This window comes from Panthera pardus, unplaced genomic scaffold (assembly GCF_024362965.1).
Source record: "Panthera pardus isolate Hobbes unplaced genomic scaffold, ASM2436296v1 HiC_scaffold_25, whole genome shotgun sequence".
In the NCBI taxonomy this organism is placed as follows: domain Eukaryota; kingdom Metazoa; phylum Chordata; class Mammalia; order Carnivora; family Felidae; genus Panthera; species Panthera pardus.
In genome coordinates, this window is record NW_026526821.1 from 92,375,657 (window position 1) to 92,447,745 (window position 72,089).

Consider the following 72,089-nt stretch of genomic DNA (forward strand, 5'->3'; position numbering starts at 1 on the left):
TATCAGTTACTCTTATTGCAGGTTGCTGATACTGGAAATTATTAGACTTAATAACATAAGGACAACTGAAATAGGATAAATTTCTAGTCAAACACATTAATATAACTAATACAATCTTATTATTTGTAATAATTGAGGTCAATCTGTTATACCTCCAAAACACTGTTCTGTTCACCTTTATGCAATAAATCTCGTATTGGAACAATAAGTGAGTTGGGAAATAGCACACTGGAATGGGGTCTCAGTGAAGCCTCCTTTTTTTTTTTTAATTTTCCATCTATTTTTTTATGAGGCCCTGGGAAATTAACTCATTTTAGCTGAATTTCAATTATTCTGTCTGTACACTGTCTCTTGTGCCATGATCAATTCTTCTCATCCATTTACCTAATATATCAACATAATAGGTTAATTATTTTATTTTCATTTATTGAAAACCTGCTATTTCCAAAGGCATAGAAAGTTCTAGTTCTATTCCTTTTCATGCCCTATATCAGCGAAGGGAAATACTGCATTCAATCCTATTTTCACTTAATTTTTCATTTTCTTCTTAAGAGAAAAAGAAATGCATACACAAATAAACATGGTTTTATGTTGATAGATACGAATTTCAGATGGACTAGACTAGATCATGTAGAACAGTGAGACAATCAAACCTCAATAGTTTACACAACAACCTTTCATCTGTTACTAATGTAAATTACACATTAACGGTTGCTTTGTTCATTGCACATTCTCTAAGACCAAGGGCAACCTAGACTTTATTTTGGCAGCCTCCAATTCACTGCCTCAGTGGGATACTACTTACTGAGTGCTAAATCAATAAATATTATTAAATATTACCTATAGGGACACTTCATAAATTGTCTCCTGAAGACACTTGGCTAGAAATTAAAGACCTGAATCTTAATAATAATAGCAAGTACTTATCCATCACTTGTTCATGTACCAGATAATAAAGCTACACATATTTTAGCTCACTTGGCCCCAAACAACTACCCTTTGAGGCGGGTATTATTAGTATGCTCATTTTCCACATGAGGCAGTTAAAAACACAACAGATGAGCAGCTGGCCCAAGATCAAATGGCTCATAAGGGCTAAAGCCAGGATTTGACCTTAAACGATCTGGCTCCAGAGCCTGGGCTGTCTCACTCTGCTACAATGCCCCCCTTAATGGAGGATTCCATCTTCACTAAAGTTTCTAACTTTGAAGTTTATTTATTTAATTTGAGAGAGAGAGAAAGAGAGAAGAGTGGGAGTGGGGGAAGGGCAGAGAGAGAGGGAAATAGAGAATCCCAAGCAGGCTCCTTGCTATCAGCACAGAGCCTGACGTGGAACTCCATTTCAGAAACTGTGAGGTCATGACCTGAGCTGAAATCAAGAGTCAGACACTTAACCGGCTGAGCCACCCAGGCGCCCCTAAAGTTTCCACCTTTGGAGCAGTCATTTTCCTTGTTTTGTTTTGCTTTGTTTTCCCTTCTATAAAGAAAGGAAAAAAAAAAAAGATTGAGACCAAATGATCCCCAGATCACTTTCCATTTCATGAATCTACGAGTAAGATAAGGAAAATGTTTTGAAATGGCAAAACTCTAGATACAAGAATCTTCACAGTTTCTAAACAGATATAACTGACACAAGTGACATAAATCTCACTTGTAACATCCGATCCTGTCATGTTGTTGTACTTCAAAGACAAGGAACAATTATATCTGTTCAATAAAGGACGTTTATTCATTATAATTAATTAATAGCAAACATAAATCAGTTTCAAGAATGCCATGCCTAAGGTAAGTAGAAGCATCATGTTATAACCCAGAGAAATTTAGAATCAAAGGCATTTGAAACAACCACTGATTAAAGACATCACAAATTTCTCTAAAAAGTTCAAAACTTCTAACTTTTTTTAGCACTTCAATATCTCCAAAAAGCAGTTATAGAATCTTAACTTCATAGTCAAACATATGTGAGAAATGCTAGATTAAGCAAAATTAAGCAAATTTCTTAGAACCTTTACTATGATGATAGAATCACATACTTAGAAAGAACAGCCTTTCCCAATTTACTTAGCTGTGAAACTCCTATTTCTCTCATGAAGCATGTTGTGTGAATAATGGTCCCTGAAATATTCTTTATGAAATACTGATTTCAGAGTTCAGAGAACAAGAAATAGAAAATAATGAGTTTATTTTAAATCCCCAGGAACATGAAAGAAAAAAATAAAATTTTAGCTCTTTTAATAATGTAACTTTCTGATCAAAAGTTCAATTTCTCTGTGGCTTGATATACTGATATATATATATATATACACACACACATATGTATATATATATACACAAACACACACAAATTATCAAATCTGTATGTTGTCTACACATATATTATTTATCTCTATATATGTATGTGTATAATTATTATGTATATATATTATCATATATGCATAACATGCGTAAATATTTTCATATACACATAATATACATATTCAAATATAAACCCTTGTTAGTCGAGTTCTGGACAAAGTAATCAACTTTCTAAAACGGTTATTAACAACATGAATATCCATACTAGAAGACTCTATTATATGTATCCATCTTCTCAGAAGAACATTTTATAGGGTGGGAGTTGATAAGAATCACTTTAGCTAGGGTGAAAATGTCCAGTGAAATATAATCTTCCCTCATTTTTTTTCCCAAGCTACAACTCAGCTGCTACAAAGGTCAGCAGTTACAGTCCTCAGCGGATTCTTAGAATGTAGAATGAGGGAGTTTGAAATGATTTGTTCTGTCACCTGTTCCCAGAAAAACTGACATAATTTAATATGATGACTGTCTTCTTTACCTCATTAAACTGGTAGGGGAGAGCTGGATAGAATCCTAAGTAATTTATGACTTACTACTTATAAAATATGAGTTTGGGATTTTCCCTCTACTTGGCCACAACTGCTTTCCTGTTCCCACCCACTAGCCAAAACATCTGTATGCATATATTAGCAAACCTGGAGTAAAACCCCTTCAAGTCAGTGAAGGCAGTGTAAACAAGCACATCATCACACAGATATACAACACCACCTATGGCTTTTAACAAGACAGTAATTGGAGAAGGGCTATCCTTTATACTACCATGGCTTAGAATCAGCGGGTTACACGCGTCAGGCTCTGGGCTGATGGCTCGGAGCCCGGAGCCTGTTTCCGCTTCTGTGTCTCCCTCTCTCTCTGCCCCTCCCCTGTTCATGCTCTGTCTCTCTCTGTCCCAAAAATAAATAAAAAACGTTGAAAAAAAAAGAAAAGGAGAAGACGCAATTCAACAATAAGCTACTTTAAAAAAAAAAAAAAAAAGAATCAGCGGGTTACAAAAAGAGAAAAGAGGAAACATTCAAAGTATGAACAACAAATAAGGAAAAAGAGAGAAATTAAAAAACCTTCAGATAGTACTCTAGTATAGTGGCTGATAGGCTGGTGAGAGGTTAACTACACAGGTATTAAGAAGGGTCTGCAAAGTATGTTTTCAAAAATAGAGTTTCTGAAACCAAAATGAGAGTCATCTATCACAGGAGTGCCCAAGAACAAACTGCTATCTTTCGTTGCTATTGCCTAGAATTAGTCTAAACCCATGTGCTAACTTTTGCTTTACAATGCTGATCTCTGGACATAGGAAGTTATATATATGTGTTTAATTGAATTTTTGGAAAAATAAATAATTATCACTTAAATATAATAATTTGGTTGACCAAACTTTTTCAGAAGCTCTGGCAAACAAAGAGGTTAGCATACATCATTAGCATATACAGGGTAGTATAATTCAACTCCAGAAACAGAATGCTGAGAAAGAAGTAGCAATTTTTCAAGCAGATAGACTATATTCAAAACGAAACAAAAGGTTAGTGTCCTTCCAAGCTCCTTAGTGAAATAAATGAAATGAGCATAAAAGCAAAAGTCTAATACATGCCAAAAAGGAGCAACATTCCATAGCATTTCTAATAAACCTCCTTGTAATATTAAAAAATCACAGCTTGCTAGGACTTTTATTATAAATAAATGAAATAGATTATAAATAGTTGGCCATAAACCTAACCTTCTTCGATTTGTAGAGTACTTACCAAATTTCTAAATATGATTTTTCATTATGCTTCTTTTCAGAGATACTACTAGGGAAGAATGTCATGAATGCTATTTCAGATCTGTCATATATAATCTTCTAATCTGCCAACTTTTTGCAACTAAAGATGAGTTCATGTACAAGCTGACAAGAGGTGGGGATGAGTCTAGGCTTTCTTGAAGGTTGTTAAAAGTTTAAGTCTCCCCCCCCATTGTGAAGATACTCTCTGAATTGGCTTGGTAATTTTTATAATGACAGCTGCTGTCAGGTGAGAGGGTAAATTATTCAGTTCAACTGGGAATGTTGTCAGGAACGCTAAAAAGGTGCTAGAAATAGAAGTGGTCGCAGATAGTGGAGAGAGTGACTTGTGTAAACTTATCAAATCTCTCTGGGAATCCTGGATGTTTCATTTCCCCCCAGGTATGTTTTAAAGTCATTGCTTCTGCTGAGGATTACCCTTTCTTTCCATAGAAAGTGAAGTGGAAAACTTAATCAGATTAGCTGAAATAGGAAAAAACTCAGACATGTCAAAAAATCTGGAGATTTTGGCCCTGACATCCCCAAGTCTGAGAACTCCTTACAAATGGTATTACTACCAATTACTATTATTAGCAGTGGTATCAACAACAGTACTACCAGGGTACTACATAGTTTAACGTATATATCCATAAATGTCTGTACCTTTCAATTCGCTCTCTAGAAGTGGTCAACCAAAACAGGTTACTGTTTCATATTGCAATCTGGATAATTATTTTCTCTAGACAAGACAGATTCGAAGACATACTAAGCTGGGTTCCTAAAGATCTTACAGGACTGTGGTACCCTAAACGAACAGGACTGGAATTATGTCATCCTTTGGTGTAAACTGAGCTATCAGGGCAATTTCAGAGAGTTGGTATAGCTGTTGTTCTGCTCTATTTCATTTTATTTTTTGGCTTCTCGGTATTTTTTAAATTTCTGACTTAGTTTCCAATTTTACAAAATTAGAGATTTCACATAAATATATAAATTTGTATCTTCTAAGGAAAAGCGGAATATATGGAACAATAAGGATCATGTTCAAATCTAGTAAGAGTGAGCACTAACGGAAGAGCTGCAGTTCCCTGGAAATGCCCAGAGGTCACCAGAATGCCCACCTGGTTGGCTTCTCACATTTACATTGCCTATCTGGTCTCTATAAACGTCTGAGACAGAAGTTTTCAGTAAACCATAGAAAAATCTAAGTAGCAATAGGTTCTTACAAGTGACCAGAAAAATCAAAACAAAAACAAAAAAACAATAGGCCATCTCAAACTGGTATAGCAAACTATTTGAACATTACTTAAGATGGGAGGTCTGGCAATAGGAATCCAGACCTTCCAGTAATGATTTTTACCCAGTTGCCTTTGAGGTCTCTGGATAGTGGCTGACAAGACCAAATGAGGTCTCCCACTATCAGGAGAGAAAGGAATAGGTTACTCAACAGCAACAATGACAAAGGCCCAGGCAAATGTTATGTTATACAACTTGAAGGTCCTGGAAATGGTCAAGGAATGGTAAACCATAAACGGAAATGATTCCAAGAACTAGATCACACTGTTATTGTTGGAAGAGCAGCACATATAACTACAAAGTGAGATCCAGTAGACATGGCTTATTTACGATCTATTGCTTTTAGGTCAAGATCGGTGTTAGAATCTGGCAACAGCCCCAGTGGGTGCAACACCCCATTACTGCTATGAGGATGAAAACGGTGCAAAGCCTCAAGTCTGAGTTATAATAGTTGTGTGTTTCTAGAACGGAGATCTAGTGTATTGGCTTAGCAAACACAAGTGATGACTTCATCTTGATGACAAGGTTTTTCAAGCTGTGGGGATACAGAAGGAATCATATATAGAAATTTCATTTAGAGGTAGTGGATATTATTCACAGGAGATGCATACTTCTGGTGTAGCCATTGTATGGTAACTCCCCTCTTATGCTCAAAATGTTACGTTATCAGGTTAAATTAAAGAAATATGTTGTTCCATCAAGATACCTTGAAGAAACTTAAAATTCAAGGCAGCACTGGTCTTTTGCTTAGTAACCTGAGGTAGAGGATACCTGCCTTCTCTTTAGGCTACAGAATAAGTCACTATGGCAACTCTGGACCTGAACTGAAGCTATATGGTAAGTGTCTGGTACCATTATCTGAAATGCCCTGAAATTCACAAAATCAGTGTCAAATATAAAGACCTGGGCATTACACAATGTCCTTTTTTTACACTGACATGTAACTCCTGTTATCACCCAAAACATATCCTTCTTGCAAACTAAGTCTATTGCAGACATCACAGGGTATAGCAGAAAACAGAACGACATGGTACTGACCAGCTGGATGAGCTGGGGTCAAACATTGGGAACTTTACTTCTTCATGTGTAAAATAAATATAATATTAGTACCATGCCAGGGTTGTTATAAAGATTACTTAAATAAAACATATAAGGTGTTTAGAACTATTCCCTGAATAAAGATTGTTGATGATGATTTTGAAATGGAAACAAGGTAGGCTACATTTAAAAGAAAACCACATTTAATACTTCCTGAAATAGAATGAAGCATTTTGAGGAATGGATTCTAGCAATTATTGCATTTGGTGGATGAAGCCAGGAGGTACTTCTATTAGTTCTATTCACTAACTCCTATTTATTCTTTTAGTCTCAGGTTTGATGCCACTTCTTCTGGGAAACTTTCTTAGACAGGCTAACTTGAGTCAAGTGCTTCAGCTTTGTGTGTTCATAACATTCTGTCATTCTCTGATCATAACGCTTTTTGTGATTCATTGTGAGGAACTGTTTAATTAGCCATGAACTCCATGGGGTCATTCATTCCAATTTATGCTGTATATCAAGCACAGTACTAGGCAGATAGGAGGTATTCAATAAATAGTTGCTAAATGAACGGATACATTAATCTATCAATTGCCATAGTGCACCTACCCACTCATCCCCCAACTTGGGTAAGAATGCTATAAGTAAAGCCATCAGATATAAAACCAGCAGCACCCAGAACTGGTGTGATAATTCCCAACTTAGGTCTAATGTGAAATTATTATGACACTAAAGCATAAGACTGTTGGTATTACATAAGTCCAGAACTAATTGCAATATTTAATAATTCCCCATGCTTGGAAATCAAAAGGGTGATTACTTATCCATTAGAAGGTTATGAACATTTTCCAGTCCTGGAATAAAGAAGTGTTTAAATGTTGTACATTACAGCAGTCAATTATTCATTCACACAGCAACTATTTGAGTAGCTCTTATCCTAGATTTGAGGGATGCAAAAGTGAACATGATAAATATGGTCTTTTGTTTTCATGAAGATTATATTCAAGAGAGAACTAGAGAAAACAAAGAAACAAGAAACCGGGCAAATGAGATAATATCCAATATTGAAAGGTGTCATGGAGGAGAGTAATATTGGATAACGGGAATCAGATGATTGAGAGGAAATGAATAGGGCTATTTTGGATTAGACAGTCATGACTTTTTATTTCAGAGATGAACAATGAGAAGTTACTAGTACTGAAAAGATCTGGGGGATACCATTCCAAACAAAAGAAACAGCACAGAAAAAGGCTCTCAGGGTGTATATGACACAAGTAAAGGACCAGGAGAGCATAAAGGAAGATAGAGCATAAAGAGGAAGTGGGAGAATGAAGTGAAATAAGATAAAAGGGTTATGGGATGGGGTAAGATCCTTTAGGCTTTGTGCATCATGGCAATTTGGATGTTAGTTGATTGCCATGGATACCCATGGGTTTTTGCTTTTCAGCATGATTTAGGTTATTAAAAACCACCATGGCTGTTATAAGGAAAATGTACACATTCTGTTATGAATGCTGAATGAACACAATCTATATATACTTCAGACATCATCTTAATAATGATGTTGCTAGAGTTTTTGCTTCTTTTTCAATGCTGCATAATGATTTCAAAATCCTTCTGGCTGAACACCGCAGTCCAACTGTTCTCTATTTTCCAACATCCCCCAAATGATTTTGTTGACGTATCAATAAAAACAGCCTTAATTAAGGTAGTGCAGGTCACATTTCACATCAAAGATAGCTAATATTAACTGGAACCCAAGATTACTGACCTACAGAAAAGTCTCCTACCGACTATGTGGCACCACCACACAAGTTATCCTACACAGGTGGCAAGGCTAGTCATCATTTCCATGATGTCTCTTCGGAGTCTGAACCTTTCCACACAAAACGGGACTTGCCATTTTCTCTTTTGTATGCAACCAATTGAAATTCAGATTGAAGAAACTTAGAAAATTTTGGTGTTTTTTTTTTCCTGATTTCATTTAGTTTTCTCACCAGAAAACATTTGGGACACACTTGCATGTTACCTTCTGTTCTCCTTGCTGCGTGTGTCATCAGGGTGAGGTTATAATTGATGCTGACTCTCAAGCTGGCTGTGACTTACTGTCCACAGCAGAGCTGAGCTCACAGCACTTGGCTATTTGTTATAAATCCGTACAAAGTTTCACAAGTAGGTCTCCTTGATTACCTTTAAATGCCTATAACAGTCACTGACAATTCTGAGCAGTGTGTAGATTTTAGCAGGCCTGTAGGTTCTTCTTACTATTTTTGGCTCATAAATAACTATGTATTGTATGTTCCATCAGTTATTTCAAAACAAATCATGCTCTATTTTTTTTTTTCTCTCTCTCTAGATGGGAGTGTTCCTGCATACTCTGTTCCATGCTAGGTACTGGTTAGGGAAAGCTGAAGAAGACATGATTGCTCTTTTTAATGGGTATAGATATGGTTGTTTAACCAACAATTATATGTTATATCTGAGAACTAGGTGCTATAAGCATCTTTAGCTTCCTCCATCCTGCCCTCTTCCATGCACCAGTAGAACCTAAATCATTGGAAGCCTCCTCTCCTGAGGTGAAGTTTCAATAAAACTTTGAGGGACAAATGGAATTAATTCTGTGAAGAAGGTAACTGTTTGGATACCTAAGGGGCAGGCAGGACTGGGGATCCAGAGCAAATGTGAAGACTGTAGGAGGAAGGCAGCTTCCTCTCACTGAGTCAAAGGGAAGAGGTAGAGATTTCGGTAAAGATACTGGTCAACTATTAGAGAAGGAGTTGGGATGGCCATAGTTACCTCAGAAAGTATGAGGTTGGGTTATCTATGGAGGGAGAGGGAATGGAACTGTGGGTTTTACAGAGAAGCCAGATTGCTTGTGATTGCCAGTGTGGAAAATGGAAGATGGAGGTTAAGTGGAAAATGCAGCCAGGGGCAATTCAGTAGTCTTTAAGAAATGCCAAGGTCAAGAGCCCAGGAAGTTTTGACAGAAAACTAGTTGTACTTACATCATATATTAAAATAATATTTGGGGGATGAATCAACACAATTCGCTGTTTGTACTACACAAATAAAAGAGTGTACACAAATAAAATATTTGTACTATGCCAATAAAATAGAATTATTTAAAAACTGGCGTGTTGTTTCAGGGATGCAGCAATTCTGTGATTCAAACCTACAATTTGCAATTTCACTTCCAAACATCAGATTTCTCCTCATGAGACCTCACTCCTTATCTCATCTCCACTCTGATATCTCCCTCAACTCAGCCTTCCCCACCCTACCTGTGTCTAAGACACCCAACCTGCCAGATCACCAGCTCTTTGTCTTCACATGGCTCCCTCCATTTCAATTTCCTGCAAAACTAAGATGTTGCTCATCAAGTTATTAAGGTTATAAATTCATTATAGAAGAAAAATCTTTACTTTTTCTCCCCTTCATTGTTCCCTCTACAGGAGGAACTCGCTGCGCATTAAACCACGCTGCACATTAAAACATACTGTTGTTGGGTGCCTGGGTGGCTCAGTCGGTGAAGCATCCAACTTCGGCTCAGGTCATGATCTCACAGTTCATGAGTTCCTTCCAGCCCCGCATCAGACTCCCTGCTGACAGCTCAGAGCCTGGAGCCTGCTTTGGATTCTGTGTCTCCCTCTCTCTCTGCCCCTCCCCTGCTCACGCTCTTTCTCTCTCTCTCAAAAATAAAATAAACTTTAAAAAAAATTTAAAACACACTGTTGTTTCATCTTCATACCTAAAAATGAAATCAGAATTCTCTGGAAGTAGGGACTGGACATGGGTGTTTGGAGAAATTTCTCCAGGTGATTTTAATGTGCAGCTTTATCAACCATAGTGTTAGCACCTAGTTGGCAACTCAGAGGAAAGTAATGTTTGAGAAGCTTTTGTACATAAGAAGAAAACTAGCCAGTTGAATACCAGTCAAACCGCAAAAGCACAAACATCACAACCATTACTCTTCTTGTATTGGCAGGGTCACTGTCCTTTGAATCACAGATGATATTTCAGAGCTAGGTATTATCAACAACAGTGCAATTTAAATAAAGTTCACTTGTTGCAATACTCAAACATGTTGTCAATCTGACCATTTACTTACAACTAATTTATTTAGGAAAAAAAGGCAAGGGTTCTACTGAACTGTAATCTTCTTATGCCATTTTCTAAGAGGAATGAAAGGCAACAAAAAACAATTACATTGAAACAATGCTCTGACCTCAATAATCACACATTGAAAATACTTTTATCTGGAAAAAGCCATTAGGAGAAACTAGGAACAAGGTGAAAATAGCTTTTGTGTGTTTTGGATAATAGTAACTCAGCAGGACCACAAAAGTAAAGCCTTATTAAATCTACTTCCCATTCTACAATTCTCGCTTCTTCCCAGAGTAACTCTTTGACTCCTGGTTTCAAAAGTTTCTTTTCTCAACCCAGAATACAGTAATATAGCCATCTACCTGGTTTTTATGAGTATTACACTTTTCACTAGGATGTGTCAGACACGATATGCAAAGATTAAAAATATATATTAAGACGCATTTTATTTACAGAAATAATAACTAATTTTGTTGCTGATTATTTGTAACATGCCAAGGGACTGACTAAGCATTTGAAGGAGAGGCCAAGAACAAAGTTACTTTAGCCTGCCCCTTATCACTTCTGAGCCACACGGTGATCCCCCCACCTCTACTGTCCCATTACTAATAGCATCTCTGCTTATCTCATGATAATACAAAACTCATCCAGTCCTGCCTTGTCTGGAAAACTGTGGTTCTGGAAGTCTCCCTTTTCCTGTATTCCCTTTCCCCTCCCCCTTAGAAAGCTTCCCTTTAGCTGGCTAATATCTGGAAAGAATAGAATCCTTTAAAATGAAGTAAAATTCTTAGAAACAGTTACAAAACAACATTAAAAATAATTCAAGAAATGAAGAGACAATTTATATATAAATTTACTACTCTGATAAAGGATGGATTATCATTTTGTTTTGTCTTTGTGTCATATTCATGAATATTTTACATATCCTTTCAAATGAGTCTCCTCTCCCAGCAATCTTTCTTTATCTGTCTCTCTTCCCATAACTGTAGGTCACACAGCTGGTTAACGGTGAAAATAAAACTCTAATCAAGTTCAATTTGACTCCTAATCTGCCATTTGCTCCCTGCATTTGCAATATCTTGTTATGTGTTTGAAGTTACAACAGAAATTGAGAACTTGTTTGGAGGTTCGACCTGATGACATTCAGCAAATAATTTCCCTATATTGAAGAATTATGTCTCCTATCAGGCAAGTTCATCCTATTCCTCAAATCTGTAGCTTCAAGAAGGGGACACATATGGAGCATGGAGAGAAGTCAATGGCACTGCCTCTACTGTCTGGTAAGTACAGGCAACTGCTGAGCAAGGGAGTAAAAGATGCAGTAGCACACCCATTGCCTGGGAAGTGCAATGGATGCAAAAGTGTAGTCACTCTCCACTAACAACTCTATCAGAAAAAAGGCCCTCTGAATCGCTGTAAGTGCTCAAGGTCCATCCAGGGAAAGAGAGCCCAGGTAATTTCATAAAATAAAATGAGCAACTAGATAGAGATGTATTTAAAAAGATGAACACTGAGGAAGTAGGACAGTTCAAAAAGAAACAAGTATAGAAAGTACCCTTAGTTTATGGGGCGCCTGGGTGGCTCAGTCGGTTGAGTGTCCGACTTTGGTTCAGGTCATGATCTCAGGGTTTGTGAGTTCAAGACCCGCGTCCAGCTGTGCGCTGACAGCTCGGAGTCTGGAGCCTGCTTTGGATTCTGTGTATCCCTCTCTCTCTGCCCCTCCTCTGCTCCTGCTCTGTCACTGTCTCTCAAAAATAAATAAACATTAAAAAAAATTAAAAAAAAAAAGAAAGCACCCTTAGTTTTAAAGCTAGAAATACAAAGAAAGGATATAGCTACCAGAAACCAAGCACAGGGACCAGAAAGATAGCAAAGGGAATACCCAGGGAATACACAGGCAGACTCATGAAAGAGAAAACAGAGACTGCTCAAATCAGCATCAAAGCAGGGGAAAGAATGAGAAGTACTCAGGTTTCTCCTATTTTCTTAATCTCAATCTCTTGCCAATGCCTACATTAGTAGAAAGTAATAGGAAACTGTTGGGTGAGGGAACAGAAAGGGAAAAGAATTTAAGAAGAAATGGGCAAGTGATTGACCCAATCGCTAATCCACTTCCTACTTGATTCTAAAGACACTGTAGTTAAAGAAAATCAAATACTTTTTATCTGTATTCAGTGATAACCAAATGTATATATTTCTTGCTGATTTCAATAATTATCATCATGATCATTCTGATCCTACCACTAGACTTTTCAGCAAAGTACAGCAGGTAAATGAATTCTCTCTGACTAATCATGCTTGCTTTAATAATACTGGTGGGGTGTAAGTGAACAGGAAAAAAAGACACTATTAAGCATTACTGGAATAACTAAATGATTTTATTAGGTTAGAAATGTTCAGAGAAGGAGTGGCATAACTCTATTCACATATCAACATGTCTGTTGATACTTTAAAATCTACTGAAGAAGACATACATGTTAAATCTCCCATAGGTGTTCCTTAGGTAACTCAAATCTTTCACCAATCTTTATCTTATCCTAAATGTAATATGAATAAAATTTGACCCTTTAATTAATATATACAGATGTATTCCACAATTTCCCCATGCAACACATAAAATATTATTGGGTGCTATCATGAACATTTTTATGAAAATTTTCTTCCCAATTTAGTAATAAGCTCTTTGTGGATAGAAACAATGAGTTAATATGTCTGTTACTACTGACAGCACCTGACCAGTGTTATGCATAGAATGATAAATATCAGGGTTAATGAAATATACCTCCCTTTTTTCCTTTTCTCACAAATAAATAAAAATGCATAGGGTGTATGGGAGATGACCTCAGTGTATAGGAAACAAGATACTATGAAGCATTACTGGAATAACTAAATGATATTATTAGGTAAAGATGTTTAGAGTATAAGTGACATAACCAAATGGTGACTGGTTGTTCTTGACATTGTCCCCCTCACAAGAACAACTAACAACTATTTAAGAATAAGACATCACTGAAAGAATCCTAGAGTGTGGGTTTGAAGTACTACCATCCCCTTGCACTACACAGACCAAGACAGAATGCATTAGAAGAAAAGAGAAGCAGCTATACATTGACTGCACTGTCCCTCCCCGAGGCCAGCACAGCATCAGAGAGGTCTCCTTGAGCCTCCAGTTCCTCCAGTCAGAAAAAGGAGCCCATAGGGGACAACCAGCACTAGCCCCAGCATTGTGAGCACTTTGTGAGAGCCTCTAGTCTCATCTCACACCATGAGGATTTCTGGGGAGAGTACACAGCTCAACCACAGGGAATCTGTGATGGAGAAGTGGGAAGGGTCTTTCAACAACTAGCACATGTATCTTGGCAGACAGAGTTCATACCTGCTCTGCCTCAGCAGTAACCCCAATCAGAGGTTTTGCTCATCTGCAGAACCAAGTCAGGCATCCATTATGACCAGGGAACTCAGCAGGTGCACATTTACCTGATTCAGATACTGAAGTTTGCTGGCATACAGCCCAGTTTACCCACCTCCAGGAAAGGAGTTGAATCACAGAACCATCCACTGTGGAGAGTACATTCCAGCCCCATCTGACCAGAAGGGCTAAAGACAATTCCTAGAAGCAGTGAAGCCCAAAGCTGATTGTCCCCAGAACTGAGCTAGTATCAAATGTGGATGTTCCTATGCTATGCACAGGCAGGGGTATTAATACATAGCCAATGTTGAGGGTGGCTCCCAGCCCCTTCCAACCAAAGAACCTATTCGGTAAATTGAAAATAGCCTGGAGTGGCCCATTCCTCCCATTCCCAGGCAAGGAGGTGAGACATTGCCCTACCTACTGTAGAATGTGTCTTTCTGCTCCACCTGACCAGAAGGGCCAGAGACAACACCTGGACACTGTAGAGGTCAGTAGCACTCAAGCCAAGAGACAGAAAGGCAAAACAAACAGCTTGCCAAACAAAGCCAATGGTCTTATTTAGTCATGGAACTTGGTATGTGGGTAGGCTGGGGTTAAGACAACACAGAGCTTTATTGGCTTTAGAGCTGCATCTCCCACTGCCCCCAGGCAGGGAATCTAACTTGTAGTCCCATTCATTCATTTCTGAATACAGCCTTCAACTTATTTGGCCAGGGAACCTAACCAAAGCACATTGGAAGCAACATAGCCTGTTTAAAATCCCTATCCACAGTAGCACTTGAACAGAACACAGATGATGACTTTCCCCACCTTCAGAGTCAAACTGGTAGCTTCACCTGACAAGGGAATTCAATGCACACTCTGGCCTGATTCAGGTCCCCAAACCACAAGCTGTACAGGTCTGGGTTCTGTCCTGCTGTCCTGCCAAGACAGGGAAGCTAATTCACAGCTCTGTCTGGTATTGAATATGGTACCAAGTCCCGACCATCTAGTAAGCCAGAAAATCCAGACATACATCCTACAACCTCACTTGGATAGGGGAAAAAATTCAACAGTCTTATCCAACTATTTTCTGGAAATGTTACAACCCCCATCCCCAGCCTCAGAGCTGGAACAGCTGCCTCACCCAAAAATAGGCCATAATAGCAGGACCCACCTTCCTAAGGACATTACCAGCATCTATACCCAGAAACTTAAACTGAGCATGAGGTGAAGAAATGTCTCTTCTAAAGCAAACCTGTGGAAGAGGAGCCCCTTCACTCAAATGCACAAATACCAATATAATGAATCAAGAATCATGAAAAATGAAGTAAATATGACACCATCAAAGGAAATAAATGAAGCACTAAAAACTGACCCTGAAGAAATGGAATCTGTGAACTGTCAAAAGATTCAGAATAATCTTCTTATGAAAGTTTATTGAACTACAAAACACCGACAACTAAACAAAATTAAAAAGCAATGAATGAACAAAATGAGAAGTGTGGCAAGGAAATAGCAAACATCAAACAAACAAACAAAAAATACAGAAATTTGGGGTGCCTGGGTGGCTCAGTCGGTTAAGCGTCTGCCTTTGGCTCAGGTCATGATATCCCCAGTTAATGGGTTCGAGCCCTGGTCAGACTCTGTGCTGACACCTCAGAGCCTGGAGCCTGCTTCGGATTCTGTGTCTCCCTCTCTCTCTATCTCTCTGCCACTCATGCTCTGTCTCTCTTTCTCTCTCAGAAATAAACAAACATTAATAAAAAAAATACAAACAGAAATTCTTGAGTTTAAAATACAATCATTGAACTGAAGAATCTAATAGGATTTAAAAAGTAAACTTGACCATGCAGAAGAAGGAATCAGCAACCTGGAGGACCAGGACATTGGGAATTATCCAGTCACAGGAGCAAAAAGAAAAAAAGAACAAAAAAGAATGAAAAGAGCCAACCTATGGGAATTACAGAACACAATAAAAAGAAAACTCTTAGAGCAAAAGTAAAAGAATGCTAATTAACATTATGAAAACAAAAAGATAGTATAAATATTTGGTCATAGATTTTGCAATAGGGTAATAGTGCTGCATAATCATAATTACAATTCTACTTTAAAAGTTAGAAAAAGAACATAGTAAAAATAACCATAACAATAATCTATTATTACTCAGTAAAACAAACAAACATGTAAAATAACAGCAATAACCTGAAATGTGAGGCGAGGAAAAGTAAAACATTTACAAACTTTACTGAAGTTATCAATTTAAAATCAGGTGTTAAAGTTTAAGATATTTTACATAAGCTTTATGGTTACCACGGGGAAAAACCTGTCATAATTATATACAAAACACAATAAAGAAATCAAAGCATACTGAAACCAAAAGTCATCAAAACAAACAAACAAAAAAAGATAGTAGGATAAGAAACAAGGAACAATGGATCTAATAAACAACCAGAAAGCAATGAATGAAATGAGAACAGTAAGTCCTTACCTATCAATAATTACTTTAAATGTAAATGGATTAAATTCTCCAATTAAAAGACATATAATATCTAAATGGATTTTTAAAAATCCAACAATATGCTCCCTATGAGAAATTCACTTTAGCCTTAAAGACACACACAGACTGAGAATGAAGGTATGGAAAAAGAAATTTCAAACAAATGATAAGCAAAACAAAAAACAAAAATAACAAATAACAAATGAACAAAAAAACCCAGGAGTAAGTATATTTATAAAAGACAAAATCAATTTTAAACTGAAATGGAAAAAATAGACAAAGAAATCATTATATAATGATAAAGGGATGAGAGCACCAAGAAGATATAACAATTATAAAAATGTACACACCCAACATTAGGGCACTTAAATATATAAAGCAAAAACATAGCTAAAAGGAGAAATAAACAGTAATACAATAATAGTTGGGGAATTTAATGTCCCACTATTAACAATGAATAGATTATCCATACAGAGCACCAATAAGGAAAAAATGGATTCTGTATCCATTATAGACTAAATGTTAGGCTACAAAACAAGTCTTAGCAAATTTAAGAAGACTCAAATCATACCAAGTAACTTCTCTAACCACAATGGCATGAAATTAGAAATCAATAACAAGAGGAAAACTGGAAAATTTATGAATGCATATAAATTAAACAACATTCTCCTAAACAACAAATTGGTCAAAAGAGAAATTAAAGAGGGAATAAAAAAGTTTCTTAAGACAAACAAAAATGAAAATACAACATACCAGAACTTATAGGGTGCAGAAAAGCAGTTCATAGTAATAAACACCTACATTAAGAAGCAGGAAAGATTCTAAATAAAAACCTAAATTTAGGCCTTAAAGAACTAGCAAAAGAATAACAAACTGAGCACAAAGAAGGCAGAATAAAATAAATAATAAAGATTAATAAATATAAATAAAATAGAGAACAGAAAAACAATAGAAGAGATTAACCAAACTAATAGTTGATTCTTTTTAAAGGAAAACTAAATTAACAAACCCTTAGTTAGATATAATGACCAAGGAAAAAAGAAAAAGGACTCAGATCAACAAAATTATGAATCATAAAAGAGACATTACAACTGATACTATAGAAATTAAAAGGATCATAAGATCATAAAAGGCTTCCATGAACAACTATATGCTAACACACTGGACAACCTAGAAGAAATGGAAAAATTCTTAGAAACATCAATTTAGCAAGACTGAATCACAAAGAAATTAAAAAAAATCTACATATATCAATTACTAGTAAGGAGATTGAATCAATAATCAAAAATCTTCCACCGAAGAGAAGAAAAGCCCCACACCAAATGGCTTCATGGGTGAATTTAACCAAACACTTAAAAAAGACTTAACATCAATCTTTGTAAAACTCTTTCAAAAAATCAAAGAGGAGGAAACATTCCCAATCTCACTTTACAAGGCCAGCATTATTCTGCAACCAAAATCAGAAAATGATGCTATTAGAAAAGAAAACTACAGATCAATATCTCTGATGAATACATATGCAAGAATTCTGTATTGAATACTAGCAAACAGAATACAACAGCACATAAAAAGATTATAAGCCATGATCAAGTGGTATTTATGCTTGGGATGCAAGGATGGCTTAACATATGCAAATAGATCAATGTGATATATCACTCTAATAGAATGAAAGAATAAAAAAAGAATCATGATCATCTCAATAGATGCAGAAACAGCATTTGACAAAATTTAACATCCATTCATAATAAAATCTCTTAGCAATTTAGGCACAGAAGAACATATATAAACATTCTAAAGGCCATTTATGACAAGCCAACATCTAACATCATATTCAACGGTAAAAGTTTGAAAGCTTTTCCTCTAAGATCAAGAACAAGACAAAGGTGCTCACTCTCACCACTCTTACCCAATAAAGTACTAGAAGTCCTAGCTAGAGCAATAAGGCAAGAAAAAGAAAGAAAAGGTATTAGAACTGGTAAGGAAGAAGTAAAACTGTCTACAGATGACATGATTTAATATACATAAAATCCTAAAGATTCAATCAAAAAACTGCTAAATTTAATCAATGAGTTCAGTAAAATTGCAGGATATAAAATTAACATACAAAATCCATGGTTTTTATACTCTTAACAATGAATTTTCTGAAAAAGAAATAAAATAGACTTTTAGAAAACAACATTATTCTGGGTTGATTATTTAACAAAATAAAAATAGTTAATGTAATGATAATAACATACAGAAGAGTATCTGTGAAAATGTAAATCCATTTTAGAATTTATGGAACTATTACTAAATTAATACTAAGAGGTTTATATTACCTTTATGTAATCCTGATAATTAACTTACATAATAAGTATGTGTATTCCTGTTTTACACGTGAGAAAAAGCCAACCTCCTTACATCAAATACCTGATAAATTATAGCACTGCAGATGGTCCCTAAGTTATGATGTTTAACTTACAGTTGTTAAGATTTATGATGATGTGAAAGCAGTATGCATTCAGTGGAAACAGTACTTAGAATTTTTATCTTTTCCTGGATTACCAATAAGGGATATGATACTCTCTTATGCCAGGAAGTGCAAGCAAGCCATAGTTCCCAGTCATCCTTACAGTCATGAAGGTAAACAACTGATACACCTATAGCCATTCTGTACCCATATGACCACTCTGTTTTTCACTTCCAGTACAATATTCAATAAATCACATGAGATATTCAATACTTTATTATAAAATACATTTTGTGTTACATGATTTGCCCTCCTGTATGCTCCCATCCAAGTACTAACCAGGCCCGACCCTGCTTAGCTTCCGAGATCAGACGAGATTGGGCGCGTTCAGGGTAGTATGGCTGTAGACTGCCCTCCTGTATGCTAATGTAACTGTTCTTAGTATGTTTAAGACAGGTTATACTAAATGATGATGTTTGGTAGGTTAAAAGTTCTAAATGTATTTTAAACTTATAATATTTTCAACTTAGCATGTATGTATCAGGATGCAACTCCAACCATAAGTCAAAGAAGATCTTTACTCTGAGAACCCCAATCTGTTACTTTATTTGAGAGTATCTGCTCCTCACTATACCACACTGTGCCTGATAGAAAAACTCTAAAGTGGTTGGTGTATACGTCAGGTATAATTTACTTCTAGTACAACTGTTTATACAGTCTTTTTCTTGGTTAAAAAAAAAGTCTTGTATTTCTTTTGTGTACATAGTCTTTGAGAATAAGGAGAAATAAAACATTTTGGGAATGAGCTATAGTTTCCACACAAGTAACTTACTTCTTTGTACCCACTGATCACATAATGAACTTCACTGTGCTTCATTAAAAATACAGAATATATACTATTTGAAGATTTTTATCTGTCAAAATTTAACTTCAAGGTTGCAAACTGATCTACTAATCAAAGTTAATTGTTCTGAATTAGCATCATAGCAACTCTCATCAACACCAGTTAAGACCTGCAAATGATACCAGGAAATAAAAGACACTAGTAGATGATTCTGTCAAGTATGACATTCTTAAATATCATTTTCATTTTGTTTTAAATACTGTAAACATCAACTTTATTTGCTAATTAGGGACATACTCTCTTCTCAGATTGCCAATCTGAAGAACATTGCCAATCTGACACCTAGGAGCTGGGGTTGTTATTAAGAATGGATGGATTTATATATATATATGGCACATGGAGGAGTGTCTGGCACATGGTACACTTTCAATAATGTTAGCTACTATTATCATAGTGTACCCGAATTTTCAAGCAGGCCCTAGATTATTTTCCAGAAAAAGGAAAGAAAGACTTCTTCATGAGCTGTTCTTTTTCAGTAGGTCCCTAACACCCAACCTCAGGATTCTTAGAACCCATGTGGGACTAAAGGGATAGGTTGAGAGTATCCTATTCTGACAGCTAGCTTCAGTTCAGATATGCTAGAGAGACTCGAGGGTTATTGGAAAAATGTAATAGATCCTTTGTTTTTTGGAACTCCACCAGAGAGAGAAATGCTTTACTTCATCTATCCTAGTAATAGGGCAGACAGAAAGAGGTATGAAATGAATATGGAGCTAAAATGTCAATCAGCCATTAAGCTCCTGCAATAAAAAGCTATGTACTGAGTGTTAGAGAAAACTGAAATGTAGGAACTCAGCACAACATCATTCCTACAGTTAACACCCTTGTATTGTGCAGTTAAAAGTTGTTAAAGAGGGTAGAAATCATGTTAAGTGGTCTTACTACAGACACCTGAATCCCCCTGTGGGATGACCGAGGTTTCCCACTGAGCTTATACACTGAGTCAAAGTGAAAGTCTGATTTTCCAGCAAACAAACAAACAAAAAACCAAAAAACAAAACAAAACAAACAAACAAAATATTAAGTTTTGCCTTCACTTAAGAATTAATGATCTAGGGGCACTTGGATGGCTCAGTCGGTTGAACGTACAGCTTCTGATTTTGGCTCAGGTCATGATCTCATGGTTCTGGGATTAAGCCCTGCATTCAGCTCTGTGCACAGCCTGCTTGGGATTCTCTCTCTCCCTCTTCCTTCCCCCACTCATGGGGGTGTGCAAGTTCTCTCTCAAAAATAAACAAATTAAAAAAAAAAGAGTTAATGATCTTAAAAAAAAACAGTTAATGATCTGATGTGGAGGCCATATCACAACATAGTTTTAATGTGTGGGTAACATAATGAAAAGAGGGACCCATAAAAAATGCATGGGACGAAAGTGATAGCTTGGGAAGTAAAGAGACCCATGTTGGTGTCCTAACTATGCCTTATTATTTTGGTTGACATTCAGATTCTCTGTATTTTTACAGTAGGTATGATAATATTTCTTTGCCTAAGTGTGACTATTACTACATGATATGCTGTATGTATTGTCCAGTTCCACGCCAGATGCACAGCAGGTTCATAAATGAGGTTATTGTTTCTTTATTAGCTTACATCTTCAGCACAATGATAATTATTCTGTACAACAACAGAACTTACACTTCTCTAAAATTGGCTTCAAAATGGCAAATTACTTTACCATTTTCAATAGAAAATTATCTATGAGATGGTTTAACTCACTGCATTCCTGGTTTTTCATGCCACATGCAATGCTTGTGTTACTAAATCCTCCCTTAAGTACAATATGAAAAAGAGGTAAGTGGCAAAATTAATATTTTATAGAAGTATTTTTTAACTGTTGCTAACTCACTGATATGGACAATCATCTCCAGCCATCTGTTACTCTATTCTCTGCAAAAAGTATTTATTTATAATTCTAACAGAATATATTCCTTTCTTGAAATAAACAGGTATTGTGATGTTTGGCATCCTAAAGAAGTCTCTCATATTTACTCGAGGGTGACAGTACTCTGTGAGGTATCCACAAAATCTTTTACTAAATAATCTAGAGTCTGCTTTCTTTGTAATAAATAAAATCAAAGTTCCTATATAATTTAATCGGCTTATGTTATACCTAGTAACTTTCCAAAAGTCTCCTTTTAGTAGGCTGATATGGACTATCCACAAATTCCAGATGTGGATTAAAGTAATCAATTTTGCATGGCCACTACTTTATCAATTAACATAAGCAAATCTTATGTTTTAACAATATGATTCCTTCATTTAACAACATGAGCTTTAGAACTTCAAGCACTATTAGTTATGTACTAAAAGGCATATTTTAAGTAGGAAAATGCAAGGAAAGAAGAAAGAAAAAATGATTGCAGAAGAAGGTTTTGAAGGAAATTAGTTCAGGGGAAAAGGAGTCACCCTTAAAACCTGTGGCCTTCACGGAGTAGAAAGGTGTTTTTGATGCTTCATTAACGAGAAGAATAGTTTGCCCAAAATACACTTCAAAGTTATGTGGTACAATTGGACACTTCTATGACCAGATGCCTCACTTGCCTTTAAGAAAATGTCATGGGCTAATTAGGTAGTCTAACACCATATTTTTACAGGATAGAATTATGACCTACTTTTTTTTCTTTAACTATTCTTGGCATCTCCTCATTAAACACAAATTGGCTTATTCTATCACACTTAGAGCACAAGTGAATTGAAGCCTTACTTTTGGGGTAAAACTGATGCTCAGTGCCTATCATTTTCATGTGAAGCACTTATGAGGCATTTTTTCATTCATCATAGATGAAAACTGGTTTCAGAACTGGCTAAACATCCAGACTTCCTTTCTTTGAAAATTTAATTGAACTTTGGCCTGTCAAGTGTCTTTGGAATGACTAATTTTAATTGCCACTGCTGAACAATGTCAATTATAGTAAAACCTCATAGATTTTAACTGCTCATGCCGTCTTAATTAATGAAAAGTTTGAAATAATGGATATATCTTTATAACTGCCATTTTCCCTTAGAATTATTAATACTAATGGCAACATCAGCAAATCATTGGTCAACTCTAACATTCCCTTCCCCATGCATTGTTTGATCCCTATTCCTAGTCCTTGCTATGTTTCATGTGGACCACTGGAGCTAGTATGTAAATAAAGAGGGGAAGATTCTACTCCTTGCAGAAAAGCTGAGGACTATGATGCTTTGAAAAGCCTTCTCACAGAAATACGACTAGGACTTGGATAAGCAAGAACGATGATTTGTAAAGCATTTCTGGGATTTCAAAGAGGTAATGGAAATTGTCCTAGACAAACAGTGAGGTGAAATTTGCTTAATACCATTGTCAGAATATGACAGGGAAGACTATGGTGGACCTAGTTTGCAAAAGGAATCCCAGATATTTGAAAATAAGTGAGAGTTTATATTTTTTTGTGCATAGAGTAAATCAAAGGCAAGGCAAATAAAGAAGAATTAGAAGAAATAACAATGGGCTTATTCTAGGATACATATGATATATTTGTAAATTGCAGTATTTACTTAAAATTTCTCCCTTGAAGATAGCTTGTTCACCTAGCAGGTAAAACTGAGTCTTCTAAATTTGTGTTTTCTATCGGAAAAGCTAACATGTGACATAAGGCAGGCATGTTTCAGAGGTTTTCAAACTTACATGTGCATCAGGATCACATAAAGAGTCTTTTTGAAAAACTGGGAGGAGCACCCCAGGCCAATGAGTCAGGATTTCCAGGGATAGTTTTGGACTGGTATCCAGACATGATTGCTTTCTTCTTAAAATTCTTCAAGTGACTTTGATGTACAACTATTGCTACCAACCATTTTATTTTTCTGTTGAGAGTTTTGTTTCCTTAATCTGCTTATTCTAAGTACCAGAATTTTGAAGATAACCTATTAGATATGTTAATATTTAATAACATCTATATGATTTATGTATCATTTATACTGAGAATAACTTGAGGTACATCACAGAATGAACTACATGTATTTATTAAGCCATTAATTTGAAGATAATTTGCAGATAATATAAATTGTGTTTCTTGAATTGAGTTCAAATTATTCCTAATTTAAACCAGAGCTAGAAGTGTCAAGGCAAACATGACTGTGCGTTTTTTGGGTCATGTTCGTTCTGCTTCATTTATTGCTCTGTTATAGTGTTCCTTGTCCCAACACACCTATTTTGAGATTGCTTCTTTCCTTTCTGAGTACTTTTATGTCATTTACAGATAAATTATAAGGCTTTTTATCTTCATCAACCAAAAATTAATAATTTAGCATAATCTTTTTCATATAGTAATCTGTTTTACTCTTTATTTTTAATGATGGCATGGAACATACATATCTTATATACCTTAATTCCCAAATAAATACAGTAAAGTATCACTACATTAGGGACCATGCCTCCCTTGTTGGCTACTATACTCATGCATAGCACCCAACATAGGAGAGAAGCTCAATAATGTTAAACAAAATTGACTCTATTTTTCCTAAAAAAAAAAAAACATTGCTCAGAGTTAGGCTAGTTTGGATATGTATTCAGATCTTTTATTTCAATATGAGCTTTCTACAAGGTAAGGACAAAAAGGGTAGGGGAAAACTTTCTTACCCCAGAAATTACACCTCCCTTAATTCTCTGTATCTCTGCTCTGTGTTTTGCTTTATTTATTTATTTTTATTGGCTCTGTAATATTGGAAGTGGTTTTAAGTCCTGTTCAATATTTAATGAAGGACAAATGATATCCAAGGTAAAAAAAAAAAAAGACTTGGAGATATTTCAGCTATGTCTCCCATATATCTGAAACCATTAGTTTATTGCATTACCGAACATTTCTCCTAGCTGTAGCCACATAAGCAGTTAATGCTGTATATCCAGCTTCATGTGAACAACAATTTCAGTAAGCTTGGATAAGGTGGCTTTTGAAATGCTATTTGTGTAAAATATGTGATGCCTTCATTGACTAAGGAGCACCAGATACTGGACAAACCATTATTAATATTGAGATTAAAAAGAAAAGACTTGACCCCTGCCCTCAAGGGACACAAAACAAAGTGGGGAAGATGAGAAGGTAAAGAAATAAAATATAATGCCTCATAAGTGCTGGGCATTGCCAGAGTACCACAGAATTGTGGTGTGTTGAAATTCCTATGAATAATGTTAAAGTCAGATTTTTACCCAAGAATTCTTCTTTGTTTAATTTTTTTAATGTTTATTTATTTTTGAGAGAGAGAGAGAGTGTGAGTTAGGGAGGACAGAAAGAGGAAGACACAGAATCCAGGGCAGGCTCCAGGCTCTGATCTGCCAGCATGGAGTCCGACACAGGGCTCGAACTCACAAACCGTGAGATCATAACATAAGCTGAAGTTGGATGCTTAACTGGTTGAGCCACCCAGAAGCCCCAAGAATTCTTTCTTGATAAATAATTATGCATGGTGAAAATTCATTCCTCTTAGATGAAATATCATAAAAGAGGCAAGAGGAGTCATATAATTTTTAGCCAGACACTTCATTGAATTCTTTGGATAAAGATGAGCATCAGCTATATTTCTCTCAATGTATATGGATTTGGGAGACTTGATTTTGTGATAAGAGCAACTGAAGAACCATAGAAAGATAGGGCTTACATTGTCAGGTCCCCTTTGTATTTATTTTGCATACATAATGGTTTGGTACTCGTCACCATTTGGAATTATTGGTCAAAGAGCATAATCTGCCAAGTCTACTAGAATGAAAGATACCTGGAGCCCTCAAGTCCCTTCCCCTAGATATCTGAATTCATACAGCACTCTCTCCCAGTCAGGAAATCCACTGGAAAAAAGAAGACCATGATTTAACACGTGGGTACATGTGGTAAGCAAACATACATTACCCTTGTTTACAGTACTGATAACTTTTGATTATTTCTCATGTCTACAACAGGTCTAAGAAGAGCATGGGAAGATCCTTAATACTATGTAAATACTTCCCTAAGATTTAGTCATCTCAGGTTTGGCCATGATGGAAAGTGAAGTTTGCCAGAAAATAATATGAGGATGTGAGTCACATCTTTGCCACTTGGCAGCTGTGTGACTTCAGGGAACTCACTTTAATGACAATAACAACAGCTAATATTCCTAAATTGTCTATGGTGTGTCTGTCGCTCCTCTAAGTGTGTACACATATTTTCCCTTCTTTTTGTCCCTCAATGAATATTTATTGAGTACTTGCTAGGTAAACAGTAGGGAGCTTACTGTCTGTGGGGCAGTGTTAGTCTCACAATTCTCCATAAATGTATAGAGTTAATTAATAATGGTTATACACATTTTAATTATACACTGTCTGTAAATAAGTAATTACTATTTGCCTAGACCTATACATGCTACAGTGAAAACAGATGAAATACATAATATGGCCATGACCTTGAAGCTTACATTTATCTAGGGAGAAAAAAAAATGTACCTGAAACTGACTTCAGTTGTCTAAATCATTTTGTCTTTGCTTTTGGTACAAATAAGCATATTAAAACATAATATTTTACAGAGAAAACAGAGGTACATATTATTTATGTACAGAAATGACATCAAACAGCTCTGTGAAAATCAATAGTAACTATTACATTTGATAAGCAATTCATTCTCACTACATGGTAGTAAAAAAAAGAATGTGAAAAATGTATACTTGTTTTATTTAATATTTTTTAAATGTTAAAGTTATATATTTTATAATTATTTATTGTTTATATTTTCAAATACTTTTATCTTCTAAAGAGATCCATATTTGTTTACTCCAGATAATTTAGAAGACTCTTGAAATCATAAAGAACAAAATTCAAAGACCCATTGCAATTCTTATATCATATATATCATTTAAAATGATTTGAACAAGGCAATACTTTTAATCTTTAACCATCAGTGGATTTTTTTTTCCTTCCACTCTTCTTCTCTGGGTAAAATCAGGATTAAAGATCACAAAGCAAAAATTAAAATTAGGAATGATCAGACATAACTTCTACCCATTTTTAATATTTATATTAATAGTTCAATATCTTTGCCTCTAGAGCATAGAAATATATAATGGTCCATTTATGCTCCGCATTCCCAATTAAAATGAATAAGCACACAGTTTTATCATTAGTGTTTGTTTTCTATCATCTAATATTTCTGCTGAAGTTTATTATAGATAGGACAATATATGTCTTACACAGCCTAAAACAATTCCTTGGACTTAATAGTATTTAAGAAAAGTTTGAGAAGTGGTATAAAATTTTCTCACAAATCAAATAAATAAAATTCATTTGCTGAGCTTAATAAGCAAAACACTTGTTCTCAGAGACAGTTTCTTCTCAAGGCACACATATATTTCATAAACCTGTCTTTTGACATACTTTGAATCCCTAAATATGAACACAACTGGGTAGAATATTATGCTAAAAATAGAATTGGTTGCAGAGGCACAGGGAGAATGTACTAATAACTTGAGTAATTTTAGGAGGATGATGGACTTCAGAGTGTGTACACTATGCTTCTAAGATCCTAACCAAATCCTCTTCTTCAACATCAATAATTCTTATCCTGTGCTCCAGCTTATATTTTCAATGTGTTGCCTTATACTTTACTGGATGGAAAGTTAAGGAATTATATTCTCCATTGACAGTTATTCCCAGCGATAACCAGGGCCAGGCTGACTGGGTTAATGGCATTGCCACCTGGTTTTCTGGTTCTCATTGCTAGCTGTTACCTGACTTCCTAGAGTAATGCCAGCATCACTTTTCTTGCCCCCAACCCCAGTTTTATAAGTGTTAGCAGCAATCTGCTTTACAAATTTAATGTACAGCCTCCAAGAAACAAAAGGAAAGAAAATTGCACTTTTATGAATTTCCAAATTGCCATAGCTCACACTCAATGTTTATTTTATTTTAATATTATTGCCAAGGGGTTTTTGCTGAGTGGAATAAATTTAGCACTAATGAGCATATTTTGAAAGTTTAAAAACATAATTTAATACATGATTCAATGTAATTTCTACAAAAAAGGACTCTAAGAGGCCAAGGAGTCATTGAACAGGAGGGAAACCATGAGGAAACAATGGAACAAAAAATAAATAGGTGAAAGCAATTGTGATTTTTACATTACCAATTAATCAAGTAGTCTTGTTTCTTTTTTACATCACAAGGACAGTGTTGTACAACGATAAAGGTAAGTCAATTTAATTATAAAACCACTCCAGAGTAGTTTCTTAGTGAAATCAATCTAATGGGGCCTGGCACATAGTAGGGCTTTCTAATCTTTATTTCCCACTTGTTTTACAACTTTAAGAGTATTTAGTGTGACATGGCAACTACTGGTTGTACTGGGGCGCTTGGGTGGCTGAGTCGGTTAAGCATCTGACTTCAGGTTTGGTCATGATCTCATGGCTCGTGAGTTCGAGCCCCACATTGGGCTCTGTGCTGACAGCTCAGAGCCTGGAGCCTGCTTCAGATTCTGTGTCTCCTTCTCTCTCTCTGCCCCTCCCCCACTCATGCTCTGTCTCTCTCCTTCAAAAATCAATAAACATTAAAAAAAAAAAAGATATATGGTTGTACTTTATTGTTTGTGTCTTATCCATATGCCTACATTATTTTTTTTTTACACATGGAGATATCACAGGACTACTTTGTTTCTTTTTAATGTTACTATTTAAATAGTAATTAATTTATAAGCATCATATGGGACTTATCAGGCAAAATAAAATATAAAGGTCATAAAGATACTGTTATTATTATTAAATTTAATATTAACTTGGTTTTAAAACAGTACATGCTTATAGATTCTTATAGCGCAATGCATTACTGGTCAGAGAAAATCGGAGAAAATTAAGAAAAAAAAAAGATTCAACTTTTTGTTCATGTTCCATAATAGGTCTAAGATTTTAACAAAGGTGGACGCTGTCCAAATCCATGATCCTTCCATCAAATTTCAATTTTTCCACATAATAATTTTATATTTACATTAAGTACTATCTATACTTTTTAACTGCACTTTTTGTCCTCCCTTTCTCTCTTGAACCCATTCCAATCTGTTTTTGTCCCATCTTGAGAGAGAAGAGTTAACCTATCCCAGAATGATCTCCTACAGACTGATCACTCAGGAAAAAAAAAAGAAAGAAAGAAAAAAAAAAAAGGATAGTCTTTCTGTAAAACTGCATGGAAATTGGACAGAGCTCAGTGAGTAAGGTATTCAATCCTGGACAGCCACAAAACTGAGATTCAGCTAACCTGATCATGCCAGAGGAGGATCTGATGATTTTCTACCTGCACATCCTAATGTGGGGAATCTTGCTGCCAACTTTTTACATCACAGCTACAAGCTCAGCACTTGGCACACAGTAGGGCTTTCTCACTGTTCACCCAAGGGAAAGAGCTGGTGTTATACCCAGCAATTAAAGCTGAGTTATAGCAGGAATGGCATGCAGCCAATTTCTGCCCAAATGTATTTGTGTCCTGCTCCTGTTCATATCAGAAGAACTAATGATTTCTTAAAGAAGCAGAAAATTCCCAAAGCCATGAGGCAGGTTTCCTCACTTGTAATCTGATGTCCATTCCTGCTGGCCTCCTGGGAGTCACTTTAGAATGAATGTGCATCAAAAGATCCATCTATCTGCTACTTCTCTTGTCTCCATGAGGTTTCTCCCCGTGAACCAAGAGGACTAGTGATGGTGCTCTTTGATTACTTAACTCTTTCCTCCTTTTAATGAAAATTCCCAATTATCCAGCAAAACTCCTTACTCATCACCATGTTTCCACCACTCCTCTATCCTTATATTACTCATCCTAGGAGCAGGATTGGACTGATCATGTCCTCTCCCTCTTTTGAAACCCTTTCTTAACTAGTTTCTGGAATACCACATTCTTGGTTCTTTTCCTACCTTACTCGTGACTCCTCCTTATTTTCCTTTGTTGGATTATACTTGAATTCATAAACTGTAAAGTTATAGTGTCCTAATATTTGATCCTTCTATATACTTCCCTATACTCATTCTTCAGATAATTTCAGACTGTTCCATGACTTTGAATTCCACTTGTAATCAATGAATAATGCCTTTGTATTTCCAGCCTCAACCTCTTCTGCAAACTGCATACTTCTTTATCCAACTGACTTCTCAACTTTGTAAGAGAATCATAAGCAAATGAGTTCTAACCATCTTTTTTCTATAAGGAATCTTTACCCAGATTACTAATCAGTACTTCACATTTAAAAAGTCCAAATCTGCCTCCCCAAACTTGTTTCTTCCCCAGTCTTTCCATCATGGAACAGTAACCACATTTTTCTAGATAATAAGACCAATTCACTTAGCATCTTTTTTGATCCTTCTCTTTCTCTAATACTCCACATCCAAACCATCAGTGAATTTTGTTGACAATTTTTCTGAAATATATCCAGATTCCAACCTCTGTTCCTTACTTCCACTGCTGCCTTCACAGTCCAAGACACCATCATCTCCTCCTGGACTAAATGACAGCTTCCTAGCTATTCTCTGTGCTTTCACTCTTGCTCTTCTGTGGAATATTCTCCAAACAGCAGCAGCAGAGCAAGAGTTTTGAGTAGTGGATTCATGTCACCTTGCTGCATGAATGTCATTAGTCTCGTGGTTCTCCATAGAATACCCCAAGTACACATCCGCTCAAGGATTTTGCACTAGATTTTCTTTCTGCCTGAAATGCTATTTTTTTAAATAGCTGAATGGCTACTTTATTTTCTTCAAATCTCTGCTCACATATCACCTTATCAGCATTGCCTTTTAAACATTTTCTTGTATAAACTATCACATCCCCTACAATAACTTTTTATCCACTCATTTTGGTTTATATTTCTTCATTGCACTTACTGAAACTCTGAATATTATATCTGTCTGTCTTCCCCAGAAAAATATCCACTACAGAAAAGTAGGGCTATTTTATTCTTGTCATCCCTCTAATTTTTCAGTGCCAAAGTCCTTGTTTGGTGGGTCACAAAAGTCACTCTTTTGGTGTTTTCAGTATCTTGCTGTAAATTTAGTTTCAAAACAAAACTGTAATAGAAAAAAAAAACCCCACACTTCTTGCATTCATTCAACAAATACACTAGGCAATCACATCATTAATTATTAACCTGTCATCATTAATTATTCAACACTAATAAATTATTCACCAAATATACTTTTAAACTCACATAAATATAAAAGAGTGTGCTAAATACTGTTGGGAATACTCATATAAATAAGATACCATTGTTCTTTTTAAAAACTATATAAATTGGTAAGCATCCTCACAGAAAAATAAAAAAAGATACAAAGAGAATAGTCTTGAAATGTTCCAAAGAGAGAAATAATCCCTAAATGGGCAAAGAATAGTAATATACAGCTTTGTTTCATAGCTAGCAACTGGACTGAGTTTCAATATAATATAAACGTAAAAAATCTGAGAAGAAATAGCGATTTCATCATTTGCTAATCATATGATCTTTGACATTTTGTTCTTAAATTTTCATTGATGTTTTGTTCTTAACTCTATGATATTTAGTATTCTCATCTATATGATGGAATATTTTGCAGGTATTAAGTGAGGAAAATGTTAGTAAACCATATAAGCTAATACCTGGCACTTAATAGTCCTCAATTATTATTATAATAGTAAAGATAATATAGCTTAAATGTATATCATGAATGATGCAGCCACAGAATGACAGGATTTGTTTTCAATATTTAATATTTGTTTTTTTTTAAAAATCCTTATTACTTAATAATAATGAAAAGCTATTATTAAAAAGTATATAAAATATTTCCATTACATATATGACCACCACATTTAATAGTTTTTTCAAAAGATCTCCAATGGTTGCAGATAGAGTTGTCAGAATTAGCAAATAAAAAACACAAAGTTCTCAACTAAAGTTAAATTTAAGATGAACAAAAAATTATTTTCTATGTAAGAATGTCCCAAATATTACGAGACCCGCTTATACTTAAATTTTGTGTTTGTTACCTGAACTTCAAATTTAACCTGAATACTTAAATTTGATGACAATTTTAAATATAATCTCTGGTTTTATTTTTTTAACTTAAACAGTGGTATGCTGATAAACAAGCTTATCTCACACACACACACACACACACACACACACAAACACACACACGTATACATAAACAAACAGAGAGACTTTATATGCTGTTTGCCAAGTTCGTCTACTGAGCTGATAGTGGCCAGCTCTGATATACCACTGAAAGGGAACTCAGGAAACTAGAAGGAGTTTTAGAAATCAAATTTAAGATCCATTTATTTATTTTTTTCATTTTTTGTTTTTTTTAAATGTTCATTTATTATTTTGGGATGGGGGAGAGAGAGAATCCCAAGCAGGCTCCACATTAGCGGTGAGGAGCCCAACTAGGGGCTGGATCCCATGAACTGTGAGATCATGACCTGAGCCAAAACCAAGAGTCAGACGTTTAAGCGACTGAGCCACCCAGGCACCCCCAGAGCCATTTAATATAGAGATTAGGAATTTGCAAACAATGGTCTGAAGGCTAAATTTGGCCATGTCCTTTTTTGTAACTACCCTCAGGTTAAGAATTTTTTTTTATATTTTATATTTTAACTTACAAAGAATGATATACAAAGAGAACTTCTATAGCCCACAAAGCTTAAAATATTTATTATATGGCCCTTTATAGAAAAGTTTGTCAATTCATGAATAGAGGAAGAAATTCATCGTGATTCATTCATTCAGTGAATAATTATTGAGAGCCTGCTATGTTGCAGAAGTCCTGCCAGGTGTCTTTATCAAGCTGATAGTGTAATATGAAAAGTGAGAAAGATATTCAATTGAATAAGGGTTGAAATAAACCTATAAGCACTAAAATAAATCTATATGGAAATATAGAGCATTATGCAACCAAGTTATGATTCTAAAGTTAGGTATTTTGACTTTTTCATGATGCAAGCTAGTAAGTCAGCCCTGCCAACTATGGAAACCTATTTTCTGATATATATATATATATATCAGAATATATATATATATGTATATATATATACATGAGGAATATATATATAAATAATTATATATTATAATTATTATATTATATACATTATATCTATATATTATATATATTATATATATAATATTTTATATATATATATATTTATGGTTAGTAAACTGCCATTTTAAATGCTTAATTCAAAAATTTACTTTTCATATACCTTTTGCATTTCTTCAGATTATTCCTTTGTTTACAGTTTTCAAAGAAATTTTAGCAAGGCAATGTTATTATATATGTATTAACCACAGAATAATCCTCGTGATCTTCCAGGTCAACTTCTTTTATCTAACATGCATGTCCCAGCAGGACACATACTGAGGGGCAAAACACTAACGGGAAAACAAACCAAAACACTCAGGCAGCCAGACCCATCAAATATACTCTGCTTACAAATGTGATGTTAGATATTATTGCCCAATGCACTTCATATCTGACCTCTGTCTTTACTCAAACTTAACATATTTTCCCAAGTCATATACTTTATTTTTTTAATATTTGATATTAAAGGGGAAGAATTTATTACATATATAACATTAGTGTTTCTGCCTCTGTACAGAATTTGAGTCCTAAATTCTACTTAATACATATTGTTCCATGTCTGTCATGAAAGGTATGGTCTCACAGAGTAACTCTAGAGACTTCACAGATTGATTCCAAATATTGTCCTGTTTATCTGGACTGGCCTTTTGAGCCTCATGTCTTTCTTTTGCATCTTTAGAACAAAGAAGACTGAGTCCTCCTTCCCCAGGCACCTAAGCCTATAATTGTGTAGCCATAGCCATAAGATTTTATCTATCTGTTTTCATCTGACCTGTTACTCTATGTGCATGGATTGAACATAAGAGAGGAAATTTCTGAATTCTATTATTTTACCAGTGGCATATATGGCGTAATCTTAAAGTTTTATAAAAGGCAACATAAGGTGCACCTGGGTGGCCCAGTTGGTTAAGCATCCAACTTCAAGTCATGATCTTGTGGTTTGTGGGTTCGAGCCCTGTGTGAGGCTCTGTGTGGACAGCTCAGAGCCTGGAGCTTCCTTCAGAATCTGTGTCTCCCTCTCTGTGCCCCTCCCCTGCTGGTGCTCACTCTCTCTCTCTCTCTTTCAAAAATAAATAAACATTAAAAAAAAGACAACATAAATATACTGTTACAAACATTCAATAATTACATGTTAGGGTCTTTTCCACTGCAAATTGGAAATTTAATAGAAAAAATTAAGATGTACTTAATGTAAATGTTTCTTCAAGGCATGAAATCCACTTACATTTTAAAATTGGATTATTTCTCATGTTTGCAGGTGAATGAAAATTTTTCTTTAAGTTCTGAAGTGACTGTCAGATGAATATGATGAACTCAATTATTTGATTTCAGAAAGTATGGTGAAACTATAAAACATTTCTTAGAAAATTAAATATGCATAAGATAGATAAAGAAATTGCATTTCTTGAGAGTGTGAGTTTTCTAGGGTGAATCATAGGTGGGAAGTTTACCATTTGGGGGTCAAAAATCTTATGACAAATTAGTATCTTAAACTTTCTCCTTTTGTAGCAATAAAATAGTGTTTAGGAAGTATTTGGAAGCTTGGCCCTTGCTAAAAATTGTTTCAAAAGTATAAAACCTAACAATTTGCTCTCCTTTCTGCCTAATATTTAATCTTCCTTGGCATAGTCCTAAGTGATAGACTGGTTTTTAGCTACTTTTTGAAGCAACTTATAACTGGGCTTCAGGGGGCCTTCCCATTCCCAGCTGAGTTATAACAGAAAAGCTTGAAGTTACCTCTATAAAATTCAGAGGTGACATTTCTTAATTCTTCTCTTTATAATACAAATCCTGCAGTATTTTGGAATCACTCTTGTACCTATTCTTACTTACTATTTTGGTATTTCTATATATATTTTAATGTAATATTTTTGTCTTTTAATAGTATATATTACAAATTCTATCAAGCTTTCAATATCTCAAATTTTCTAAACTTTGCAAAATTTCAATGTTTTTGTTCACTAATAAATTTGATTGCTTAACGATCAAGAATATTTTATTAAAAGTGTTCTTTTGTAAGTCAAAACCCCAGAGAAGAGCTCTTGAAACTTTTCCTGATAACTATTTGACTTCTTCAATTAAGACTATATTCTGAGTAGCAAGTATGTGTCAACTATAAAGTACAAGACATATCTGACAATCTAATAGCCACATCTATTGAACTGGGTCATGAAAAACCAGATCATATAAGGAACATATGGGCACCTGGGTGGCTTAGCTGGTTAAGTGTCTGACTCCTGATTTCAGCTCAGGTCCTGATCTCTCACAGTTTGTGAGTTTGAGTCCCGCGTAGCCCTCAGCGCTGACAGCACAGAGTCTGCTTGGGATCCTCTCTCTCCTTCTCTCTCTCTCTTCTCCTCCCCTACTCTTACTCTGTCTGCCTCTCTCTTTCAAAAATCAATAAATAAACTTAAAAAAAAAACATATATGTCCTTGTTTCCATATTTCTAACATTCTATGCAGACTATTCAGAGGAACCTCAGGTGATGGCTTACCCAACCATGATATTAGAGGACTCCAATGGGGGTAATTTAATTCCTTGGAAAAGACACTTCTCTTCTGAGCTCACAAAACCAAATCACTATAATGACTTCACTTAATCTGCGACTATAGTTTCGATGTGGCCTCAGGTAGAATATGTTTCTACAAATGTACAAAAGATGTGATCTAAATTTGTGGTTATAATAGATTTAAGAAAATCATGGTTCATGTGCTGAAATTTGTCACTTTACACACTTAAAGTACCATTAGACTGATTAGAACAGCGATCATAACCTTACCTGTAAATCAGAATCTACTAGGTAGATTTTAATAAATACCCATGGCTGAAGGTTTGATGAGACCAATTAATCAAGAATCTCTGGAGGCTAGGACTTGGGGCATCAGTATTGTTTAAAAGTGTCCTCTAGTGATTCTTACCAGTACTCAGGATCAAAAACCACAGCATTAGAGGCCATGCATGGTGTTCAGTTTCTGAGGTTCTCAACTGTAGTTGTATATTTTATATACCTGGGAAGCTTTTGTTCTTGTTGTTTAGTGCTAATTCAGGAGTTCTGCTTCTACCAAAGATACATAAATTTCTTGAAAACCTAACTCCCAATATAACAGCAACAACAACAACAAAAAATCAGACTACAAAAAATAAAACTTTCGTAAACCTAGATTGCTGAAGTCACAAGGCCACAACCCAAGAAATACAGAAATCCAAGAATCTCCTCACCACAACCCAATGGAAATGTTTTGTAAACACTGGCTAACTTATTGAAGAGGAAGAGGCACAGAATGCTGTATTAGCAGGTAAGAAAAATTCAGCTCCCAATTTTAATATACTTTTGAAGGCTGACCATGAGCCACAATGAGAGTATAGAGTAACTGGGAATAGTAGACACAGAGGAGTTCATACCCACTCTGGGGCTCTTCTCTATGCACCTCCTCACAGCATTCATGAATGAGATTGAGAACATAATAGGAGACTGGAGACAGCCATATTTAGTGAGGTAAAAATGGAGGAGGAGACCACTGCGATGACAGGAAAGGCACGGACTTGACTGAGACCCTTCTCCTCTACTCTACAAAAGCTCTAAGCTGCCTGGGCAAGAGGGGAGAATCCTGCTGCCCCAGACCACAGGTAAGTACCATTGTGACCCAGTGCAGACCAAAAGAAAAAATAACCCTATTACTGGGGCTGGGACATTTTTGGGTGCAGAAATTGTACCAAAACCATCAGCAGTCTCCTAACTTTGGAGGAAAGCAGGACATTCTCCTCCCTCAAAAGTACCAAAGAGGGGCACCTGGGTGACTCAGTTAAGTGTCCAATTCTTGATTTTGGCTAAGGTCATAATCTCATGGTTTGTGAGTTCAAACCCTGCATCAGGCTTGGCACTGAAATCACGAAGCCTGCTTGAGATTCTATCTCTCTCTCTCTCTGCTCCTCCTCTGCTCACTTTCTATCTCTCTCTCAAAATAAACTTAAAAAAATACCAAAGAAACAAGACAGAGTTTATCTGCTACTGGGGGGACACGTAGCCAAAAAGCACCACTTCAAAGCCATAGGCAGAGAGTATCTGCCTAACACTGAATCTTGATCATGAAAATAGAGATCTCCCCTCCCCCCAAAGCCATAGCAAGTACCAAGTACCAAGCAATAGCAATCTACTGCTGGAAGAGGGTAAATAGTATGCAGAGAGATCCAAGCAGAATAAATACAAAAAATAAAATACTGCTAGACACATTATACTCAAACCACTTAAAATCAAAGATAAACAGTTAATCTTGTAGGCAGTCATTTAAAAAAGGAAGAAAGGAAGGAAAGAAGGAAGAAAGAAAGATAGATCATATACTGATTAAAAATCAAAGGCAAGAATTAGAGTCAGAAAGTATGCAAACCAGAAGACAAAAACTGACATCATTAAAGTAATTCCACAAGCAAGCAAAAAGTCAAACTAGGATATTATACCCAGAAAAAATAAATTTTTACATTAAGTATTTTTTAGACAAACCAGTGCTAAGAAAATTCATTACCAGCATATCTGCACTTAGACAGAAGGAACATAATATCAGAGAGAACTCTGAAATACAGAGTTCCAGAAATGGTCTCAAAAAAGAAAGAGAAGATATATTTGTTCTTATTTTAAATTGTTCTAAATATATTTGACTGTCCAAGCAAAATTAATAGCACTGCATTGTAGGTTTATTGCCTATGTAAAAATAAAATATATGACAACAATAATATAAAAGAGAAGAGGGAGGAAATATAAGTATAGTGTTATAGGGGCGCCTGGGTGGCTCAGTCGGTTAAGCGGCCGACTTCGGCTCAGGTCATGATCTCACGGTCCGTGAGTTCGAGCCCCACTTCGGGCTCTGTGCTGACAGCTCAGAGCCTGGAGCCTGTTTCAGATTCTGTGTCTCCCTCTCTCTGACCCTCCCCCGTTCATGCTTTGTCTCTCTCTGTCTCAAAAAATAAATAAACGTTAAAAAAAATTAAAAAAAAAATAAGTATAGTGTTATATACGCTTATGTATACTGTATGAAGTTGACATTAATATTATTTGAGTTTAGATTGATAAAGAAATAAATTAGGAGCCAATATTATAGTTAAAATGTAAGAATAAAACATATACCAAATAATTTTTTCATTTAAAAAATTTTAAGTTTATTTATTTATTTTGAGAGAGACAGAGACAATGTGAATGGGGGAGGGGCAGAGAGACAGGGAGAGAGAGAGAATCTCAAGCAAGGTCTGTGCTGACAGCATAGAGCCCGATGTGGGCTTGAATTCATGAAACCATTAGATCATGACCTGCATCAAAACCAAGAGTCAATGCTTAACTAACTGAGCCACCCACATGCCCCTTTCTTCAAGTTTTAATATAAATTCTAATTAGTTAACATATACGCTAAAACTGGATTCAGGTGTAGAATTTAGTGGTTCATCACTTACATGTAATACTCAGTGCTCATCAAAACATGTGCCCTCCTTAATACCCATCATCCATGTAGACTATCTCCCAACAAATTCCTACCATCAACTTCAGTTTGTTCTCTATAGTAAAGTCTCTTGTGGTTGGCTTCCCTCTCTCTTTTTCCCCCCTTCCCCTATAGTCATATATTTTGTTTTTTAAATTCCTTGTATGAGTGAAATCATATGTTATTTGTCTTTTTCTGAGTTATTATGCTTAGCATAATACTCTCTAGCTTAATCTACATCCTTGTAAATGGCAAGATTTCTTTTTGAGAGCTGAATAATATTCAAAAAAAACTAACAATACAGTTAAAAATGGGCAGGAGACATAAATAGACATTTTTCCAAAGAAGACACAGAGATGGCAAACAGACATAGGAAAATATGCTCGACATCACTTATCATCAGGGCAATACAAATCAAAACTACAATGAGATATTATCCTACACATGTCAGATTAACAACACAGGAAACAACAGGTTTGTTGGCATGGAAGTGAAGAAAGGGGAACCCTCTTACACTGTTGGTAGGAATGTAAATTTGTGCAGTCACTCTGAAAAAGAGTATGAAGTTTACTCAAAAAGTTAAAAACAGAACTACCGTATAATTCATCAATTGCACTACTAGGTATTTGCCTAAAGATACAAAAATACTTGTTCAAGGGGATACATGCACCCCAAAGTTTATAGCAGCACTATCAACAATAGCCAGTTATGGAAAGAGCCCAAATGTCCATTGACTGATGAATGGATAAAAAAGATGTGGAGATGTGGTGTGTACACACACACCATATGTGTGTGTGTATCTGTGTGTGTGTGTGTATATACACGATGAAATAGTACTAAGCCAAAATTATTTTTAAAATTACATTTTTACCATTTTAATCAATTCAATTTTTACTTCATTTTCCAAATAAAGTTATCCTTTTAATAGGAGATTTTTAAAAATGACATTAATTGGTGTGCACATAACATTTTGATTAACAGAAGTGCAGAAGCACATCATGCATTGTTTTTAATAATGTAATTACTTGATAATTCATTTCAAATTAATAGTTTTAAATTGATTAATTATTAATGGTATATGAAATTAAAATAAAATATAACTTAACAAGGAGTGGGAAACATGCAATGTACACAATTGAGTAGCTACAACTTTTATTCCCTAAAACTTGATGTAGGTGAGTTGAAAGATCACAAAATCACACCAGTATATGACTTGTTAAAGCACTTCCTTTTTCTTTTTGTTTAGAGACCTGAAAAACCCTTCTGTTTTCTAGGTGCTAGCAATGGTATCTTTAGAACAGGTATTTTAAGAATAATAGGTCTATTTATTCTTCATATATAACACTCAGAATAGAATTACTTTGCAGAATTCATGGGTGTTTTGAAGATACTGTTCCTGAAAGTTATGGACCACCTATAAATCTAAGTGGGTTCTGATTTTTCATAACTTACATGCTCATATCATCTCCCAGTGCTCTTGTTACCCTGCCAACATTTTGTGATGGTGAAGAGGTTAGAGAGAAAATTTTGAGCAACACAAAAATGTCAGAATGAGGCGTTCTCCCAAAAATATGTGCATGGGCAATTTTAAAGAAAAACTATTAGGTTTACATCTGCAATTAAGAATGCTGCCCACAAAAATTGAAATTAATTAATATTTTGAAATTGTGCTTTTAAATTTAGCACTTAAAGGCAGGTGGTCATTTTAATATGATATTTTTTATATTATTACAAATAAACATACTTTGTAATTTATATCAATAATTGAACTTATATGAAGACACAATGTGCATTATATTAATATGAATTAACATATTAGTATAAATTAATACAACATTATGATATATAATATTAATTGTATTAACTATATCAATATGTTACTGGTAAATTATTTTAACTTTGGAGACTATTTTCTTTTGAAATTTGGCTATTCTAGGGCATCAGAAACAATTATCATTAGATATGCAAATATATTTTTGAAAATTGCTGAAATATTCTATAAATACATTATGTAAATATACAAATTAATATATAAATGTATATATACGTATCTTTCTTTGTATATATTTTATTTATGTATTTGTTTATTATTTATATTCCTTAAAATTATGTATATGTGTATATATATATATGTTAAAAAATGTTTTTGAGTATAGTTGACACACAATGTTATAGTGGTAATAGGTCTACAACACAGTGAATCAACTTCAGTACAATTATGATCTGCTCACCATAAGTGTATCTACCATTTGTCACCATACAATGCTATTATAATGTCATTGTCCATATTCCCTATGGTATGCCCTTTATTCCCATGACTTATTCATTCCTAATTATTTTTATGAATATATAAAATATACATGTATGTAATCATTTGCAAAATAAAATCATGAACAAAAAAAAGTATGCATATGTATATATATGTATTTATATGGATTAACTACAAGTGAGAATATGGATAGAAAATCAGATTTATATACTTGTAAAGCATAGATAGAAAATATTGATACCTAATAAAGATAATTATTATAGAGTCTTATCTACTGGAATAAAAATGATCAATTTCTATGTCACCAAACCATATTTCCTAGAAAATCAATTCTAAGTACCATTTCAGCCTGAAATCCATGAAGTAAGCCAGAATGTCAAACTTTATATAACTATAGTAATATAAGTGCTATTAAGAGAAAATGACAAGTAATACGAAATTATAGACACATTTAATAGTGAATGAGTAAATCCAAAGTAAAAAGCTTGATGTATGCTTTGTTTTTAGTTTTCTATAAGTAGATTATATGCTTTGTCTATTTCCATAAGGTAGCAGACAAAGGAATATGCCCCCTCTCTATTCTGTATTACTATAATTTTATTAATATTATCTCATTGTACACATAGTAAAACAATTTATCCATAATTTTGAAGAAATTATAAATTCTATAGGATTCTAGCTAGCAGAAATTAGATTTTAAAAAACCTGAAATTTTCTCACAAAGAAAAAGGCTTAAGCACATAGATTTAAATTCTAGTTCTCTCCAACATTCCAATAAATGATCAAAGGCTTAGCTCATACCTGGCAGGATAATATTATATGTTGACTATGGAGTTACCTTTCTCCCTCTGTTTCCAGAAAGTAGCTGTAATTTTTGTTTTTTTGTTTTTTGCCACAGATTTGGATGAGCAGAAAAAAAGCTAAAAATGCTTCTTCTCTTTTTGTGCAATTTTAAGCTTAGCAGAGAGGATTCCTAGGATTTTGAGGGAAATGATGGGAAAGGGAGAATGAAGAAGCAACTAAACCTACATGGGCAGGACTGAGATTGAGAAGGGGGCTGAGTAATCTGTGTCCTTTGGGAAACCATAGCACTCCAAATAGAAGGCAAGGACTCAGGGGAACACAATCTCCAACACAGGTCTAGAGCTTGCTGTGTGTGAGGGACTGTTTGGAGAACTTCACCCCTATTTATGTATTTAATCCTCATAAAAATCTTCTTAGGTCACATCTTAGAATTTACATTTTACAGATGAAAAACAGACATGGAGAAGTTAGATAATATACAATACCACACAACTAATAGGAGAGATAATATTTTACTCAGAACTATTTGTCTCCATTGTCTGCACTCATCCACTGTACTCTTTCACTGCTAATGGCTGTATGGGTACAAGGTATCTTGTTGGCAAATTCCTCAACATCATAGCACTAAATAAAACCTGGGAAGAGTTTGTCTCTCTTAGGTCATATTTGGGTGCCTGGTAGTTGTCAGAGTATGAGAATTTCTCAGATTAAATTTTCCACCAGCCTTGTAGAATGGGGGTTTGGAGGCATAATTAAGTTAATTTAAAACAAGTCCGGCATCAGAGATGAGAGGTTGCTGGGACAGATGGGAGGTATAAATCTTAATTCAACTACGACCTTGGGAAAGGTCACAGATGCCTGAGATGACAGAGAGTGGGGAACCTGTGCTGGCATCTACTGTTCCTTGCTTATACTTAGGGCAGCTGGTTTGGTTTCTTGTTTGTTTTTCTAATAAGTAAGGTTAAATGAGCCTCTGAGAGAACAGGAGCAATGCTGTAATCAACCAAGCGTTCCATGCTTGATGCTATGACTCCATGGTTATCTAGCTATCTCCTTAAGTCTTCAGATTTGAGGGCCTCTGAACTGGAAAAGAATATTAGAGTGAATATAAACATTCTGCCTCCTACTCCCTTTGGGTGTACCTTATTCAAACCAAAACAAACCCACTCTCTGAAATGACCCTTCTGCAATTTCTTTATTAGTATTATTATTAACATTTATTTATTATTGAAAGACAGAGAGAGTAAGAGCGTGAGCAGGGGAGGGGCAGAGGGAGAGGGAGACACAAAATCTGAAGCAGGCTCCAGGCTCTGAGCTGTCAGCACAGAGCCTGACGCAGGGCTCAAACTCACAAACTGCGAGATCATGACCAGAGCTTAAGTTGGATGCTTAACTGACTGAGCCACCCAGGTGCCCCAACCCTTCTGCAATTTCAGTGAAGCATAGGCACAGTGAGTTAACAAGGAATAAAAATGTCACTGAAGCTGAAAGTAAATGGGCAACTCTAAGGAGGAGAAATAATTGAGAACAAGAGAAAAACAAAAAATCATTACCGCATCTTAGATGGGAACACCCCCTTACCTTATTTTGGAGGGGATGTGGGGGCTAAGAAGTGGCTTAAACAGAAATTTGTTTTCTCACAATTCTGGATAACTAGAAGTCAAGATCAGGTGTTGGCAAAGTTGTCTCTCTTTGGGCCTTTCTCTTTGACTTGCACATGATCATCTTCTGCCTATTTGCATTTGGTCTTCCTTTGTATTGTTCCATCTCTGGATTTTAAGTCTTTGAAAGATTGCCTGGAATTTCTTCTGTGCCTGATTGTACTTTCCTCCCCACCAATTCCATAGTTCTTGGGAGTCCAAGAGTTTCAAAAGTATCTATGCCAATGCTAAGGAGACAATGTTCTCCTTGTTTTCTCTGTTACATTATTTACTTATTTACTGGTCTAAACACATTGGCCCGGACATAAAACACGATACTTAGTGCTTTCATTTTCAAACAAACAAAAAAATTAATCAAAATGATTAACCAAACTTCCATATGCGGAAAGTATGCTGGAGCCCCACCCAAAGGTCATCGTGAGTGCCTCAGATCTATCCAGAATCTCCTTGATTCGTTCCACCTCTCCTCTAGCAAATTACAACTCAGCAATCATCTTTGTTTCCTGAGCATTCCCTTAGCTTCTCACACACAGGCAAAATCTTTTTCAATAGAGTTTTCTCTCTAAGAGGAATTCTTATGCCAGCTGTTCACAGAAACAAATGCTTTACTTTGGATGAAAAACATGATAACTGATGTAAAAACTGTAATGGAGGAATGTACACAATATTGGATATTGTAGGAACCCCCATGAGTAAATTAGATGTCAATTTTAAGAAATCTTTCACAAAATACTTAAGCAAAAGAAAAAAAGAACATAAATAATGAGAGTGAGGAAGGAACATGGAAAGTACGCTAAAATACAATTTGCAGTCTAGAGTGCAGTCAAGAACAAGATGAAAATCAATGATCAAGAAGTAATAAAATGAATTTTTCTGGGGTGAAGAAACACTTGAAACTGGAGATCAAGATGGCTTAAAATCTATCATGTAACATAAATAAAGAGAGCACCTCAACTTTGTGATTATCCCCGTAGAAGTCGTAAATGTCAAGGGTAAAGAAAACAAACAAAATTTCTGAGTATTTTTAGAGAGAGAAACACACACACACACACACACACACACACACACACACACACACATATTTATCCTTATGTAATATGTAAGTTGTGGCACCAAAAGTACATTGTCAGAAATATGAGAATTTATAAATATTTTTGCTTATGTATTTATTCTGAAAGAAACAGAGACAGCATGAGTAGGGGAGGGGCAGAGAGAGAAGGAAAGACAGAATCCGTGCTGTCAGTGCAGAGAACGATGTGGGGCTCGGACTCAAAAAACCGTGGTATCATGACCTGAGCTGAAACCAAGAGTTTAGTGAACCAGACGCTTAACTGACTGAGCCAACCCAAAGTCTTAGAGATGTAATCTAGACAACTTAGAAATTAATCACTTAAAACACTGGTAGCAAAATTAAAACAAATAAGCAAAGAGTTCTCTTTCCTAAAAAATGAAGAAGTAATCCTCTACTCTTTCGGCTAATTATAGTGGTAAAACACTGTAGAGAAAAGGGCAGACTGGCAAGGGACTTTGGCATCCAGGAAATAACACAATACCAAGCCTGTGGGTTTTCTTTTTCTTTATAAATTGCAGATTTGGTGTTATAAAAGCCAGTAACTTGTAAACACCAATGGGCACAGACAATAAAAGCCCTAACAAAAGCCTCCTCCTGTTTAGTTAAAGGACAAGAGGCAGTCTAACAAGATTAAAAAAACAAAAACAAAAACAAAAAAAAAAAAAAACAACTTTAGAAAAGTTTAGCAAACAGCTACTTTACTCTATCCAAACATCACAGAAAAACTTTTGTCTCCATCTCCATGCACACCAGCAAATGCCTAGGGTGTAACCTAGACTTCCACTCTCCACTGGTTGTAAAAATTGGCCCTTCCTCTCTCCAGGCCTCCTTATGAGTGACATCATCTTTAAACCTTGTGAGGCAATTCCTGATAAGCTGCAATGGGGCTCAGGGAAGATGGGTGACCTGGAAGTCCAACTACTTCCTTACAATCATCCAACTTTTGGATGAATATCCAAAATGCTTCACTGTGGGAGCAGGAAATGTGGGTTCCAAGCAGATGCAGCAGATCCCCATGTCCCTCTGTAGGAAGGCTGTGGTGCTGATGGGCAAGAATACTGATACACAGGCTATCTGAAGGCATCTGGAGAACAACCCTGCTCTGGAAAAACTATCGTCTCACCTTTGGGGGAATGTGGCTTTTGTGTTCTCCAAAGAAGACCTCACTGAGATCAGGGACATGATGCTGGCTGATAAGGTACCAGCTATGGCTGTGCTGGTGCCATAATCTTATGTGAAGTCACTGTGCCAGTCCAGAACACTGTTCTGGGGCCCAAGAAGACCTCCTTCTTCCAGGCTTTAGGCATCACCACTAAAATCTCCAGGGGCACCACTGAAATCCTGAGTGATGTGCAGCTATTTAAGACGGAGACAAAGTGGGAGCCAGCGAAGCCATACTGCTCAACATGCTGAACATCTCCTCCTTCTCTTTTTAGATAGTCATCCAGCACATGTTTGACAATGACAGGCTCTACAACCCTGAAATGCTTGACATCACAGAAGAAACTCTGCATTCTTGCTTCCTGGAAGGTGTCCACAGTGTTGCCAGTATATGTCTCCGGATAGGGTATCTGACTGTTGCATCAGTGCCCCATTCTACCATCAATGGACACAAGTGGATCCTGGCTTTGTCTGTGGAGACTGATTACACCTTCCCAATTGCTGAAAAGGTCAAGGCCTTCTTGGCTGATTCATCTGTATTTGTGGCTGCCACCCCATGGCCACTAACACCGCTGCTGCACCTGCTGCTGCCACAGCCCAGCCAAGGTTGAAGAAATCAGACAAGGATATGGAATTTGGTCTCTTTCACTAATCATCATAAAGCAACCAATTTAGCCAAACTTATTTGTGAAACAAGAAAATAAAAGCTTACTTCTCATTAAAAAAAATGAGTGGGTGGCACAGTTGATTAAGCATTTGGCTTGGGCTCAGGTCATGATCTCGCAGTTCATGAGTTCAAGCTCTACATCAGGCTTTGTGCTGACAGCTCAGAACCTGGACCCTGCTTCAGATTCTATGTCTTCCTCTCTCTCTGCCCCTCCCTCACTCGAGCTTTGACTCTCTCTTTCCCAAAAATAAAATAAACATCAAAAGACATGTTTTTTTACCCAACCCTTCTGTCACTTAGGATGGCTCAAAGAAGTCTGAGTGGTGAGCTAGGACTCTTATCCTTGCAGAATGAGTGATAACTGGTGTGTCTTTTTCTACTTTGGCATCAGTGGAGACCATGTGGGAATCCTGCACTTCTATCCTTGACTGAGGGTAACAGGGTACCCCTCCTTACTCTTGACTGAGGTGGTATCAGAGTGGGCCTACTAGATAGTCACTTTATCACTACTCAGTAGTAAAGAGAAGTTACTTTCTCTAGAGCCAGAAAAGTGGGGAATCTGGACTTTCACTGTAACCTGGCAGAAATGAGCAGCACTTTACCTTCCCCTGCCACATTAGTAGCAAAGAAGGCTAGCTAAAACAAGATTTTAATGAGGTCAGAAGTATCATACATAGTTCCCAAAATATCTAGGACTTAATTAAAATATCTCTTGAATTAACAAAGAGCCAGGAAGATCTCAATTTGAATAAGAAAAGGCAATCAACAGATGCCAACACTTAGGTGATACAACTGTTAGAGTATCTAACAAGGATTTTAAATCAGTCGTCATAAAACTACTTCCATGATTATGAACACATTTGGTATATTTTTTAAAAGAAATCCTAAGCAAATAAATGGAAAATGTAAAGAAGAATCCTGAAGGGAGAACAACAAAAATTACGCATTTTGAACAGAAAGAATATAATCTGGAAGAATAATGCAAAAGGAGGGACCCGGAGATCTGTGAGACGATTACAAGAGATCTAACATGAATGTTATCAGAGTTCCAGGAAAAGGAGAAAAAAGAAGAGTTGGAAAACATATTCAAAGAAATAAAGGTTGAAAACTTCCCCAAATTAGCAAAAGACATACATTTAGGAATTTAAGAAACGGAGCTAATCCCAAACATGGTAGTCCCAAAGAAATTCATGCCCAGACATGTAGTAAACTTCTGAAAATGAAAAGAAAAGAAAAATTTTGAAAGCAGACAGAGAGAAACAACACATTACCCATATGGGCAAAGTTTTCTAATGCAGGTGAATTCCTGATAAGAATTTGTGGAGGCCAAAAGGAGATAGCATGATTTTAAAGTGCTGAAATAAGGGAACTTCATTCCAGAATATACATCCAAGAGTAATATCCTTCAGAAATAAAAAGGAAATCAAGACAGTCTCAGATGAGTGAAAACAAAGCAAAATAAACAAAAGAGAAACAAAAAGCAAATAAGAATTGTTGCCAGATGATTTGCCCTAAAAGAATGCTTAAAGAAGTAATCTAAACAGAAAAGAAATGACAGAAGAACAAATTCTGAAACAACAAAAAGAAAGAAAAAAACAACAGAAGGTAAAATTATAGGTAAATACAACAGACTTCTCTTTTCCTATTAAGTTTTCTAAATTATATCTGACGATTAAAGCAAAAATTATAAAATTGTCTATTTTAGCTCTCAACAGGAATTATTTAAGATAATTATGTTATAAATTGAGTTAAGGTAGAATAATGTAAGGAGAGAAAAGTTTTTGTACACTCCTCAAACTGGTCAAAAGATGACAAAAGATGGCAAAAGACTGGTAGACTTATAAGTTATGTGGATACAATATAAAACCTAAAGCAAATAATTAAAAATTCTATACAAAGGGATACACGTACAGACATCACAGATAAATTAAAATGGAATTCTAAACAATGTTTAAGTAACCTACAGCAAGAGAAGAAAAAGAAAACACAGAAATGAAAAACAAAACAAAGAACAAAAAATAAAATGACAGTCATAAGCCTAAATATATCAATAACTACATTATATGTAAATAGTCTAATTACAATAATTAAAAGATAAAGATTGAAAGTAGATTTAAAAATATGATACAACTGTATGTTATCTATAAGAACCTCACTTAAAATACAGGTTTCCCTCAACTATCTGTAAGCAGAGCGTTCTTAGGAAACCTTTCATATGGTATGAAATGGTATCAAGTAAAGAAGCAGTTATCATTAATATATATGGAAAAAAATTTCCAGCATTCCCAGACGTCAAAATAACCTCTCTTAGGCTTTTCTGATACCTTAGGACATATCTTGCTGATGGATGCACAAAACAAATCCAGATAAAGCACAGATGCTCACAGATACAATTCAAAGCTAGGGAGGCTTGATTCCGAGATGCTGAGCATAGTTCCTGCGGAAGGAGCTAGGTGGTGACACTCTGGCCGCGACTGGTTGGTGCTGCCTCTCTAATGACTCACTGCAAAAGAAACACTAAGTGCTCTTTTTGCCTTTTTTCATAAAAGTAAAAATCCTCTCCGGATTATTTTAGATTAATGGAAAGAGGTACTAATGTAGATCTTTCATAAATGTGAAGTGGCATAATGCAAACTTTCAAAAAAGTGGGGAGTATCTGTATAATCATAAATAGAGTTTGAAAGTTAAAGTATTTAGAAAGAATATGCAAATAGCCAAAGGAAAACAGGAGTGGCTGTATTGATATATCAGACTAAGTAGACTTCCCAGCGAAGAAAATTACAAGGAACGGAGTGGGTCACTGCAGAGTGATAAAAGGGCCAATCCACGATACTAAATGTGCATGCATTAAACAACAGAGCTGCAAAATATGTGAAGTGAAACTGCTAGACTGAAGAAGAAATAGATCAACACACAATTATAGTTAAGTTTCCCACCCCCATCTCTCAAGTGGATAGACAACTAGACATAAATTAGCCAAATATAAAAGAACTGAACATTGTCTTTAACCAACAGGATCTGATAGACATTTATAGGCTATACCATAAAATAAGCATAGATTACATATTATGTCCACAGAACATTTATCAAAATAGGCCATATCTTAATCATGAAAAACAAATGAAACAAACTCAAAATATTAAAAAGAATTTAAATTTAAATTTAAGAATTTAAATTTAAAAAGTTTGTTTTGAAAACAAACTCAAAATATTAAAAAGAATTTAAATCACATGCAGTGTATTCTCTCACCACAATAGCATCAGAGTAGAAAGTCAGTAATAGAACAATAATAGGACAACCTACAAATACTTGGAAACTAAATACTATATTTCTAAGTGATCTAGAAGTCAAAAAGAAAATATTAAAGGAAATGGAAAAGGATACATTCAACAGAATGAAAATAAAATTAACCTATCAATATATGTGGGATGCAGCTAAAGTAGTGGTGAAGGGACATACATATCACTAAAGGCCTATATTAGCAAAAATTAAAAATCTCAAATCAATAATCTAAGCTTTCATATCAAGAAACTCGAAAAAGAGGAACAAAAATAAGCTCAAAGTATGCAGAAGGAAGAAAATAATAAACAAACAAAACTAGCAGAAATTAATTATGTGAGAAAACCGAGAAACAATGAAGAAAATCAATATAACGAAATTTGGTTCTTGGAAAAGATCAGTAAAAATGATGAATCTCTGGTGTAACAGATTAGAAAAAAGGCGAGAAGATACCAATGTCATGAATGAAATAAGAGATATCTCTAGAGTCGTTACTTGCATCAAAAGGGATAATTAGGGAACAAATAAAAAATAACTCTACACAAATTAATCTGACAACATAGATGAAATGGACCAATTATTGAAAGCACAAATTAGCACTATCCAGCCAATATGAAATAGATAATAGTTATGGAGCTGCTTATATTAAGAAATTAAAGGGGCACCTGAGTGGCTCAGTTGGTTAAGCATCCAACTTCGGTTCAGGTCATGATCTCACAGTTTGTGGGTTTGAGCCCCCACGTCAGGCTCTGTGCTGATAGCTCAGAGCCTGGAGCCTGCTACAGATTCTCCCTCTCTCTCTGCCTCTCCCCCTCTTGTTCTCTCTCTCTCTCTCAAACAATAAACATTTTAAAAAATTTAAAAAAGAAATTAAATTCTTCTGAAAAAGAAATCTCAAGCTCAAATAGTTTCATTGGAAAAGCCTACTACATGTTTTAAGAAGAACTAACAAAAATAACAAGAACTAATTTTAAACAAGATCATGTAAAAAATAGAAGAGGGAAGACTTTTTCAACTCATTTGATGCAGTTAATATTACCCTCATACAAAATCCAGATGGTAAGATGGTAAAAAGAAAGAGAGAAAAGGAAGGAAGGAAGGGAGGAAGGAAGGAAAGAAAGAAGGAAAGAAGGAATACAGGAGTGAGTGAGTGAGTGAGTGAAGAAACAGATCAATATTCCTTATATATAGAGACAAGAAATTTCTTTTAAAATTTTTTTTAAAGTTTATTTATTTATTTATTTATTTATTTATTTATTTAGAGAGGACCATATGAGCAGGGGAGGGGCAGAATACAGGGAGAGAGATAATCCTAAGCAGGCTCCATACTGTGAGTGCAGAGCCTGTTGTAGGGCTTAACCAATGAACCCTGAGATCATGACCTAAGCCAAAACCAAGAGTCAGTCTCTTCACTGACTGAGCTACCCAGTCACCCCATTGACATTAAACAATAATCTTAACAAAACATTAGCAAATACAATTCAGAAAAACATAAACTAGTAAACCATAACTAACTAGATTTATTCTAGGGATGCAAGGCTAAAACAATATTCCAAATCTAAGAAATATAACCTGCTGTAGTAAGAGGTTAAGAAAGAAAAATTACATGATCTTATCAATGGATGCAGAAAAAGTATTTGGCAAATCTCAACATCCATTCATGATAACAATTCTTAGAAAACTAGGAATAGAAAGACTTCTTGAACTTGATTAAAAAAACTACAAATAAACTATAGCTAGTAGTAAAACACTTAATGCTTTTTCTCCATGTTTAGGAATAAAACAAGGTTATCCAGTCTCATTACTGCTATTCAACAAAGAATTGGAAGTTGTAGCCAACAGGATACAGTTGAATAAAGGAAATAAAGACATATGATTAGAAAAGAAGAAATAATTTCTAATTGAAGATGACTTGATTGTTTATGTAGACAAAGCCAAAAATCTATTAAAAAGTTCATTAATTTAGGTGTGAGCTCAGAAATGTCACATAGTGCAATATAAACATTAAAAAATCAATTGCATTTTTATATGCTAGCAATGAACACATGAAGATCAAAATTAAAAATACAACACCAGTTCAAACCCCTCAAAAAAAAGGTAATACCTAGGTATACATCTAATAAAATAAATACAGTACTGCTAGGTCATAAATTATAAAGTGCTAGTGAAATCAAAGAAGATCTAAATACATGGAAAGACATAACATGACATGAATTAGAAGACAACACAGAAAAGACATCAATTTTCGTAAACTGTCGTATACACACAACATAATTCCTATCAAACCCTAGCAAGATAGTCTGTAGATATACACAAGATTATTCTAAAGTTTATATGGAAAGTCAAAGGAAGTAAAATATCTATAACATTTCTGAAAAATAGAATAAAGTGGTAGGAATTATCAGTCTACCTGATTTTAAGACTTATTATAAGCTACAGTATCAGGACTGTGGAATTAGCAAAAGCATAGACACATGGATGAAAAGAATCCAGAAACAGATACACAGATACTGTTTGTTTGTTTTTGAGAAAGGAAAAAAGCAATTCAGTGGAGGAAGAACAGCCTTTTCAATAAACTGATGGAGCAATAGGATACTCATGGGCAGAAAAATGAATCTCAACCTAAGCCTCACAGCTTCCACAGAACTTAATTCAAAATAGACAGTAGATTTAAATAAAAACATAAAATTATAACACTTCTTAAAAACATAGGAGAAAATCCTTGGGGTCTCAGCCTAGGTGAAGAGTTTTTAAACATGACACCAAAAGATGTCCACAAAAGAAAAAAAAAAAAAAAAAAGATAAACTGTACTTCATGAAAATTGAACACTTTTGTTTGTGAAGACCCATTAAAACAGAATGGAAAGATAAGTTACAGACTGGGAGAAAATATTTGCAAAGCAAATATCTGATAAATGACTTGGATTGAGAATTCATAACAAACTCACAAAACACCACAGGAAAAAAAAACTAATTAGAAAATGGGCAAAAGAATTTTCCCTGAAGAGGATGCCATCCACGGAATGGCATATAAGCATGGAAGAAGGTGTTCAATATCAATAGTCGTTAGGGAAATGCTAATTAAGACCACAATGAGACATCACTACACATCTATTAGAACAGCTAAAATTAAAAACAGTGACAACACCAAATGCTGGTGAGAATATGAAGAAAGTCAATCCTTCACACGCTGCTGGTAGAAATCTAAAGTGGCAGAGTTGCTATGAAAAATAGCAAGGCAGTTTCTTTAAAAAAATAAACCATACATTACCATACAACAGATCAATTGCACTTCTGGGCATTTATCCCAGAAAAATAAAAACTTATATCCACAAAAAAACCTGTGATATTTTTTATAGCAACTCTCTTTGTAATAGCCCCAAATTGAAAGCAACAAAAATGTTACTTAACACATAAATGGATAAACAAAATGTAGTATCTACGTATCATGTGATACTATTAATAAAAAGGAACAAACTGTCAATATATGCAGCAACTTCTATGGCTCTCAAGGGCACTGTCTTCAGTGGGGGGAAAAAGGCAATCTCTAAGGGTCACATACTTTATAAATCCATTTACATAACATTCTCAAAACAAAGTTATAGACAGAACTGACTAATGGTTGTCAGGGTTTGATGAACAAAGCAGTGACTGTGAGGGATTTGGATGTGGCCATAAAGGGGTAGCAATCAGAACCTTTATGGTGCTACAGTAGTTCTGTATGTTGTGTATTGAAGTGGTGATTTCATGAATACACACACATGATAAAATGTCATACAAGTATACTTATACTTACATTTTATTGTATTATCAGTTTCCTGGTTTTGCTACTGTACTACACAGCTATGTAAGATGTAATGTATGGGCAGAACTGGGTGAATGGTATCTGAAAACTCTCTGTGTGTTCTTTGCAACTTCCTGTGAATCCATAATTATTTCAAAATGAGAAGTTTGCAACAAAAAGGATACCACAAATAATTAAATAAGATAAACACAGGGCATTCAGACAATAAACCATAAACTTTTGGTATTACCATTAGATTAATATTTACATTGTATTAAGGAATGTTATCAAAAACGTAAGTATAAGGCAAGTAGATGGTTGCATGTACCACTATATTCGCTTTTTATTTGAGTTTTATTTGAATAAAACTCAATGGGATTTTCATTGCTCAGTGGGATTTTCATTGAAATGACATCAAATCCTGACAGGTTCTACATAGAAAATTAGTATGGGCAGCATTTGCAAAAAGATATGGGGCAGAAATTTAAAAAAAGACAATAAAGATGTGGAACATCAGGAAGTTGAAGAAGGAGCCCTGGAAAAGCAGAAAAGATGGATTTTACTAGAAAACATCAAAATACATAGTAACATTATTGTAACTAAATTTGTACATGATTGAATAGAAATTAGGACAGAGATATGTGGCACTAATTAGAAAGTCTAAAAACAAAACAAAAAAAAAACCTTAAAAAATAATTTAGTATCCTCTAACGTCATAATAGCAGTGACAGGATATGTCAAAGGTCAAGAACATGGTTTGGGCATCAAATAAGCTTAGATGTGAATCCTGGCTCTTACATAAACTGTCTATGTGATACCCAATGGCAATTTCTGGAAGAATACTTACGTCTCAAGGAATATGTACCACATTGATGAAACCATAATAGTCACAATATCATATTCCATCTTGTAAGGGAAACCTAAGAATGATATAGGCAAATGGACAAGTAGTTATGCAGTGATACACTCCGCCACAGGAAGTATGGGGAACATGGAGATCAACAGATAAGAGACAGGATAAGAATTAAAAACCGAGAGCACCCTTTCTGATGAAAGCAATCCTGGAAGTTATATATGAAGGATGAGTAAGAGTGGTCTAGGTGAAGACCCAGAGATGGAGAGAAATGGATTAAGATTATAAACATGACTCAGTGTCAGTGCAACATCATTTGCAAGACTGAGAGGAAATAATTTATTCAACGTTGATATAATCAGGTTACTTTTCACCTTTTCCATATGTAACACCTACACGTTTGATGAACAAAGAGGTTCAATAGAACAACCCACGTTAAGAGCATCATAGGTCAAAATAAACTCCTAACTCTACAGTTAATTGTGAGTATAAAGAGAAACACAGAAAGGAAAGGAGAGGGAATTCTATTTGGTGCAGCAAGCAAACCTCAGTGTTAGGAGGTTTAAGATGTGAATTTAAAAATCAGCCTAATAGATCATTGGGTTCCCCTTAGTACTAGAAGAAAAGTCTGTATTAAAAGATTATAGAAAGTCTGCTACATTTTTAATAGAGAGGTTATATTTCTAGAATTCACACAATATTCAGCTTTACAAATTTATGGGTCACAGCACAGTTTACAGAGGTAAAGGATATGCTCATCTGAAATTTCCTAAAAGGGACTGATGTGATTGAAAACCTGTAGAACGCATAAGTGTATATGAAAGTCTCCTCCACATTTCCTAAATCAGATTTTCCTTACTGTTTGACCTACAACTGAAGAGATTAAAACTTGGGCGCTTGGCTGGATTAGTCAGTAGAGCATGCATTCTTGATCTTGGGGTCGTGAGTTTGAGACCCACGATAGGTGTAGAGATAACTTAATAATAATAATAATAATAATAATAATAATAATAATAATAAAGAGATTAGAACTTCAAAGAAGTCACATATGTATATGTTGGTGTCTGTGCTTGCTTAGTTGAATGGTTCCTTTCTGTATCGAGAGAAGTGTAATCTGTATATCAGAGACCAGAATATATCATACAAAAAAGAGCTTTAATGATTAGTTGTGATTTTAACACAACATTACACAAATATGTAGCAGTATTTAGATATCAAACCCCTTCTTGTCAAAATTTGCCAATATGTTTTTCTAATAGCCATTAACTACTACATCAAGAAAGAGATTCTAATTTGTCATCATTTAGTTTTTGATGTTATTAAGAAAGGTAAATATAAACTGAGCTTGTACCAAGAAGCACAAGCTAGTTCAACTATACACATAGGCACAGATGCACTAAGTGCATGTCAAAACATAGCATTTTCATAGGCGATTGGGCATTTACATTTCTGAGTGGGCTTTTAGAATTGTAATTATCCAATTTAGAAGGCAAGAGGGCAATTTCCTTATGAAAATAAAGCCTCACCAGCCTGATCAAAATGCAGTTGGGGACCTTATCCTAATTGATGACACTGGAATTGGAGACAATCTTCAAGTAATGATTTTAGGAGATGAACCATAGAATAACTTGTACTTTTCCCCATCACTAGGCAATAACTTTAAAATAATAATTTCCCATATTCACACGTACACTCATTTCATGTGTCTTATTATGATTTCCAATGATAAGTCTTAGGCGGGCACAAATTGGAGGAAGCATGAATATTGTGTGTAGTCCATAGGAGAGGATGGAAAATTCAAATCTGTATTGGGTTTCACAATTCCTCTAGAGAAGGGCTTGAGAGTATTTTAAGTATCAAAGACTAAGCAAGGTTTATAAAAAACAGTGTTCTAAATACCTTGGAAGTAGTAAAGAATAGATAAAAGTAAGCCAAGGAATAGTAAAAAATGAGGAAATCGATGGTAAATTTACTACACACCGAATATTCCATTTCTTTTCCTACATTCTCCATTACTCTTTCAGTTGCATTGTCATATGACAAATTCTGGTGGGGGCTATGAGGAAATTCATTCATTTCATTTCTAGACTAAGGCAGTGAAATTCTTATATGAAATTATCCAGGCTGGGGCACCTGGGTGGCTCAGTTGGTTAAGCATCTGACTCTTGGTTCTGGTTCTGGTCATGATTCTCACAGTTTTTGGGTTTGAGCCCAGTATCTGGCTCTGAGCTCACAGTGGAGAGCCTGCTTGAGATTCTCTCTCTCTCCCTCTCTCTCTGCCCTTCCCTGTTCACACACGCTCTCTCTTTCTCTCTCAAAATAAATAAACTTAAAAAAGTTAAAAAAAATATTGAGGATATCTTTTCTTATTCTGGCGAACCTGGAAATATTAATTAAGTTGATGTTATTATATGAGGCTCCCATTAGCCTTGGTCCCTGAGTGTCCCAAGATCCCTTGGTGTCCCAAACTGGAAATGAAATGTGAGAGAGAAAATAAAACTGGATTACTTGAAGTCACTTAAAAAATATCTAAGCCTAGCCTCTCCTGACTAATATACATGGTACCTGGGGACAGAAATCTAGGATGTGACATGGATAAGAGTATGTGCAGCATTCCTAACAGCATTAGAACTACTGATCTTTGGAGAAAGTGGGCTCTCTATCCTGGTCTATGGGTCTTGCTGACTTTGGATAAACACAAATAAAAATATAGCATCCCTTACATATACAATTTAAAAATAAACATTATTTCCAAGTACTTTCAGATTTACTGAAAGGTTGTAGTATTGTACAGAGTTCCCATATGCACCTTACCCAGTTTCCCCTATTCTAGTATTAACATCTTACATTTTTAGGGTATATTTGCCTTAACTAACGAACAATCACTGATACATTATTATTCATTAAAGTTCATACTTTATTTTCATTTCTTTAGTTTTTACCTAATGACCTTTTACCTATTGCAACACCCCATCTAGAATACATATTATTTATTTTATTTGTCTCCTTAGACTCTACTGATGACTGTTGCGGTTTTGAGGAGTATGGGTCATGTATTTTTTAGGATAGATTTAAATTTGTGTTTGTCTGATAGTTTTCTCATAGTTTGACTATAATAGTGGATTTTAAGCAGAAATATCACATACCAAGGACTATCATACCAAGAGTACATACTGTTGAGATGACTTACCACTGAGGATGTTATCCTTAATGACTTAGCTGAGGTAATGTTTGTTAGATTTCTGCCATTGGAAAGTTACTCTTCACCCCCAACTTTTCACACTGTACCTTACAGAAGAAAGTCACTTTCATACATATTTTTATATCTAGATAAGTCTACCTGGAATCCCATTCTCCACTTGTAAAATGTTCCAATATTTCTTGGTACTTTGTCCTAATGGTATCTATCAATGAAGACTTTCAGATAATGAAAGCTCAAACTTGTAGAAAGATATGTTAAACTCATGCTTCTTTAATAATTTTCCTTAGAGTTGTATCTGACACTTACATACCTACTCTCACAGTAACTCAGAATATTAGCATTTCAGAACTGTATGTAAGAAAGTGCATTCGTCCGCTCAAGGTGCCATAAAAATGCCATAGACTGGGTGACTTATACAACAGAAATTCATTTTCTCACTCTTCTGGAGGCTGGAAGTCTGAGATCAGGATACCAGTACAGTTGTTTTTTGGTGAAGACTCTTCCTGGCTTGAAGTTCACAGCATTCTCTATTGTACAATGCCTCTGGCCTTACTTGGGTTCATTGATGTGGAGAAGGAGAGCAAGTGAACTTGCTGGTGGCTCTTCTTAAGGACATGAATCATATCAGGACCCCACCCGTATGACTTCATTTAACCTTCATTAGTTTTTTAGAGGCCCATCTCCAAATAGAACCACACTGGGTGTTACAGTTTCAATATAATGAATTTTTAGGAGACACAAACATTCACTCCATTGCTGAAGGTAAAGAAATAAAAGAAAAGCCAAGTAATTAACAGAAGACAATATGTGAAGTCTAATTTCTCTTCCACCCGATTCAAATAAAAGAAAAGCAAACTACTGGGAAAAATGTTTTTATTCTCTTGTTTTATTTACTATTTGTCTTTGAAAAAGAAGTACTATTTACCTCTCAAATGTGTGTTAGGTGTCAAGACACAATTAGATATAAATCTATTCAAACCAACCCTAAAATAAGGCCCCTTATATAAACACACAGCACAATTAGAATGAAACGGTCATCTCAATACTGCTCTACTAATGAGAATTGCCTCTATGAAATGACTATATTCATTTAATTAAAAAGCCCATTATGGATCTCATTCAAAATGCTGTTCACTGAGCTCTTCAGAATAAATCTAATTTGTTTTAGTGGAGTGTTTAGAAGTGTCATTTTTATTTGTTTTCAAAGATGGTAAAACAACAGGGTCTTGGAAAATATAATGAGCCATTCACCAAAAGAAGTCACAGTGAATGGCTTTTATAAGTTGAGAAAGCCTTAAAATTAAAGGGAGTCATGTCATCATAATATGCTAAGAAAAGGACAAAGGAAAGGTTCTGCTTAATACAAGAGAGAAAAAAAAATGGAACAATATAAAATGCAAAGCTTTCTTCTACTTTCTACTTGTTCAGCATGTTTATTAAGTTGTATTTTAACTACTCTAATTATTATACTTGAGAAGGAAACAGTACAGTAATGCCTGTTGTATTAAGAGCATGTTCAAAATAACATGCTACATAGTTTTACATATAATTTCATTTCATTTAATACATACAAAGCCTTGTGAAAATCTTTTCAAACCCAAGGAAATATATAAAGTCTTTCATCTATAAAAAAGCTAGAATCATTAATTGATGAGAAAGTAATGGATAATTAAATATATTGCACTAGGACAACTGATTATTTTAGCAGAAAAAAAATGAAGATTTTTAGCAAATTATATTGTAAAATAAATTTCAAGTAGAGTAAGTTTTAAATGTAAAAATTTAAGTAGACACCAGGACCAAAATAACATTTCCAATTATTCTGGAAAACAAAGAAGACAAAGGAGTTGTAAATGATTTAGTAGAGTGGAGGAATTTACATTCCAAGGGTCTACAGAGGAGATTCAGCTAAGAAAAGGGCCTTTTTTTCCTACTGATCTCTTGAGAGGGTCCAGGAGGAATGATAGTGGACAGTGACAGACCGGTGCTAAAATTGTTTGAAAGGCAGAGTCAGTGCCTTCTGACTTCAGAAAGCAGGGGCATGATTCTGGAGATGGACAGAGCTGTGAAGGCTCTGGATGTGGAAGAAGTGAGTCCCAGTGGAATGCAGAAATGAGGCAGCAGGCTGAAGGCTGGGGGCGGGGGTGAGGTTGGGGGGTGAGAGTCAGCTGACATGCCAAACTCAGAGACCTCTCTCTTCTTTCTCAGTCTGCCCCTTAAAAACAGACCAGACATTGGAAGATGGCAGAATAAATTGTATTATCAAGAGGAAACAAACAAAAATACTGAAATACTGACATTTGGTAAGGGAAGGTGCCCCCACAAAGAGTCATAAATTGTAAAGTTGCTTTCCTCTCGATCTCTGCCCAGGAAAGCCATAGGAAACAAAAAGTCCCTATATAAACCTAATAACCCGAATTTTTAGTGCTTCAAATATCACTGAAGAAATCCCCCAGAAAGTACAAGATGAAGCAATTGAAAATAAGAGAAAATGTAGTAGGAAACTTAAAACATATAGATCTAGAAGATCCAATATATGGCTAATGTAAAGAGACCATATATTCCAATTTTCCCTGGTAGGTCACATTTAGAACTGGTTTTCCAGCAGATTTCTTTTAAATGCCACTTTCAAGTTAAAAAAAAAATCTTATTGTGGACTATGAATTATAAGAGCATGCTATTAGACAATAAGATTTTCCGAAAAGAGAATTTAAAAGATTAGAAACAGTTTCTATAGATGATAATAAAACATCAGATCACTGATGTTTTATAAACATCTTTAGAAATGGGAAAATAATGTTAAGTAAAAATCCATATGAAAATGATTAGGCATCTAAACGGCACTGTGTTTTTTCCCCTCCTACGTATCTATTCTTCTCAGTTTCCTTTATCAGCTCATATGGTTTTGCTGTCTAGTTTTGTTTCCTTAAACTAGTTCTAGGCCTTTTTGTAATCTCATTCTATACTTAAATCTTTGATGATTTGATCTATACACAAAACTCCAAATTCCATTAATAGGTCAATGACTTTCAAATTTTTATTTTTGACACATACTTCTCATCTCAGCTCCAGGGCCAAATATATCCAAATGAGCATTTGACATTTCCACTAAAAAACAAAACAAAACAAAACAACAACCAAAAACAAAAAACAAAACAAAACCCTCAATATCTTAAATCCACATTATATTTCCCTTTTCTTTTCATCACCTCCATTTCCAATCTGTCCTTTTAAGGGTCTTGTTCCCTGGAATGTACCACACACTATCTAGAGTCATTCTTAACTCTTCCCTCTCCAATACTCTTACATTGAATTTATTACCAAGTCATACTGACTTTTCCCTACTGATTATCCTTCATATCTCTCTAAATCTTTGCACTGCCACTCCTATCACCCTGCCACTGCTCTCCTCTTTACTCCTGGAATAATCTCCTAAAGGCTCTTCTGGCATGCATTCTTCTTACTTCCCTTCAATTCATTCTGCATACCATATCCCAGGGATTTTTTAAGACAGATGTGATCATATCAGTTCCTGGCTTAAAATCCACTAAGGTCAGTCCAATTGCTCTCAAAACTATGGCAAAAAAAATCCTATAAGGGCTGAATTCATCTGTCTTCTCTCTACATTTCTGTCTTCTCAATCATTTGTTCCATAGTTAGCCAGGGACTCGTCATAGTGATCTTTCTCTAATTCTCTAATCCAGTAGTTTTCAAAGTATGTTCCCAGAGCTGCAACACCTGTGTCACCCGAAAACTTGTTAGAGGTGCAATATGTGCAAATTCTTGGACCCTGACCCAGGCCTTCTGAAACATAATTTTTAGGACAGGGCTCAGAAGTGTGTGTGTGTGTGTGTAAATTTTATTTATTTTGAGAGAGGGACAGAGAAAGAGAATCCTAAGCAGGCTCTACGCTGTCAGCACAGAGCCTGACCCGGGGCTTGATTCACCAACCCTGAGATCATGACCTGAATCATATCAAGACACTTAACCGACTGAGCCACTCATGCACCTCACAGAAATGTCTGTTTTGACAAGCCCTCCAGATAATAGAGATGCACTCTGAAGCTTGAGAACCATTGAACTTTTGCATACACTGATCCCTTCACTTGTAACTGTTTCTCTCTTCCCTTTTCTTACTTTCTACTTGTTTTCCATGTTTTATCTCAAATTTTATTTCTTCTGGGGCATCAGGCTTGATGCTTCATCTTTCCCTTTAGTTTATTTAAAAATTTTTTTAAATGTTTATTTATTATTTTTGAGAGAGAGAGACAGAGAGACAAAGCATGTGCTGGGGAGGGGCAGAGAGAAAAAGAGACACAGAATCCCAAGCAGGCTCCAGTCTCTGAGCTGTCAGCACAGAGCCCCATGCGGGGTTTGAACTCATGAACTGTGAGATCATGACCTAAGCCGAAGTCAGCTGCTTAACCCACTGAGCCACACAGGTGCACCTCCTTTGGCCTAGTTTGGGTTTTCTTGTTATAAATTCTCACAGCTTCCAGCATTTTACACTCAAACCAACTGTTACAAGGTATGATTATATATTTGTATAAGCTGGTTAAATGTCCATCTCCCCAACTAGACTTTGCAAAACAGGACACCATGAATCTGGTTAGACAGATCCATAATTTATTAAGCATGGTAGCACACAAAAGAGGTTCAATAAATATGACTAGGTTAATGGCAATATGTTAAACATAGAGATAAAATATTGGTGAAAAGACAAGGTAAAGGAAGGCAATTAACACACTCCATTGTTAATGACAGGCGTTCACTGATTTAAGGAAGACAATAGATTATATGTCATTACACAAAACTTACTGAATCAAAGTGTCTGCCAGATATTCTAAGCTAGTACCATTTATAAGTATAAGTGAAATTCAAATATACCAATTGCTGATAATCACTAATGACTTTAATGAAAGAAAAAAAAATACTAAAGTTATACAGCGCATGATTATACAGAGCTCACTTGTAAACAAGGTCTTTTGCCAAGTTCTTTCTTTCTTAATTTCTTTTTCTTTCAGAGCACAGGAAGTTTGTTAGAAATGTCTTTGTCTTGCATTTGTCTTATTTAAAATATTTACAATATTCAACAAAAATCAAATAAAAGAGACTAACTAGTTAAATGTTTTATCTTTGGGAACAGCAATTTATTAGAAATAGATTAAACTAAACTCCTGGAGCCTTGGTCCCTTAAATTCTGAATTATGTTTCCTGGTTACTAAGCAACATGGGTGCTTCATGGAGGACCCACCAATTCAGCTGTGTCTTTCCTACTCGTGATTGCTGGGAGACACAGAACTTAAGGTCATCTGGCCACAGCTATGCACTAACGTAGAAAGATGATGACTTAAGATCTGAACTGTGGCAAATGTCTGGATTGACTTGATAAGGCAGCTCTTGTTCATCTGCATCCCTCTGCAGAGGCTTGAGCAAAAGGAAAAACCTCTACCTCAATAAGTTATGTATTTGGGTCACTGGTTTTAAGAAAGAAAGGGACAGCTTAGAAAAGTGACCTAGAAAATTGAAAAGTTAGGGCTTAATTGGAAGAAAAAAATAAAAATGGTAATAGGTCTTGTTCCCAGTTTGCCAAGGAAGGTTGAGAAATTGCAACCTTTTGCCCTTCCTTTATGTCCACTAAAAGGAGATTATTTAGACGCAGGTCTCTCCATGATGACTGGTGTGAAAATAAGGTCATCCTTGCTTGGTTCTCCTCCAAATGCCCTTTTCTGTGAAAAAAAGATAATTCTAATTTCGTGTAGTAATAAACGTATAATAGAAGACTGTGTGGAATTAAAATTTATTTGAGTATTTTCTGAAATTCTGTTCTTTTTCATGAGCTGATCCTCAGGATCCTCATTTTATAACCCATGTTATTCTTCTACGTTGTTATCTGGCCACTTTCATTTCTGATACCATCCCCTTTTCTTAGTTCATGCCTCATTAGCTACCTAGAGTCTAGACCATGAAATAGCCTCCTAAAAGATCTTCCTGACTTCTGCTGACCCTCCTCTAATTCATGTGCAAGGCTACCACTCAGGTCGAAGTTTCTGCAGTATCATTTTGATTATGCTGTTTGTCCATCCTTCCCGGATTTGCTACCACTCATTATCCCCTGATGGCCAAATGTCTTAGTATAGGATCAAAACCGTTCTATGACCCAGTAACAGATTACTTTTACATTCTTACCAAAACTTGCTTCTACCATCAAGTGCTACGCATATATTCTCTACAAGCATAGGTAATTCAAACATAAGATATTATTTAAATTTCTTTGAGTACATCATGTTGTTTAACATCTCCAAGCCATTGTACTTGCTGTACTCACTGCTCAGAATATCCACTTCTTTCTCTAGAGTTTTCTGCCTGGTTAATTCTTCATCTTCCATCAAGTAGGCTCATGTTCTAACTCCTCTTTGAAACCTATCCTAGCTATCCCTCCCCTCTTCTCAATAAGCATATTTATCATTCCCTTTGTAACACTTATCTTCTCTGTGCATTTATCAATACGTGATATATCATATATATTCTATGGGGTTTTAAAATCAATTTTTTTCCCACTGATATCTCCTTAAAGACAGTAATGTTGGACAACTTTTCAGCCAGTGCCCTGTATAGGGAAAGCCCTCACTAAGCATATTATAAATGAATAATTGAAAATGTATTATTACCATATGATAATTTACATTTATAGTTCATTATTACATTAGACTGAACTGGGACTCTGTCATATTTATCTTCACGTTTCCAGTGCCTATACAAAGCCAATCAGATTGTAAGTGTTCAATGAAATAGTTTGAATAGATAAATCAGTGGATTAAGAAAAAAGACATTAAATTACATTGCTGAACCAGACATACACAATATCATAGAGAAGGATAATTTGTCTTTGGTTCCAACTCACCTTCCCTTTCGCCCTGTTAAGCCACCTCTTCCCTGCCCTATATTGTGCCCATTCACATATTGTGCCTTATATTTGCTTCTCCTTCCCCACCGTAGCTGGATGATTCTTGCCACCTGTGACTTTTATTGAGCGATTAGTTGCTTACTCAGGCATATTGGCACTTTAATAGGAGTGTCTTGAAAAACAGGAGAAGAGTTTCACATCCAAAATAAATGAATCCTTAAAAAGGAATTTCAAGTAATCTGATGAACAAAATAACAGATATTTGTGAAGGTGTGGGATACAAAGAGAGGAGAAAGTGGGAAAGAAAAAGGGCAGCAACTGACCATGTCAGAAGGCACAGAATTTCCATGGAATGAAGTCATTAACAAGTGAATTTGATCACCATGTCCAATTCCTCAGCCATCAAAACAAAGTGAATCTTGTAGCTATCAAGGTTTTGTTTTTGTTTTTGTTTTTTGTTTTTTGTTTTGCAAGACACAGGTTTATCCGGAATTAAAGAAAGCCATATTTTTACTTAAGCTTCTATGATTTGACAGATTTTAAAGTCATGTATTTTAGACTACAAAGATCTTTCATTGGCACTATTTTTTAGTGAATTCCATCTTAATATTTTCATTCTATGTGGCATAACAAATTATAATGGGACCACTTTTAATCAACTTGTTTTTTCATCCTGTTAATTTTCATGTCTATTTGGGACATCCATTAAAGTCAATATCCTTAATTTAATGGAAGATTTCCTTTTGAAGTTGCTACATTTTTTTTCTGCCTAAATTAACACTGAGGATATGTAATGGATGTGTTAAATAGATAATGCTATTAATGGGAAAACTGCATAAATTAAATACAAGACTGATAATTTTCAGAGCATCTGCTTTATTTTCAACAGTTCAGATTCTCTTATGCAGTGAATAAGCACTCTGAAGAAAACAGACTGTATTATCTATTACCTAAATTTATAATCACTATAGCAAAATTTTAGTCACTAGACCTTATTTTCGTTTTGATATGAATTTAGCAGAAGGCAGAAATAAGCTAATACTTAATCTCATCAGGACAACACCTTCACATACACACAAAAATAACCCAAGGGTTTGGGTAAACTTTGGGTGGGAATCATTCTTTATAAAACTTTGTAAGATGAATAGTGAGCTTAGAGATTTCAGGGTATTAGATTTAAGGTTTTTAAAATGTTTAAGCAGGATAAAAAGCACAATGCTCTGTTCTAATTTTATACTTCTTCTTTAGAAACACTATAATAAGATTGATACATAAAAGAAGCAACAGAAATCTTTTAACATTTTTTTTGTGGTTTTCTGTTTTGCTTTTGACATCCAAAGACATTTAGAAATAGATCCACCAGTGAGATTCTTAAACTGCTAATTACATATTCATTATGTACTGATTTGATATAATATACATACGGTTATATACCTTAATATTCTGTAAACAGCATCTTCTTTTTCCTTACTGGTAAATACAAGATGTCTATTTCTTTCTTATCTCAGTAATAAGAGAATCTTTAGGAAATGACCCTCAGAAAATATGTTTCTTCAGTCTCTCTTAAAACTAGAGGCTAATGTTGCTCTAGTGAATCAAATTCACTAATCTGATTACTTGGCAGCATTTATTTACGTTCACTTTGGGAAAATAATACTAAATTTTATATTTCCCAAGCCCTCATACCGTTATTTTCTTTTGCTTTCTCTCTTACATATGTGAATACACACACACACACACACACACACACACACACACACACACACACACACACACACTGTTAAGCTTTCTGGTAATAAAGCAGGAGATTTTTCTGTTGCCCATATTATATATTAAGAGACCAAACAATCTTACAGAAAGGTTAATGAACATCTAGATGAGATGGAACCCAAGGGTTTTAGTTCATTCAGTTATTTTAAAAGTGGCTTTGGCTTTCTGCTGTATCTGTACCTATGGAAAATATCTGAAACTACCGAGGAGCATGGTAAAATCACAGGTGCAATAAAGGTCATGGTGTTTGGATGATAAATGTGCTCACCTAACCATATATTTTATGGTTAGATATTTTAAAAAGAATTTACAAAAATGCTTCCAATTTGGTATTGGGGAATACTTTATACCTCTGTGGCTTCTTTTTCCCCTAGTGTATTCAAAGACTAAAATTTAGGTACTCAATCAGTAATTTCCAAGTGACATTAATAAACCTAAATTACAATGTGTCAAAAGGTTTTGACAAAAAAATCCCTATTATTGCTATTACTTTAAATGCATGATCTTAGGAATTTTTTTGGCTATATTACTATCATTAAAATGGCTTTTGGATTTTTAATATTATGACCCATTCACAACATCTATATAGTCCTGGGTATCTAACTGTTAAAATGGATATAAAGGGATCCACAGACTAGTTAACTAAAAATAACTATCATTACATCCATCCTTCTTCTAAAACTCTAAAACCAAGTAGCTTGACAGAGTGTATGGCAGAAAGCAAATGAAGGAAGAGTAATGAGGGTTTGGTGGCTTTCACTGTGCATGGGTTCCATTCACTTAACCATAAGTACCATTACATGTATAGGCTCTATGAGGGCCTCCAAGGACACAAAAAGGGGCATTAATGTGCAAGAATTCTAGAAAACTAACAGTGATGAAAATCAAATACTATACAAAAATCAAAATGTAAGTATTTTTAAAAAAAATTTTTTAATGTTTACTTATTTTTTTTGGAGACCGAGAGAGACAGAGCATGAACAGGGGAGGGTCAGAGAGAGAGGGAGACACAGAATCTGAAGCAGGCTCCAGGCTCTGAGCTGTCAGTACAGAGCCCGACGTGGGGCTCGAACTCACAGACTGTGAGATCATGACCTCAGCCGAAGTCGGACGCTTAACCAACTGAGCCACCCAGGTGCCCCAAAATGTAAGTCTTAAAATGAAAGAGAAGGGAAGGGGAGGGGAGGGGATGAAAGGGAAGGGAAGAGAACAGAAGAGAAAGTAAAGAAAATGGTTGTTAGGGACCATTTAAAGCCATCCTGACATATGCATAAGCCACTTTGTCTACCTATAAATAATCTCTTCCCTTAAAACTTCCATAGCACTTCTCTGTGCCACACATTAGTGTCCACCTGCACTGATTTGCATTGTTATTTGTTCCTGCAGGGATTTCTTTATAATTTTCAATCTGGATTATAAAATCCTATAATATAAAATGGAGGTGGTACTCTATAATGTTTTGATTCTCCTTTGTCTCCAAGGCATTGATCAAGCTCTTTCATAATTGGTGCTAAACTAATTGTTGTTGTTGTTTTTTATAGAACCAAATATAGCCTGATATAATTAATAGAAGCTCACTAAATGTTCTTGAATAAAGTTTAAACATATAACTGATAATCAGACAAAATTAGTCTATAGGCTGTTATTCTGCAAAATGCCCCAGAAAATAAAATTGGGAGCATGCAAATCAATTCAAAGGGCTTACTACTATAAAATAGCATTAAACTATTTTATCGCTTGCATAGTTGCCAGATGATCTATAGGAGGAGATGGGCCTCTAAGCATCTACAAGTGCATTCCTCCCTATGCTGGCTCTCCTCTGTGCTCACCTCTATTCAACCTGAGTGACACTCAAGGTTAATGTGACACCAAATCAAATTGAATCAAGGTGAGAGATTTTCTTAGAGGTTGTGCCTGGGAAAAAGAAAAACAAATTATTTATGTGTGTTCAGCTTGCAGGATGAGTTTCACTGGATCTCCCACACTAAAGATGACAATCCTTTTTGTGTTAACGTTTCAAAAAAGAACTGATTTTCAAAAACTGGGAGTTAAATGGAAAACACAAAAGTCATTGAGTTGAGAAAAGTTAACTAACTTAAATATAAGGGTATAGGCAAAACAACTAAAGCACAAAAAACAAGTATTAAATATGTCTTCAGCTACTGCTCCTAGAGTTAAGTCTATTTAGTTAAAGAGCTCCATATTGTCCTCTACACTTACCATGAAATTATAATTGTGTCCATTAAAATAGGCTGGTGTTTTTATTTTTATTTTTTTGGATTTGCCAAAAAGCTCCCAAACTGACTATTTCAGAGTCTCAAGCAAACATTACATATTAAAATATATAATATGCTAAAATCTATAAAGAAAGACAGAAAGAAACAACAGGGGCAGGGAAGGAGAAGGAAGGAATCTTGCCATAGGGAGTGTATGTAGATATGCAATGTAACTACCATAAAATTTAAATACACATATATATTTTTTCCCTTAGGACATGTTTATCTCTCACTCTACCTGCTGGAGTAATATGGAAGGAAAAGGCTTAGAATCAAGAAAGAACATGGGGGACTGAAACAACCCTTGTCTTCCAGCAGTGAGGAGACAGGAGAGCTCTCTCTGATAAAGCATGGGGTGGGAGGACTCAACAATACCAAAGACAAGCAAGGAGAAGAGGCCAAATTTAGAGTCCAGGGAAAGACAGCGGGTGTGGGTAAGCATGTTAGTTGCCTTATTTCACTTCGTCCTTGATATAATAGCTTTATCTCCTCTATCAGTATTCTGTGCTCTTACATGTTCACCTTTAAAGCAGAATAGGCAAGCCCAGTGACTTACAACTGCAGAACACATGTCGGAACAGAAGGGATAATCCAAAATGTGCATTTTGAGATTGTTTCTATAATGTGGCACATACCTCATTGTTCTACACTTTCACTTTTTGGAAATAGTTACATTCAAAACCAATTACACATACCAACAGTGGCACACAGGGCCTATTTTCTGAGAAAATAAATTTTAGCATTTTCAGCTTTTAGTACCTCTGTATAGCATGAAGAATACTTCGTTGTAGTTCAGAATAAGTTTTAACCTTTTTCTGTCTGATCCAGTCAATCATATCACAAAGAAAAATCATTGCTTGGCTAATTGCATATTATTTCACAGAAAATTAGAATTTGTACATTATGAAAATTTATAGTATAGAGACATAAAATAGTAAAGCTAAGGCAAAGATATATCCATCTGTCTTTTATTCAGATACCCTTTCAAACACATAAAATATTAAAACATATTCTTCAGATTTTCCATTCCTTTTCTCTACCAGTATGTGTCAAGAGAAGAGTGAATGGGGAATAGCCTCATGGTTAGATTATTTGAACACAAACCACCGGGGAGTAGTAATTTGGACATTTTCTAGCTTGGACTGAGTTTAATGCACTGTTAAATTTCTCCTTTCATATGTAAAAGCAGATGATCTCATTTTCTTAAGTGACAAATGGATTCTGTGCAATATAGCTCATTCGTAGTGAACTTTACAAATGACTCACACCATATATGACTTGTGTAATTACATTTACATTTGCTTGTCATATTTACTCTAAAATGTCACTGAGTACTTTTAAAAGTAGCTCTATATGGCAAACTGAAGATGAGAAAACTATAGCTATTCATTTCAGATTAATCCCAACTCTGATTAGTTTCATAAGAAAAATAAATCAAATTCATTTGCTAGGGTTAACCGGAATGTTTCATTTGGGATTTTTCTCTTCTTCTCCCCCCACCTCACCCCATCCCTCTCTCTCCTCTCTCTCTCTCCTCTCTTCTCTCTTCTCTCTCTCTCTCTCTCTCTCTCTCTCCCTGGGAAGAATCACTGCCTCAAAGTCACACTGGAAGCTAATTATCATGCTGGAAAGATGTGGCATTTTACTTGGAAAGGTCATATGGCATAGTGAAAAGAGCAGTGAACTTATAATTAGAAGTCCAAGGTTCAAAGCCCGATTCTCCTGTCTGGTGCGATGAGCATGGGATAGTAGTAGTACCTCTAAAGCCTTGCTGACTTTTAACCAGCAATGTGACCTTGGGCAAAGAGAGTTGGATCTCCTCCGTTTCCTCATGACACATTTCTTTTTCAACAGCTCTTGTAACAATCAAAAGAGATTATACCTGTGAAACATTTACAAAAATACTAAATTTATGCACAAATGAGGAATTTAAGCACCAATTATTAAACCAAAAACACCTCCTTTGCATGTAATACTGTCCTCTGACATCTGGAAGGAGCTTAAAAATTCACCATCTGTATATCTATGCATGCTTGATTGGCACCCCCCAAAATCTGTATTTCAGTCATCACGTATCTCATAGCAAGAGCTAAGAGACTGCGATTGCTGGAAAAATCAGGGTGGTACAGCACTAAATGTCACTTGAGAAACGATTTTCCCAAAACTACATAAAGGTGTATGAGAAGAGTTGCCAAGAAAAGTAAAAAGCCAAAAATATGAATTTCAGGGTATGTTTAAAGGGTGCCAAGGGGAAGTTATCCCAATATAGCTAGAGAGAAAAGACCCAGATATCTGCAGGGGATATAAATACTCCATCCACAGTATCTTACTTCACCAGTTTGTAGAAGTCAGGTTAGTAAGCAGTGTATGCCATATGGACTCCACCACTTTCTGGCTCAATGTCATTTGGCAAGTATTGTTTGTTTCCTCCCACGACTACCCTTATGGGCTTAGTATTTCAGTACCTGAAGCATTATAACCCACTGCCCTTAGTCAGTAAGATGCACAAATGCCCTTTGCAAGTTGGCAAAAGCAATGAGATTTCACCTGTCTAAACACTTTGGTGTGATGATAATAACCAATGGTGATTCTGTAAAACTGAAAAAAATTAGAATGTGACACGTTTTTGGAGGCTATCACTAACTAAAAGGGGCAAAATTTATCCATTACCAAATTATAAGTCTAGGTTAGAAGAAACTACAAACATTTGAAATCTGTTGCTTAGATCATGGGGTTATTGAACTCATTGTCTTTCATGACAACTCTTTCACCTTTGGGTAACTTAAACTACCATAGGCTCCAAAAACTCTTTCCATGGATCCACTAAATATCTGTCTTCTCAGGACCCAGGGAAAATAAAACTACTTTTTTTAACCAAGATGATTCTTTAAATACCTGAAAATATTCCAGCTTTTTTTCCAAGCTAAATATTAATCTCTCAACCAAGTTTATGTAGATTTCTATGCATTGATCATTTTAACTACTCTCCTAGAGCTGTATCTTCATTTCTTTCCATTGTAGCACTCAAAAGTGGATGCCATAATTTAGTTGTTTTTTAACGATTATAATGTTGTCCATCACCTGCTCTTTTGGTCTCTATATTACACTTCTATTATTGTAGTATATATTGCATATATTGCAATATATAAAAGTATATATTGCTTTTAGATTGTTCTTATGATGTGGCTAACTATTATACAGTCTAATAAAACATCTGAGTCTATTTTTGGTCTTTATTAGTAAAAAAATTAAATATATACAAAAGTAGACTAATATAACAAATCTCCTATATATCCATAATTCAGCTTCGATAGTTTTTTTTTTAAGTGTATTTATTTTGAGAGAGGGAGAGAGAGAGCATGCGAGCAGGGCAGGGGCAAAGAGAGAAACTCCCAGTCTCCGCACTGCCAGCGCAGAGCCCAACATGGGGCTCAATCTCATGAACCAAGAGATCATGACCTGAGGCGAGATCAAGAGTTGGATGCACCTGAGCCACCCAGGTGCCCCTCAACAATTTTCAACTCTCATGGGTCTTATACGCCATTAATTTGTTTGAATATTATTAAGAAGAATACAAAATTTTAAACAGGACATATTAAACTAGAAATTGCATTAGCAAGCTCATGTAAATTGTTATGGAAGGAAAAAAATCCTTATCAAATGGCAAAAACAAATTTCATTCTGTCATAAGATAGAGAATTAACTATAAGGAGTACTGTATACCATTCTCCTTAATGGCCCATGCAACAATGTTGACACCCTAATCCCCAGAACTTATGACTATGCCCGGTTACAAAGAAAATTAAATTTGCACCTGAAATTAAGGGCGTTAGCCAGCTGACCTTAAAAAGGTGATTATCTGAGGTTATTTGGGTTAACTCAATATAATAATCACAAATTTGGAATATGGAAACAGAAGAGAGTTGAGGGAAGATGTAACTGTGGAAGCAAGCCACCAAAAGATGCAACATTATTAGCTCTAGAGATATAATGGGGCCACAGCCAAGGAATGCAAGCAGTCTACAGAAACTGGAAAAAGCAAGGAAACAAATTCTCCACTAAAGCCTCCAG

At 35.3% G+C, this 72,089-nt stretch overlaps 1 pseudogene; it reads left to right on the forward strand.

The window, feature by feature from the left end:
• Positions 1–5,560: 5,560 nt before the first annotated feature.
• On the forward strand, positions 5,561–45,932 carry LOC109251564 (60S acidic ribosomal protein P0-like; annotated as a pseudogene).
• The last annotated feature ends 26,157 nt before the right edge of the window (positions 45,933–72,089 follow it).